This window comes from Pyrus communis, chromosome 17, assembly GCF_963583255.1.
Source record: "Pyrus communis chromosome 17, drPyrComm1.1, whole genome shotgun sequence".
In the NCBI taxonomy this organism is placed as follows: Eukaryota; Viridiplantae; Streptophyta; class Magnoliopsida; order Rosales; family Rosaceae; genus Pyrus; species Pyrus communis.
Window position 1 is genome coordinate 3,606,135 of NC_084819.1, and position 71,420 is coordinate 3,677,554.

At 35.0% G+C, this 71,420-nt stretch overlaps 6 protein-coding genes and 1 long non-coding RNA gene across 10 annotated transcripts; 5 read left to right on the forward strand and 2 right to left on the reverse strand.

Annotated features, from left to right (window-relative positions):
* The first annotated feature begins 6,539 nt into the window (after positions 1-6,539).
* On the forward strand, positions 6,540-27,424 carry LOC137723298 (transcription initiation factor TFIID subunit 1). Of its 2 annotated transcripts, XM_068462453.1 has the most exons (25): positions 6,540-7,050; positions 7,215-7,322; positions 7,706-7,771; positions 7,865-7,933; positions 10,174-10,231; positions 10,954-11,060; positions 11,277-11,339; positions 11,480-11,525; positions 12,359-12,610; positions 12,737-12,828; positions 13,950-14,097; positions 14,378-15,482; positions 16,104-16,306; positions 16,443-16,680; positions 16,958-17,294; positions 19,124-19,333; positions 19,462-19,554; positions 21,808-22,008; positions 22,181-22,387; positions 22,580-23,069; positions 23,441-23,625; positions 23,784-23,900; positions 24,335-24,394; positions 24,477-25,613; positions 26,589-27,424. In XM_068462453.1, exons 5-25 carry the CDS (start codon positions 10,186-10,188, stop codon positions 26,949-26,951), a joined length of 5,700 nt encoding a protein of 1,899 aa, XP_068318554.1. In that variant the 5' UTR covers positions 6,540-7,050; positions 7,215-7,322; positions 7,706-7,771; positions 7,865-7,933; positions 10,174-10,185; the 3' UTR covers positions 26,952-27,424. The 2 variants fall into 2 exon arrangements, with proteins under 2 accessions (XP_068318554.1, XP_068318555.1); XM_068462454.1 differs by lacking the exons at positions 6,540-7,050; positions 7,215-7,322; positions 7,706-7,771; ... (5 more) ...; positions 12,359-12,610; positions 12,737-12,828 and having other exon boundaries at positions 13,962-14,097; positions 14,382-15,482.
* A 981-nt stretch (positions 27,425-28,405) lies between these two features.
* On the forward strand, positions 28,406-30,346 carry LOC137722749 (peptidyl-prolyl cis-trans isomerase FKBP12). Its single transcript, XM_068461828.1, has 5 exons — positions 28,406-28,546; positions 28,690-28,723; positions 28,845-28,906; positions 29,286-29,338; positions 29,988-30,346. The coding sequence occupies exons 1-5, from the start codon at positions 28,459-28,461 to the stop codon at positions 30,087-30,089; spliced, it is 339 nt and encodes a 112-aa protein (XP_068317929.1). The 5' UTR covers positions 28,406-28,458; the 3' UTR covers positions 30,090-30,346.
* Positions 30,347-32,544: 2,198 nt separating this feature from the next.
* On the forward strand, positions 32,545-36,091 carry LOC137722517 (transcription factor bHLH143-like). 3 transcript variants are annotated; one of them, XM_068461532.1, is made up of 4 exons: positions 32,545-32,678; positions 33,022-33,713; positions 33,935-34,104; positions 34,188-36,091. In XM_068461532.1, exon 4 carries the CDS (start codon positions 34,205-34,207, stop codon positions 35,309-35,311), a length of 1,107 nt encoding a protein of 368 aa, XP_068317633.1. In that variant the 5' UTR covers positions 32,545-32,678; positions 33,022-33,713; positions 33,935-34,104; positions 34,188-34,204; the 3' UTR covers positions 35,312-36,091. The 3 variants fall into 3 exon arrangements, with proteins under 3 accessions (XP_068317633.1, XP_068317635.1, XP_068317636.1); XM_068461534.1 differs by having other exon boundaries at positions 33,033-33,713; XM_068461535.1 differs by having other exon boundaries at positions 32,551-32,678; positions 33,059-33,713.
* An 8,289-nt stretch (positions 36,092-44,380) lies between these two features.
* Positions 44,381-45,519, forward strand: LOC137722654 (endochitinase EP3-like). Its single transcript, XM_068461705.1, has 2 exons — positions 44,381-44,739; positions 44,892-45,519. The coding sequence occupies exons 1-2, from the start codon at positions 44,436-44,438 to the stop codon at positions 45,290-45,292; spliced, it is 705 nt and encodes a 234-aa protein (XP_068317806.1). The 5' UTR covers positions 44,381-44,435; the 3' UTR covers positions 45,293-45,519.
* A 3,280-nt stretch (positions 45,520-48,799) lies between these two features.
* Positions 48,800-52,231, reverse strand: LOC137723539 (uncharacterized). The gene is made up of 3 exons (XR_011066935.1): positions 52,009-52,231; positions 51,095-51,233; positions 48,800-49,058 (listed from the first exon to the last, which is right to left on the reverse strand). It is a non-coding gene; the product is annotated as an uncharacterized lncRNA (long non-coding RNA).
* An 8,485-nt stretch (positions 52,232-60,716) lies between these two features.
* Positions 60,717-61,820, forward strand: LOC137722308 (endochitinase EP3-like). Its single transcript, XM_068461277.1, has 2 exons — positions 60,717-61,077; positions 61,235-61,820. Exons 1-2 carry the CDS (start codon positions 60,774-60,776, stop codon positions 61,633-61,635), a joined length of 705 nt encoding a protein of 234 aa, XP_068317378.1. The 5' UTR covers positions 60,717-60,773; the 3' UTR covers positions 61,636-61,820.
* A 3,187-nt stretch (positions 61,821-65,007) lies between these two features.
* LOC137722309 (transcription elongation factor SPT4 homolog 2-like) lies at positions 65,008-66,937 on the reverse strand. Its single transcript, XM_068461278.1, has 5 exons — positions 66,788-66,937; positions 66,595-66,686; positions 66,431-66,486; positions 65,993-66,054; positions 65,008-65,266 (listed from the first exon to the last, which is right to left on the reverse strand). Exons 1-5 carry the CDS (start codon positions 66,878-66,880, stop codon positions 65,216-65,218), a joined length of 354 nt encoding a protein of 117 aa, XP_068317379.1. The 5' UTR covers positions 66,881-66,937; the 3' UTR covers positions 65,008-65,215.
* Between the last annotated feature and the right edge of the window lie 4,483 nt (positions 66,938-71,420).

The window sequence follows — 71,420 nt, forward strand, 5'->3', positions numbered from 1 at the left end:
TTAACCATTAAGATAGCTGATATGCCTTGTAATTTATTAGCTAAAGAAGAGTTTAAGTAACAAATAAAAAAGTTGTTAAATTTGAAAGTAATTAGACCCTCTAAGTCTAGACATAGATCAGTAGCATTTATTGTAAGAAAACATTCAGAACTAAAGAGAGGTAAAGCTAGAATAATTTATAATTACAAGAGATTAAACGATAATACATATGAAGATAGTTATAAGTTACCAAATAAGGATGAGCTTATAAATAAAATTCAAGAGAGTAAATATTTTAGCAAATTTGATTGTAAATCAGGATTTTGACAAAAATGATTAGCGGAAGAATCAATTGAGTGGACAACTTTTACTTGTCCAGAAGGACATTTTGAGTGGCTTTTTATGCCATTTGGACTTAAAAATGCTCTATCGCTCTTTCAAAGAAAGATGGATCAAATTTTCAAGAAATATAATAATTTTTGTAGTGTTTATGTATATGATATTTTAGTACATAATACAAATATAAATGAACATAGAAAGCACTTAGAGATATTTTTATAAGAATTCATCAATAATGGAATTGTTAATAGAAAAAATAAAATAGTATTAGAAAAGTAAGATATATAATTTTTAGGAAGTATATCAAGTCATATACAATACAATTACAATATCATATAGTTAAAAATGTCTTAGAATTTCCAGATAAATTAGAAGATAAAAAACAGTTACAAGCATTTTTAGGATTATTAAATTATGCAAGAAATTTTATCCCTGATTTAGGTAGAAAAATAGCAGTATTACATAGTAAAACTAGCAAAACTGGACAAAAGTATTTTAATAGTGAAGATATTAAATTAGTTCAAAATATAAAGGAAGAAATTACTAAACTTAAGCCATTAACATTATCATTAGATGATAGTTACGAAATAGTGGAAACAGATGCTTCATTATTATGATGGTCAAGTATACTATACAAAAAAAAAAATAAGGAGTCACCAAAGTCTGACGAACAAGTTTATAGATATTCAACAGGAAAATTTAGTGATGTACAGTCAAGATTACCGTAAACGGATTTAGAAATTTTAGGAATAATTAACTCACTAGAAACATTCTCTTTATTTCTACATGATGAAATATTTACGATTAGAACAGATTGTCAAAATATAGTTTCTTATTATAACAAAATACATGCTAATAAACAGGGAGTCTGAAAATGGGTTAATTTTGTAGATTCAATTACGGGAAATGATTTTAACCCAATTTTTGAACATATGAAAGGTAATGACAATACATTAGCTGATATCTTATCAAGATTAATTTGTTGAATATGAATGGAATATCGTAGACCATCATCCTCAAATAGCACAAGACCATAAGGTAGAAGAGCACATTTCAATAGCATAATGATGCACCATGAGCTTCTGTCATTCAATGGTTTTCAAAATAGCATAAGCAGACCAACATCACCACCATTACCCACTTTCAATTTTATTGGCAATATTGTTGAAGAAATCAGAAATCCAACTCTGAGGTATAGGACAATGGTACCAAAACTCTCTGATAAGCAACAAGTTCTCTTAAATAATTTTTGGAACATTCAAATCAAATAGCCAAACATGAGGTTAGGTCATGAAAAACTAATTAAAGCCTTAAAACATGAGTTTGATAGTTTTACTTTCAATTTCCATCAAAGCCAACATCATATTCATTCTCTTGAGCACAACCTTCAAGTCATTTCTAGAGATCATGAGTCATTACTTAGTAAGTTTACCAAAATGAATCAAGAACTCCAATCCCTTATAATGCAGTAAAAGACAAGTGACATCCTGAAAAAAGAATTGAAAATAGGTTTGAAAACTGATCAACATAAGAATAAAGAAAAAGAAGTTATTGAACTCATAGAACAAGAGGCTAATGTGCCCATATAAGAGATTAAGATTGAGTTCTTAGAAAAAGATATTGAAATGGAACAACATCAAAATAATGAGCTAGGATTAACATGAAAGATTTTAGACCATGTCATTTTAGTTATGAGCATTGAAAAAAGCATAATGTAGTAAAAGTTACCCTGGCCTTACTATTAAAGTTTGACTACTTTGATAAAATCTTTATTAACTATATTTCCCAACTAGAATCATACCCTGAAAAGCTTACAAAAGTAACAAAATATTATCTAGAGCACTGGAAAGAAATTCGCATAAGTTTTTATCAGTAGTCATCCAAACTGGTATGCACATATGCATAAGGAGAAAACTAGACATATAACCATGATTAATGAAGAGTCCTTTAGACTATCCCCTATCTCCTCACACAGGTGGACTCATTCATACAAAAATATTCTAAAATATTGAGGGATCCAAATGTTCATCTTAGACGAATTTGAATATTTTAGGTATGATATGTTACTAGTAGTAGAAGAAGAAGAAATGCATATTTACAGTAAAACAAAACTCAATCATCAGTCCTACTGGAAACCTCAAATTTTCAAAGAAGAAAAAACAAACATGTATTACAAGGTGAAAGAAGATAGAGAAAGTGATGCAGAGCTACTGGAAGGCGATAAACAGTACTGGAACAACTTGACAGAAGAAGAGCTGCATAATATTGACAACACGATGGAAGCATGAAAAGCTGGCAGTAAATTAGCATAAGTTGAATAACATCATATAAATAATGTATTTTTAGACAGAAATGTCAACATCATTGTGGACTCCACTACAATAATGAAATAATGATATAAAAGTAAATAAAGAAAAGTACTTGATCTATTGTGGACTTTTCATACGCAAAATGTCATTTTGATCAAGAATAAATAGTGCTATCCCCTTTTTGTTAAAACTCTAAAAAAAAAAAAAAATTTGAAAAGGGAGGTAGAGTTTAAAGTTTACCCAATTTCGAATAAACTTTTAAATTTTTGTTAAAATTGGCAGATTTCGTTAATACTTCTGACATATCCGTTAAATTATTATATCCGTCTAAATTAATGTTTGACATTCCCTAAAATTTCATTTTAAATTTCTATCGAAATCAACTGATATCGATATCGATATTTACACAAATATTCATTTTGATATTTCTATTGATCCAAGGACGTTGAGGATGTGCAAAAAATGTAGTAGCACAAGACTTCCGAATTTATGAGGTGCCCCAAAATTTTTTATCTTTCTATATATTACATATGCATATAAATTTTCTAATAAAAAATTTAAAACTGAAAAAAAAAATCACCATCAATTTAATTTGGGTTTTATTACAAATGGTCTCTGAAATTGACCCTCACCGTCAAGATGATCCTTAAAATTGAAAATCAATCAATGTAATCCTTAAAAATAGATGTTGCAAATCAATATGGTTATTCTGTCACAATTCTTTTAAAAATTTTGTTAAGTGATAATGTGATACATAAATGGGCCCCATAAGTTATTTTCTCTCACAAATGGTCCTTGAAATTAACCTACGACATCAAAATGGTCCTTAAAATTGACCCACAACATCAAAATGGTCTCTGAAATTGACCCGCGACATCAAAATGGTTCCTGAAATTCAAAATTGATCAATGTAGTCATGCAAATAAATGTCTCAAACCAATGTAATCATTCCGTTACAATTTTGTTAAGAATTCTGTTATGTGCCGATGTGACACATAAATTGGCCACACAAGTCTAATTAAATTAAAAAAAAAAATACAAATAGGCTTAATAATTTAATAGTTAATAAAAAAATTGTCAACCCAAAAATCCAGTCCTGCAATCACCTCTGATCCTATACCACATTTCTCTACCTCATTCGCTCTCTATTCTCTAAAAAAAAAAAAAAAAAAAAAAAATTCTCAATACACTCATCTTTACACACTTCGACATCCTTCACCGAATTGAACCTGGATCGAGATCACATTTGGTGACAGCTTGGCCTATTGGCAACGACTTTTGGGATATAACCATTAACATTTGGGTGATCAACATCAGCACAACCTTTAATCTTAAAGAGCTTGTTTGATGCTTTCCTGATGGTCTGGTGATGCAAAAAACGACGAGGTTTGCCTTTAGACAATGAGGTTATAACCGATGTGTGTATATTGTTGGTTGAAAACTATTTCCACACCCCTTCTTAGGCCTTGGTTAAGCCTTATACATTTGAGAATTTATGGAAGAGATCTCTATTCAGAGTAGGCCCTACTATAAGAAATTTTTTTTTTATTGTGCAAAAAGGTATTTAGACAAAATTTTTAATTATTGAACCCATATTAGCACATAATAATTTTTTTTTGTTTTATTGAATTGTGACGAAAAAATTATATTGATTTGCAACACTTATTTTCAAATACTACATTGATTGTATTCAATTTTAGGGACGATATTGATGATGTGGGTCAATTTCAGGGATCATCTTGATGGTGTGGATCAATTTCAGGGATCATCTTGATGGTGTGGGTCAATTTCAGGAATCATCTTGATGGTGTAGGTCAATTTTAAGAACCATTTGTGATAAAAACTAGTAAATCTTGTGGGGCCCATTTATGTGCCACATCAACATTTAATGAAAATTTTAACAGAATTGTGATAAAAGAATCACATTGATTTGCGATACCTATTTTCAGGGACTACATTGATTGAATTTTAATTTCAGGAATCATCTTGATGGTGATGGTTAATTTCAATGACCATTTGTGATAAATTTTTTTTATCACAATTAATTAAGTGGAGCTTATACTTAATATATTAACTTTCCACCTTTATCTAGCAATAGAAAAAACTTGTGTATTACTTGCCACGCGTACATTCTGACAACAACAAGAAAGCGAGGCGTGTATTTGTCTCCCCACTTTTGCCACAACTTCCACATCCACCTTAGGACTCCATGGAGACTTGAGTATATTGATAACATTCTAAACTTTCTTCACTTTTTTTTAGTAATAAAAAATTAACTTGTGTATCTTTCCGTCACAAATACAAGCGTATTTTCGTATCTATCCTTTAGTCATGCTCTATCTTTTCATGGTTGAACCCTAAATCATGATTCATGGCAATTGGATATTATTCAATTTGTAAAAGTGGGATACTGATTTTATTAACTTCTTGAGCTTTGTATAAATATATTGTCCAAACAATAAATATGTTGTTCACCAAAACAAAACAATAAATATGTTTTTAAATAAGAAGAATTTTTTTTTTTTAAATTTGCACAAGATCTCAAAATATTAAAGACAGCCCTGTATGATGTCGATATTTTCTATTGTCGAAATCGATACTGATATACTACGTTATGCCACGTTTACGTAAAATGATTTTCGTCAAGTGAGTTAATAAAGGTAGAATGACTTAATTAGCCTTGTGCATGACGTGGACTTTAATTAATGGGGTATTGTTTCGTACAATTCAAATACATTTTTCTTATAAAAACAAACGCAATGCAAAATACAGGAAAAATTGTGTCCCCTCTATCGAAGTCCTTCCTCTGCCCAGTTCTTCTGATTCGCGTGCCTCCACATCCAATCTCCATCTCCCGTTGCTTTCTATGCTGTCCGCATTGAGAATTTTCGAAGCTGCTCTCCGGTTTTGATCGATGCCAATTGAGGAAAAGAGTGTGGAGGATTTAGGGCTTGCTGCAGTATCTGGAATTCAAGAAATCGAGCGCTCAGAAGAAGGCCAGGTTTCAAATTAAGGTCTGTATCTGTTCATCAAGCCCTAGTTTATTTATGTGAAATATTCGGAGAAATACCATTTCGTCGTAGAAATTCAGCAATTGAAAGCGGTGTTTTCTGGCAATTTCCTCTTGCTGCTATTACTGTTTCTGGAGATTTGTATATGGAAATGGTATCCCAAACCTGCTCTCGGTCCAAGAAATGATTTTAGATGTTTTGGAATGCGATGTCGAATTCTCAATTGCCCTTAAAACTTGGTGTTTCCATGGTTCTTTTTCTGGAGTCAATAAATAGTTGTAAAATTTCAGCGGTAGATTGATGGAAATTCGTCTAATTTGCGCCGTTATTCTCACTGAATCAAAGCCGAGCTGCCCAACCTGCCCATTGTTCTTGTATAGTAGTTCTTATTGTCTTCGCAGAAAAGTAGGGTTTAATTCTCCTCTCTCTTTCTTCCCATCTCCCTCTCCTTATTCCACTGCCTCCCTGATTCTCTCTCCATACTCCCCATTCGTTGCATTCGAATCCTATACTGTTCGTACTGGTATAGAGAAAGCCAAAAGTACGCTGCCTACATAGGTTTATCCTGTCTGCATCTATTTGTAAAACAAGCGGCAAGTTCTTCCCAACTAGGTATTCAAATGTTCTTCTGAGTTTTCCTTTCCTCTTTCCTTTCTGATTGATTGATTGTAATTCTATCTCGTTATTATTGTGATTTGATCTTTTTATTTTTTTGCCCTTGCACATTTATGTTGTTTCTAATTTTTTTGATGGATTCTCCTTATATTTCGTAAATGAGATTTGTCCGGTATTTGTTAGAGAGATCATTATATATACTAAAACCCAATTGGGTTCCAGCACTGTTCAGAAAGAGTAAAAGGGCGGAAATGCCCCTGTATTGCTGTTTGTTTGCCCTTTTATTTTTCAATCTTAACAGTAAAATGGCAGTTTTATCCCTGTGGTACACGTGTGGGTATAATGGTCCTTGAGTTCCAGCTGTCGTTATCCCTTTTCGAAAGCATAAGGCCACGTGTTGGTCATCGCGGTAAGCTTTTCTATTGCTTCCAGTACAGATCTCTCGATCTCTCCAGCTCTCTCTCTCAAGAACCAAAAATCTCTTCGGTTCTCTCTCATTTCCAGCGTCCACCGCCACCACTCAGACGTCCCCAAAGGTAGATTTCTTTTCTCTTCCTTAGATTCGGAATCTTGAAAATCCTCGCCGATATCGTTTGATTTCTGCACAGCTATCGGCCAACCAAGCTCGCCCATTTGGGCTTCCACGCTCACCCAACAAAACCCCCATTAACATTCACAACAATCCACAGAGGGGTTATGGACACCACCATCGTGGGTCGTCTTAGAATCCGAGCAGAAAAACCCAGAAGTTTAAAAAACGAAAAAAAGACAAAAACCCTCGATTGAATCGGATACTGGTATGGTCCCTTACAAGAGGAAAAACCATCATTTTTCTTGCTTGAAATTTTAGTTTTTGTTAATTTTTTTCACAGATTGTAGTTTTTCTTTGTTGCATTTGTCAGTTGCCCTCAACAATGAACCACTTGCTAAACGTAATGTTTGTTTATTTGGGCATGTTTAGAGGTTTTGCTGCACTGTTTTTGTTATGAGCGCAAACGAGTCTTTCCATCAGGATGGCGTCCACTAAAAGTCTGCAACTTGAACGCAAACGGGCAGAAAACAAGTAGAGGTTGGTTGCCTGCAATCTAAATTCCCAATAGTTAGGGTTTAAATTTTATAAGTTTTGGATTTTTTAATTAAGCCGACCCCAAATGGATAAAGCTTGGTTGTTGTTGTTGTTGATGGTTTTTTTAGTTAATTGTTTGGTTTGGTTGGTACTAGATAATGTGTGATTCTGATGAAGGGATTAACAAGTTACCAGATGAGGTTGTCGAGAAGGCTGCTCCGATTTCAATACTCACCCTGCTCCGATTTCAATACTCACCCTGTTAAATTACAATTTCAGTTTTACATACTCAAACTTAAGATGTGTGCGCTGCAAATTGAGTTGGCTAAAGAAGCCCTTTGGACGATTTTTGTTAATATCTCATGGGCTTTGCTCTTTGATTTCAGAAATTTTGTGCCCATCTTGGGTTCACTTCGAACTTGGTTGAGACCGATCTAATCCGGCGTTTCCAGGTGAGTTTTGCATATTTATCAGCTTATATGGTTTCGATCTTTTGTTTTTTGTTGGATCGTTATTGTGCGTGTCTGATGCATTTTGTTTTCCAGATTCGGGAAACCGTCCCTTTCAGATTTTTGGATTTTCGATTCTGATTCTTGGAACTCTCTGTGCTAAAGGTATATAAATGTATTATTTGTTTTTTCCCTTGTTTTCTTTGCGGCTGAATTTTTTTTTTTTTGGTTTTGTTTTGGTGATTTGGGACTTTTTTGTGCGTGTTTGGGTTATTAATTGGCAATGCATATTTTCTTGCTGATTTTACTGCTAGCAATTTTATTTAAATCCACAGCTGCTTTTTTTTATTTGACTTGCTGTGATGGTTATGCTTGATTCATAAGATTTGAGGTAGTCGTGATAAAATTAGAAGAGTGATATCTTCGTTATTTTGGATTTGTGAGAGTGATTTGTCAGAGCAATGAGTAAATTTTCATATTTAGTGTAGGGTCAATTTTAATAATCATTAATGCGATTTGGTATATGTCTGGTATAAACGCTATCAAATTGTAGATACACAGTTTGTTGGTGCAGCAGGGGGCTGGAAAACTTTTTCAGTATGCTTTTTATGGTTTGGCTTTTTTCTGTTGGGCCTTTCCTGGCTAAAAGAGTATTTTGCATTTTGGTTGCTCAGTTAATAAATCTGAGATTTGCTAGCACCTGTGACGCTCTTCTTATATTTTGGATAAGTTTTATGTCCTGCTGCTTTTTTCTAGCTTTAAAATGCATTGATAATTGTTGGATTCAAATAGATTTATAATTTTTGCGAAGAAATGAGAGGATTCGTTGGAATTTTGGAAAGCTTTGTGTTCATGTTTTACAAACAGGGAGAGGAAGAAAGAAAACATTAGTTTAGATTGCAATTTTAAAACTTTTTATGTTGTTAGTGCTGGAACCTATGTGTTTTGTTGTGAAATTGATAATACGTAAAGTTATTAGAATTTTGGAAAACTTTGTCTTTCTCACTTTTATCTGGTAGAGGGAACACAACTCTTACGTATATGATTTCAAGTTTTTCTTTTAGAAATTCAAGCTCTTTTGTATACATGAGGTATAAGAGTCTGTTTAGGATATTTTCAAGTTTTACTGATTCCTGAAAAAAAGCATGCTTAAGAGTAATCATATTTCAGTTCTTATTGAATTCAGGTAAGCATCTTCAGTTTTTTGCTTTGATCTGAAGGCTTTGTTTTGTTCAGATTTGGGGCGTTTGTGATTTCGGATTTTTACACTCTCTTATCAAATCTTAATGTTGAATTAGACAGCTATTAATGTTCGATTAATCACAGTTGGGCATGATTTCATATGTTTTTCAATGTTTTTATTCCGATTTAATAATGTGATTTAATGGTGCGATGCTGATTTAGGCTATAAATTCAGAGGCAGATGTATCATCAGCTGAAATATACTAGATGTATTCCTTAGACATCATTTTTCACTTTAATTAAGATGTGTGCCTGAATTCTTAGTACAAAACTGGCTTACATATCATTTCACACCATGTTCTCATGTTTTTTTATGTATTTTTACATCCAATAGTTTCAACACCCGCAGCAACACGCGGGCACTATTGCTAGTTTCTTCTATTTCTTGGTGTTGTTGGTTTTGGAATTTTGATTCTTAGTTCTTATTCCATTGGTAACTTCTACTTCTATTTTGTTGTGTGAGAGTTATATATTTTATGAGATTTTTTATAATTAGAGGTTTATTTTGTCTTTTTCTTTTTTGTATGTATGAAGGTCACCAATTAAGAGTAAATTGTAGCAATGGTCCCTCAACTTTAATCAAATTGGAGTAATGGTCCCTCAACTAAAAATCTGTTACCATTGGTCCCTCAACTCATCAAAATATGTAGCTATGATCATTTTTGTCAACTTCGTTAAAATTTTGTCAAAATAAGTTATGTTGGAAGGACCATTGCTACAATTGGGGTCCATCAACTCATCAAAACATGTAGCTATGGTCATTTTCGTCAACTGTCGGAATTTTGTCAAAATGAGTTATGTTGGAAGGACCATTGCTACAATTGGGTTAAAGTTGAGGACCATTTCTCCAGTTGGATTAAAGTTGAGGGACCAATGGTAATGGATTTTTAGTTGAGGGACCCTAGTTGCACGTTTTGATGAGTTGAGGGATCAATGGTTATGGATTTTTAGTTGAGGGACCATTGTTCCGATGGAGTTAAAGTTAAGGGACTATTGCTACAATTTACTCCCCCAATTAATTACCTTGCCTATGGCCCAAGAACTTCAGGGCTTGCCCTGGATGCAATTATTAGGTTCTTAATTTGGATTTTTGTTATGTGCTAAGCAGCTACAAATTTATATTCTCATTTCAGTCTTTTGAAATATCTTGATGGTTATTGCAGTGCTGTTACAACATGGGTGGTGATTCATATGATGGTTCTCAAGATGGAAGGGATGAAGGTACAGTTGAATGTTTATCTCAAAATTCATATGTGTTTTGCAGTTCAATGAGTTGTTTGCTCTTTGTTAAAGCGTAGACAACACACACATCTATTATATAAAAAAATAAAAATCGAAAAAAAAGGGCAGAGAGACGATAGTGCAAGGAAGAGGTATGAGGCAGTTAAAACCCTACCCAAAATTTGGGTTTGGGAGTTTGGAAAAAAAAAAAAAAAAAAAAAAAAAAAAGACTGCAGAGGTGCGCCTAGGTGGCTCCGGCGAAGCCTTCTGCCCACTCCCTCAAAACAGAGGCGACAACCCTCACGCCCAACTTAGAGGACACCTAGGCGCGCCTTGAGGCGAGCCTTTTAAAACATTGCTGAATTCTTAGTAAAATGAAGCCCAAAGAGGAGCAGCAAGAAACAGAATCCTATCCAGAGCTCCGCTAAACCAACTCCAGCAAAATCTTGAAAGATCCTTCTGTTTCTCTCCGCCTAAATTACCCAAATGACCGCATGAAACATTCAACCCCACATGACCTTGGCTTTCGTACCCTACCAAGTCAAAGCACGAGGTTTACTAAGGAGGAACAATCCTTTGGGATTACCCAAGTGATACCCATCTTGCTAACCATCTTTAGCCAGAAACTCAACTTTAATTGTTTTGACCTTTGTATTTCAGTACTCATTTACTGTTATTTATAGTCTTGCATACTGTGTGTTCTGAAATTGTTGATATGATAGATGATGAGGAAGAATACGAGGACGTTGGTAGGGGTAGTCGATTTCTTGGATTTATGTTTGGCAATGTCAATGACTCTGGTGGGCTTGATGCTGATTACCTTGATGAGGTAAGTTTACCCCCCCTTAATTTCTCTCTCTCTCTCTCTCTCTCCCTCCCTCCCTCCCTCCTTTATATTTTATACTTTTGTGGTTTTGAGCAAGCAATGAAATTTGTTAGCTATAACATAATCAATGATGTGGATATTCATTGGTGTTTCCATCTTTCTCATTTTGAGTGTTTTGGGTTCTAATTTAGTAATGTAATCTTTGTTGCTAACCCACAGGATGCAAAAGAACATCTTGCTGCACTTGCTGACAAGCTGGGTCCATCGTTAACAGGCATAAATGTATGGATTCCTTATCCATTCATTTTGAACTATCTCTTAGTTGTAGTCATCAATATTATTTTGGGCCCGGTTGTCATGACTTGTAATCTCTTCTTTTTTACTTCTATTCCCTGATACAAAATTTTTTATTTTATTTTTAGCTGTCAGTAAAATCACCACAAACATCAACTGATGCTGTTGAAGAAGGTGAGTGTTGTGAGCCTGGAAAAATGATCTTATGCAATTTTGTGATGTTTTGCTATTAACTCACCATCCACCCCACTCCCCTGGTTCATATTTATTAGTTATATTTGTGCATGACATTTTCTTCTATCGGCTATCAAGTAAGTTCATTTTGAGAACAAAAGGTATCTAGTGAATGCACTATGTCTACTCCCCCTAATTTTATTTGTAATGCAATATGATTACTCTCTCACGGTTTACTTGTGAGTGCACTATGATTTCTCACTCGCAATTCATTTGTGAATACACTGGGGTACTTTTGTGATAAATTTAATTTAATTCGTATGTGATAAATCAGACTTTTTCTCCTTCCAATCGTGCAACACCCAGATGAGTTTGGATGCCACTTCATGATCACAACCATTAGTTCACTCCTTTCTCTCTCCCTTTCCTCTCCCTATTTTTATGCTAATGAAATATTTTATTTCCGGCTGTCTAAGTTATATCCTTCATGTCCTAATATCCACTATGAGAGGCCGCTTGTGTCTCCTAGCAGATGGATTTTGCGACAATGGTCATAAAATAAAAATTGTAGCGGCAAATGAGATAAGTTTGTTTCTACTATGTTGCTGAGATGTTTAACCTCATATGAGTTTTGTGTTGCCTGTGCCTTAGGGCTGTACATTGTACAATTTGAAATTCTGCACTGGATGAAGTTAGGGTGGTTCTTATATTCTTTGCTTTTTATTCGACCGTAGCTAGTCTGTTTGTCTCATAACAATGCGGGAATAGGAAAGAAATTCAGTGTTGTCATTCTGATGTTCTGAGTAAGCACTCATTTTGCTCTCTTGTGTCAGATTATGAAGAGAAGGCTGAAAATGCAGTTAATTATTTTGATATTGATGAGGATTTTGAGGGACCAGAGATTCAAGCTGCTACTGAGGAGGACCATTTGTTGCCAAGAAAGGAATATTTTTCTGCTCAAGGTTCATTGGCTACTTTCGAGCCCACAAATTCTATGTTTGATGATGAAGATTATGATGAAGAAATTGAACAGGAACATGAGGTGGTTGAAAACAACATAGATGTTCAAACTATCTCTTTACCAGGTTTTTTTTTTCATTTGAATAAGTTTTTTGTTTTTGCCAACTTTTTCATTCTGCATTCGTCAATGTGTTAGTGATGGATAAAATACAACTTGATGCCGTTGTATAATTCAATAGATTGTCTTGCAGGGGTTTCTACTGGAGAAAAATATTCTGAGGATGATTGTCAAATTGGGGGTCTGGACTCTGAAAATTTGGCTGCTCGTGCAGAAGAGTTTCAGGTCAGATTTTGATAGTAGGAAAAATTCTATACTGTTTCTGGCTTTTGGGTAATATTTAAATTGACATGTTAAGTTATACAGAAAGGATTATCTTCATTCATGTAAGGCTTCTTTTCTTGTATTAGGTGCTTGTTTAAAGCTATTCAAATGGATAGATTATATTTGACGGTAATTATAAAACCAAAACATGATTTAAATTCTAGTAAGGCATGAAAAGAGTGGTGGACTACAGTATAAACCTTAAATGGTTCAAGGAGTGAAATAAAAAAAAATGAAGGCGATCACAGGAGTTTCACTATGCAAATCTTAATCTAATAGCACATCCTAGCCACTCTGTTTTATAGCATTGGTTCCTTTCACTTGTTGCAGCTCCCCATGGTGTTGAAGTTATATTATTATCTTAGAAAATAGGTTTTCCACTTGGTCCTGGACTCCTGGCGTATGTTGAGTAGATGTAGATTCTTCTTAACATTATGTAGGATAGATCTTTTGTGCTCATTCTGGGTTAAGTGAATACTAGAAAGCATCATGGCAGAAATTAATTTCCAAAAGAGCCAAGCTGCAGTCTCTTGGTAGTAGGTTTGCATGTGTGTTGGGATATTGGCCAATGAATTTTTGGGGTTTTCTCTAGGTGGAAACAGGCTCTTGGGATCCTGTGAGAGAGTTTTTGCCAAGGGTGGGTTGGTCGGTAGACCCACGAAATGGCCACCCCCAGTGCCAGTGGCTTTTTATGTCACTGATGTTGTGTTGGAGCTTGAATTTTCTGTCCCGGTATATTTTAATTCTGTTTCGTATTGAGAAAATCATCCGTTCTGGCAAGTTGGGGCATTATCGGGGATATTATGACATAGTTTTTGTTCATTGGTAGGATGCCAGGCAATACGAACTACATTACACTACTATTTTATGTGATATGGCTATATTTTCTCTCTCATTTATTTGAGACGCTATAACAAATGTTGTTGGGGGGAGCTAATTTGTGAATGCAGGTGTTTTCTTTGTCATGGGAACGTGTCTTTTTCTTTTTTTTTCCTCACTCTTCAACTTAATTGTATATTAACAGTGCTTATCACTTTTCTATTAGTCCTCATTGATGTTTACATCTCTCTCGGGTATTACAGGAAGTGCTTACAGATAAAAGTGCCACACCGCTGCCAGTTCTATGCATAGAAGATGGAAAGGTGATACTACGGTTCTCAGAAATCTTTGGTATTCATGTGCCCTTGAAGAAGGCGGAGAAAAGAGATCATAGGTACTCTGTTCCTAAAGGTACGGGGCTTGTATATGTAATCATCCTTAATAACGTAATTTTGCTAGGCAGAAGTTACATATCTTGATGGCGGCAAACTACCATCTCAAAGCATATTCTAGGAATTATGTGTACTTCTTTTCTTTTTTGGTTAAAATTTTGGTAGCAATTAAGGTTATCTTCCTATTATGTAGGCCTAGTAGTTTTGTTTTGAAAAAAAAAAAAACGTTTTAGTTATTTTATATTTTGCTTTATCAAGATATCTTTAGTATTTTTTTTTTACAACTGGCATCCTTTCAGATAGGTACAAATCCATGGATGTTTCTGAGATTGTTGAAGAGGATGAAGAGTCATTCTTAAAAGGATCTGGTCAAGGATTTCAATCTTTGAAACAGGCAGATGCACTCAAACATGACATTTTTTCAGCACTCTATGATGAAGACTCAGACTTCGCAAAGTTTCGTGTTCTAAAAGGGGCAAATTCAGTGGATCTGCTGGATGACAGGGCAATAAAGGACTCTTGTCTCATTGCGGAACCAATGAAAGAGAATCAAATAGTAGATATTTCTGTGGAAAGTCAATCACCTTTGTGTTCAAAATTTTATCCTCTTGATCAACAAGACTGGGAAGAGGGAATTGTTTGGGGAAATTCTCCTATAGCAAGTGACAATTCTGTTGAGAGTTGTGAAATTTCGGGACCTGATGAAGCTTCATTTAATAGTGAAACAGAACCTTATAGTGGGACACAAAATATTCAGTTAGAGCCCAAAAAAGAACCTGATGAGAAGGATCACGCTGTTATGCTGCGTAGCTCATGTCTATTGGAGCCTTTTGGCTCAAGAAACTCATCAGAAATTTCATCTCTTCCTTTCTCGGAAAGCAGACGCCATCCCCAACTTTTAAGGCTAGAATCTAGATTTGAAGTGGATGACCATGCTGATGGTGCAATGGAGAGTGTCAGTAAGAAGCTTCATCAGAGTGACGCTGTGAGGCAATTTAGCAAACTCACTTCACAGAACAGAGACATGCTGGAAGGATCTTGGTTAGACCAGATAATATGGGACCCAGATATGCCTACTGGGAAGTCAAAGCTTATCCTTGATCTTCAAGATGAGCAAATGCTTTTTGAGATTTTGGATAACAAGGAAAGTGAACATCTCAGGCTTCATTCCGGGGCCATGATTGTGACTCGCCCAATAAAGTCAAGTAATGGGGATTCTTTTGAGTTTCCAGGTCATGGAGGTCAATCTGGGTGGCGATATGTTTCTAATGATAAACACTATTCAAATAGGAAAACTTCTCAGCAACTGAAATCAAATTCTAAAAAACGCACAGCGCAGGGCATAAAGATTTATCATTCACAACCTGCAATGATGTTACAGACAATGAAACTGAGGTTAAGCAAGTAAGATTTATTCTTTATAATACTTAATTCTTTTTTATTTAGTATCGCTCCATGCTTTTTTGTCTTGTTAAATTGTTGTATTCTTGATTTTCAGTAGGCATGGTTTACAGTCATTTGGCCCAACTCTGTTTGTAAATGGTGCTTCTCTGCACAAGTTACTGTTAGCTATACCAGGTCGCCATGAAAATATCCATATGGGTAGATATATTGGCAGTTCTGTATAAGCCATGTTCCTTCACAAAGAAATAAAAAGTACAGCTAATCTGTAATTACTTTTAGTTGTTTAAAAACAGAGTAGGTCTTGCAAGTTCTTTGAGATTTTGAATTGATGATTGACTTTAGGTAGTTCTGGTTATTGCTTTCAGAAAATATGTCCATCTAAAGGTTATCTTACAATGGGCATGATGGATTCTAATCATTTTTATTTGGGCAAGCACATAGATGGAACTGGTTATAATAGTGAATAAGCTTTCTTGTACTTGTACCTGATAGATATCCTATGGGTTTCATGTTGATTTTTATTTGTTAAATTTGTACTTAAATATTGTATTCCATCTGACTCCTGCTCATACATGCTACACTGCCTTTCTTAACTTAATTATATATACATATATTTCGCAGCAAGGATGTAGCAAATTTTCACCGACCAAAATCTTTATGGTATCCTCATGACAATGAAGTGGCTGTAAAAGAGCGAGGAAAGCTCCCCACGCAAGGACCAATGAAAATTATTGTTAAAAGCTTGGGTGGCAAAGGAAGTAAGCTTCATGTGGATGCTGAGGAAACAATATCTTCTGTTAAAGCAAAAGCTTCAAAGAAGTTAGGTTGTCACTTCTTTTTTGTCTGTGTTTGTTCTATGTATATTGAAGTTTAATGATTGATGAGGATCTTATAAAGAATCTACTGCATTGAAATTTGTATACAAGTCTTAAAGTTTACTCAGTCCTATTTATTTTGTAGATTTTAAGCCATCCGAAACAGTGAAGATGTTCTATTTAGGGAAGGAACTTGAAGATGATAAATCTCTTACTGCCCAGAATGTTCAACCAAATTCTTTGCTTCATCTTGTTCGCACAAAAATATATTTGTTGCCACGAGCACAAAAGATTCCTGGTGAAAATAAATCTTTGCGGCCTCCTGGAGCATTTAAGAAGAAATCTGATCTTTCTGTGAAAGATGGTCATGTCTTCCTAATGGAGTAAGCAGCTTGAAATACCTGTTTTCAATCTTTTATGTGGTAGCCTCATTTCCAGTACGAGATGGTTTGCTTGCATTTTAATTTGGTCAAAATTACATCTTGCATATAGAAGAGTGTCATGTTAGTTTTCATTTCTTTGGTAACAAAACTTCATTACTACCATAAATACGATATAAATTTCGTGAACATGCAAGTGGTTCTTTTGCCTTGCATGAACTTTTTTCAACTGTACAGATATGAAGGTGTGCCTAAACCCTTGTTTTTATTATCTTTTCAGGTACTGTGAAGAAAGACCTTTACTTTTGAGCAATGCTGGTATGGGTGCAAGATTATGTACTTATTACCAAAAATCAGCCCCAGATGATCAAACTGCTTCTTTGTTACGCAATGATAACAACAGTTTGGGACATGTCATTTCACTAAATCCAGCTGATAAATCACCTTTTCTTGGAGATACAAAAGCTGGTTGCAGTCAGTCATCTCTTGAAACAAATATGTATAGAGCACCTGTATTTTCTCATAAGGTGCCCTCAACTGATTATTTGTTAGTTCGTTCTGCAAAGGGGAAGCTTTCAATTAGACGTATTGACCGCCTAAATGTTGTTGGGCAACAGGTTTGTTCGAGCGAAACTCTTCATTGCTTAACCCTTGAATATTTTTATTTTTCCTCTTGGGTTTTCCAAATTGTTTTTTTCCCTTCACTCTCCTGTTGGTGATTTATTGGTGATGGGTTTTAATCCCTTGATTGATCTTGCTTTTCGATGGGGTATGATGTTATGCAAACCAATTGGATGACATGTGAATTTGGGGTATTGTAGTAAACGAATTATAATGTTAGCTTGGTCTGATTTTGTTTAGAGTAGACGGCTGTATTGGAGCCTCTTTCTATTGGCATTGGATGTGAAAAATGGTACTGAAACTTTGGATGACCTAAATGCTTTGTTGCCCTCATTACATGTCGTTGTGGTGAAGTTTTTCAGGGAGGGGTATTGTTGTAGACAAATTATAAAGTTAGCTTGGTTTGATTTTGTTCATAGTAGATGGCAATATTGGAGCCTTTTTTCCCATTGGTACCAGATGTGCACAATGCTACTGAAGTGTTTTGTTGCTCCCATTACATGTCCTTATGGTGAAGTTTTTTCAGGGAGGCCAGGTGAATTGGTGAAGTTTTTTTAGGTGTAGTGTTGGGGAGATGTACTGTGATGTCAATTTTTTGGGTGGTGTTGATGGAGCGGAATTAAAAATAATTTAAGGGAGTGAGGGATGAAGTTTGCTTTTGTCCTTCCCTTTGGATGCTGCTATATGCAGAGTGCAGGGATATTTATTTTCAGGCTTTATGTTATGATTTGTGTGGTGCCATTTTTATATTTAATTCCACCATGTTTTCTAATATTTTTTCTAGGTTAGTTGCATAAATGGTCCCTGAACTTTTCCTCATGTTTCATTTTTGCGCCGGAATTTTTGTTTACTTAATTGGGTGTGATTGTGGTGTCAAACAGACTCTTTTCCGTTAACCCTGTCCAGTTTTCTGTTAAATTTAGGGGTAAATTTTGAAATTCATCCTACAATCTTAAAGCTGAATAGAACATTAAAAAAAAAAAAAGAAAAAAAAAAACTGAAATAAATATTGTGGGGATTAGGCTCACAATAGGTTGTCTTTGGGAAGGGGTGGTTAATTTCCGACCAAAGTACACTGGAACTCCCTCTCTTTAACGCCGTCAACTTTCTTGACCTTCCCCAACACGGGTTTAGACGGTACCACCACAATATGACGGACCAGAAGCTCCAGGACCAGATCTCTAAAATTCTCACTTCCGTGACCTCACTAATGAACTCGACTCTCTGCCAATGAGAACGCTCATCTCTGATCGACAATCAAATTGAAGTTTAATCTTTTGCATTTCGCTCTGTATTCCTTATCCACCTTTTGTACATATTTTCCTTAAAATTCAATATCTTGTTTCCTTGCAATAAAATATACATATATACTATATAGTGATAGTGATAAGACTACAGAAGGATCGGGTGTAGAAACTGTGAATGGCAATAGGTCCTTATTAGTTGAACTTAAGGATTTATTGTTTTCTTCTATTATTTTATCTAGGAAGGTTACTTTTATGTCAGTTGCTTTCTATTCTAGTATTCATTTGGTTCATAAGTCTTTATAATGTAGAGTTGTGTTTTTTATTTGACATGGACTCCTTGTCCACAGTTTTCTAATATCTCCAGGAGATAATAAAATTGGTTTTGTTTCAAAAAAAAAAAAAAAAAAAAAAAAAAAAAAATCCTCATCATAATTGCATGGTCCGAGTATTATTCACTTTTGTGTCTAATTGTGCACTGCCAGCCAACAACAATATCAGTATATCTATATGTGATACAAGACAATCTTTCGAGAGCAAAATATCTTTAAAATTGACCTCTCTGCTTTCATTGTTTGCAGGAACCACTCATGGATGTAATGTCTCCGGGAACTAAGAATCTTCAAAATTATATGATCAATAGGCTTCTTGTCTATATCTGCCGAGAGTTCCGTGCTGCCGAAAAGCGCCATTTGCTTCCTTGTATCCGCGCAGATGAGTTACCTTCACAATTTCCTTATCTATCTGAACCCTTTATTCGGAAGAAGCTGAAGGAACATGCAAATTTCCAGGTGATTTTCCTTTTGCTCAGTTCTTTCATGCCAAATGTTCTCTTTTGATTCATTATTTTTTTTTATTCGTTTTTACCATTTTCCTCACTCAACTGAACGTTGTAAATGGATATGCAACACATTTCCAGAGAGCATCAAATGGACAAGTTATGTGGGTTAAGAAACGCAACTTCCGGATTTTGTCGGAGGATGAATTAAGGAATTTGGTGAAACCAGAAGAGGTGAGTTACACTTCAGATCGTTTTCTTTTATGTTTTTACTAAGTGAGTTATACTTACTAAATGTTGATTTTTGATGGGGAAAATACATATAAAAACTGATTTCAATTATTTCAAAGTTATGTGATAAGAGTATTCCATTATCTGACTTTGTCGTGGGGTCAAATTATCAGTTTCTTGACCTGTTAATTGCCCTGCTAGTAGCCTTCTATCTAGTTTTCTTCTAGGCTTGAATGGTAATCCTAAATATGTTCTTGTTGACCCCTAATATTTGTATTATCCTTAAGCTGTTGGTTTTGAACTTCTGATCGTTCTTCACCAAAATCTTATCTAAATGTAAATAGGGTGGTTTTATTGCCACCCCCAATCTGTTCAAGTCACATCCCGTGCTGAAAATACCCGCCACATACTTTTAAATTAACATATTAACTAAAATCACCCACCCAACTTAACCAAAATGCCCTTAGTAGTTATCCACCGATTGTTGAAAAATAGATTACACCACCCGACACATCAATTGCATCAACTTGTGAACTCCTCCCGGAACCCATAAATTCTCATCTTGAATGACAAAAACACTGAAGATCTCATTGTTGCTGGAAATTGCAACGTCTACGGCAACAGTGATGCCTACTATTGAGCTTGTGTTCATTAGAAAAGTACCAAAAATGGGGAGGAATATTGTCGGGAACTACTGAAAATTTGCACAGTTTTTGGTTATTTGCGACCAAATACTGGGACTCATGATAGACTTCCAGTATTCAGCAGAAAGAAATTGAAGAGGATTTTCGGTTTCTTGCTACTGAACAGTTTCATAGTTTTCGGTTGATTGTTATGATGCACTTCTAGTATTTAGCGGATAGCAAACACATTTTTGGGTTTTTGGTTGCTGGCCACTGAACCTTTACATACTTTTGGGTTTGTTGCTACTGAATACGGTGCCTTATAATGGCCTCAGTAGTCATTTCATGTTGAGAACATGTATTTTTCATTTGAAAAATTTAGCAGTTGCCATCAGTAGATTGGGGGTGGCAATAAAACCACCTACATATAGATACGCTTTGACTTCCTTGTATCCATCTAATGCATCAGAGTTGAAGTCTTCCTTTCTCATTTTATCTGTTTGGAGTTTAGCTGACCTGTGATTTATAGGATTATCTATGTTCTTGTTGTACTGTCTTTAGCCCAACGCTGGTACAGTAATCTCTTGTTTGTACTGGTGGACTTCTTGTTCACATGATTGTACTTTTGGCTTTAATGAAAGTTTTTGTTACTCTTAAATAAAATAGAAAGATCTCTCTTTTTTTTTTTCAAGGACAATAAAACACACCCTTTTTCTCCTCCTACACACCCCTATTTAACCTGTCCATTGCTTTTGTTTGATTTATTCAATCCCATGGCCAGAAAAAAAGATGGGTATGAAAATCAGCTCCCTAAAACTGTAGTTGTTCTGATTTCATATCTGTTAAAGAAAAATTGTTACCCAAAATTATGAGTCAAATTTATTAGTGTATAAGGGCCAGTGCCATTTCTACCTCGTCAACCAAGGTTTTTTTTATTTTAATAGGCCACATTGAAAAAATTAAAATGATTCTGGCACTTGACTTGATAGATCCCCATAATTCCACGATTGCATATTCTTCAAGATGCATTCATGTTTGGAAACACTTCTCCTTTTTCTGTTGGAAGAGTCGCAGCCATATTTTGTTATTCTGTTTAAATGGGCTTCTTTATGCTCTATTTGGAGAGTATATTTGCAATGTTTTTACATTTGTTCTTTACTCTCTCTCTCTCTCCTCCTCTCTCTCCCCCTCGCCCATAAGCTCGTATTTTTTGCCTGAAGTTTGTTATAGAGTCCTGGACTGCATGCTTCATTTTCCTCTACTTTTTCCCCACAAAAGATTTTGTTGATGATGGTGATAATATCAATGTTTAGAGTCACTATAATTTTTTTGTGTAGCTACATATACACATAATAGTGTTCAGTGTTGTGATTGATAGGTAACAATGTCTTTTCTTTTATCTCGTAAATATTTTGTTTGAATCCTCTGAATATTAGATATATGGATGCACCATAATTTCTATCCTGATGGCTGTTGTAAAAGATGGATAAGGGAAACAACTCATATATCTGTCCTTTGTAATTCAAGTTTGCAATACGCTATTGGTTTGATGTATGAACTCAGTGTGTTAAATGGTTATTACCAAATAGATATGTAGCTCATGTCACTTTGTTGTTTTTACTTTTGAGTTTAGGTGTGCGCCTATGAAAGCATGCAAGCTGGTCTTTACCGGCTCAAACATTTGGGAATTACTGAAACACATCCGTCTGCCATATCTTCTGCAATGAGTCGTCTCCCTGATGAAGCAATTACTCTGGCTGCTGCATCGCACATTGAAAGAGAACTGCAGATCACTCCATGGAACTTGAGTAGCAACTTTGTAACTTGTACACAGGTAACCTATCTCTTTGATTTTATGATAGTTGATTTTCATCATATTCTCTTTTATTTGTTTTGCATCATATGCTCTTTCTATTCTAGTATTCAATTGGGAATTACTGAAGCCATCAGTACCTTTCTTTCTATTTATATATTTATTTACATGAGTTTCTTTGTTCCTTTCAAAGGGAAAAGAAAATATTGAGCGTTTGGAAATATCTGGTGTTGGTGATCCATCTGGCCGGGGCCTAGGTTTCAGTTATGTTCGTGCTGCTCCAAAACCATCAATGTCAAGTGCAGTCGTGAAGAAAAAATCTGCTGCTGGTCGAGGAGGTTCCACTGTTACTGGAACAGATGCTGATCTACGCAGATTAAGCATGGAGGCTGCACGAGAGGTGCATTAAATCTGTTCTAATTTTTTATTTTTCTTTTGTTAGATTTTTTGTCTATGGCCTCTCAACATAAATTTATCTTCTTTTGTAGAATAGGATATTTATGCATCACTGTTCCCTTCTGAAATTTTTTTGTGTAATCTAATTTTATTTGTTTTTGTTGTCTTGCATCTTGGATTGTGTTCTAATTCCCAGGTTCTTCTTAAATTTGGCGTTTCTGATGAGCTGATTGCGAGGCAGACTAGATGGCATCGTATTGCGATGATACGCAAGCTTTCAAGTGAGCAAGCTGCATCTGGGGTTAAAGTTGATGCAAACACTATCAGTAAATATGCACGTGGCCAGCGTATGTCCTTCCTTCAGCTGCAGCAGCAGAACCGGGAGAAGTGTCAAGAAATTTGGGATCGTCAAGTGCAGAGTCTTTCAGCTATAGATGGGGAAGAAAATGAGAGTGACTCTGAAGGAAATAATAGCGATCTAGATTCCTTTGCTGGGGATTTAGAAAATCTGCTTGATGCAGAAGAATGTGAAGAAGGGCTAGGTGGTGATCATGAATCCAACCATGATAAATCAGATGGTGTTAAAGGGCTTAAAATGAGAAGGCGCCCTTCCTTGGCTCAGGCAGAAGAGGAAATTGAAGATGAAGCAGCTGAAGCAGCTGAGTTATGCAGGTTGCTCATGGATGGTAAGGATATTTTTATTTATTAACTAGTTACATTTGTGATATGAAGAAAATGCTAAATTGGAAGATATTTTTATTTATTAACTGGTTACATTTGTGATATGAAGAAAATGCTAAATTGGAAGATTTCCTTATCCCAGTATAGGTTGTGTAGAATGGACTATGGAAAAAAAAAAAAAAATTAGTTGCAACAAAACCACAGTACATAAGTGGGATTTTTTGTGCTTATAAATATTTGGGCAACCACTTTTTTCTGGTGAATGGGGTTCTTGGAATTTCTAATGGTCGTATGATATTGAGTTCTATCTGCTGGATGTCATTGTGGTGCTGCTGCTACTTGTGATATATGGTTGACCATGACAGCTTGTACACAGATGATGAAACTGAGAGGAAAAAGAAGAAGAAAACAAGAGTTTTGGGGGATGAAGTTGGGCTGGCTCCTGGCTTGCGAACAAGTTATATCTTAGAAAATGCAGATAGGGGAAAAAAAATAATTGCTGCTGTACAACCTGATGGATTCTATACTCCAAAAGATAATCCAGTCGGAGATGCGAAAGTGGTAAGAATGATTCACCTTTTCGTCATATTTATTCTTTATTTATTTTCTCTTTTAATTCCACTCTTGTTTCAACATGTAGGTCATGTCCGATCATGAAGATATTCATTCTCAATGTATGTTGCTTGAACTGTGTGTGATGTTCTATGTTTTCGTTGCAGGTGGAAAATCTTCTTAAAAGAAACAAGATTGGAAAACTAAAGGGAATGAAAAAGAGTGATACTACACATATGGGTCTGATGAACAAGAAACTAAAAATATCAGGAGACGGTGTCAAGGCAAGTGTTCTAACTTTTTTTTTCTTTGCTTCGTGTTTTGAGTTTATTCCTTTTTCTTTGTATTTCTAATCTTCTATATTACTTAAGCTGTTACTGACTTGCTGTATTTAGTTTTTTTTTAAAACTTATTTTGGCCATAGCTTTCTTTTTACACATACATTTCCCTGATTTATGTTTGAATTTACATTTACAAGTAAACTTCCTACTCTGGGAAGGTCTGCTTGTCTGACATTTAAAAAACCTTGTTCGCTTTTGTTTGTAACCCATACTTTGATATGCAGTTGTAGATTTTCTTCTATTCTATACCAATATGAGACTCAATCTGGCTGTGACTTTTGGAGGCGATAATGTGTTATACTGTTGTTCTGATGTGTCCTACTTTAGCCTTTAACATGAATATGTGCTAATAATTTTGACTTCCTCTTTGGACTCAGAGTACTTTTAAGGAGAAGAAATCAGCACGAGAGAAATTTATCTGTGGAGCCTGTGGTCAGGTTAGTGTAGAGTTTGGGTAATATTCTGCTAAATAATGTGACTACAAATCAAATGCTGATTGCTCACCTTTTTGATGGCTAGCTTGGACACATGAGGACAAACAAGCATTGCCCCAAGTATGGATACGGAGAAGATCAGGAAACACAGAATGATACTCCAGACCTGGATAAATCATCTGGAAAGGCAACTGCTCTGAATTCATCTAGTCAGTCTCAACAGAAAACTACTACAAAGAAGCTGGTACCTAAAAGTGCAACTAAAATTGCTGTGGTTGATGCTTCGGAGGCTGAAAACCTTGGTCCGAGCACAAAGGTTCTTCCATTGAAATTCAAATGTGGGTCAACTGAAAAGCTTCCTGATAAACAGCCTCTTGGAGAGACAGAGAGTTCTGAGCGGGTCACATCTGATCCCGAAAATGGGAAGCCCACTATGAAGGTGCACAAAATAATAATTTCGAACAAGATGAAACCTGAAAATGTACCTGTTGAATCTCAGAAGCCCCCTATTGTGATGCGACCTCTGACAGATACAGATAGGGGTTATGTTGAATCACAGAAGCAAACTATTGTTATACGGCCACCAGCAAATACTGATAGAGAGCAGGGGGAATCTCAAAAGCTCTCAGTTGCTAAACGGTCGTCAATGGAGGCAAAGAGAGAGCAACATCACAAGAAAATTATAATTAAACGTCCAAAAGAAATTATTGATATAGATCAGATCAGTCAGGATGGGGGAACTCCTGTTGAACACAGGAAAACTAAAAGAATTGTTGAATTGACAAGTTCTGAAAAGCACAGGAAGCAGGAGAACGTGTATTTGGCTAAGGAAGCAGCAAACAAGAAGGCTAGAGATGAAAGGAGATTACGAGAGGAGCAAGAGAAACGGATAAATGAAGACAGATTGAGAGAAGAGAGGGCCAGGAGGCTTTATGAAGAGGAAATGAGGATGATAGAGGAGCGAGAAAGACTAGCAGAGCTTAGAAAATATGAAGCATTACTCAGACAAGAGAGGGAGGAAGAAGAACGCCAGAAAGCAAAGAACAAATTGAAGAAGAAAAGGTCTGAGATAAGAGATGATTATTTAGATGACTCACGAGCACGAAGATTAGACAAAAGGATGCCAGAAAGAGATCGGGGTGCAAAAAGGAGGCCAGTTGTTGAATTGGGAAGGCATGGTGGAGAATCTACCCCAGCAACAAAGCGCCGTAGAGGGGGCGAGGTAATATGTTCATGCTTACATTCGAGTACTTTTCATTCATTAAATTTTTCCCTCGCACACAGAACCCATATTACCACTGGTTGTGCACTCATTCTACTCTGCCTGCACTTGGATGAAATTTAGTAATAGATTAAGTAATCGCAGTCCACCTGCTATAAATTGTAACTGTTCTTTCTTTTAGAATTAGAATCCTTTTCCAGTAGGTTCGGCTTTTACACCAACTTTTAACTAAAATTGAGTTGGTGTAGTATTTTTAAATCGCGTGATTATTTGTGCCTTTGCTGGTTAGGATTCTCTTTGTTCTGCAATGGAGGTAGGTCTGAGACCTTGAAGAAAAAGGATTTTAGGGTGCAAGGTTATCTCACGTTGGACATGGGGTGTATTTAGAAACAAAATAATTTTGTAAAGGGGGGTGTATTCAGAAAACATAATAATTTTTCTAAAAGGGGGAGTATTCAGAAAACAAAATTGTTTTGTATAACTTTTTTAGGCCTCGTTTGTTGTTTGGGATTGGCTTCATTTGGATAATTCACTAGATTCGGATAAAGTTAAATAAAAATATGGATGCCAACTTGCATATTTTGTCCAAGTGAAGGTGGAAGATGGATCCATCATAATTCCCACAAAAATGTTTGGATTGACAGGGACAAGTTTTCTTTATGACTTCTCCATCGTCTACCTTCACTTGGACAAAGTATGCAAGTGGCATCAATTTTTTTAATCAACATTCATTGAATCTAGTGGTTACCTAAGCCAAGCCAATCCTTGACAACAAAGAGTCATTTCATGTTAGGGCATACAAGTCATTCAACATTAAAATTTTAAGGGGTGTATTTAACAAATTTGTGGAGTGCGAGTGTCAATAAAACCACCTTTTATTTTATTTTATTTTATCTTAGCCGGTCTACTTACCGGTGATTTTAAGAAATTGTTTTAGTACAAACCGTTGTAATTTTGATCTTACATTTTATACAGGTCGGTCTGGCAAACATCTTAGAGCGTATTGTAGAAACCCTCAAAGATCGAATTGAAGTATCATATCTTTTTCTGAAACCTGTATCCAAAAAGGAAGCTCCTGATTACTTGGACATCATAGAGCGCCCCATGGATCTGTCTACAATCAAGGAGAAGGTGAGGAAAATGGAGTACAAGAGCAGGGAGCAATTCAGGCACGACGTGTGGCAGATTACTTATAATGCCCACAGATATAACGATGGACGCAACCCGGGCATACCTCCCCTTGCAGATCAGCTCTTAGAGCTTTGTGACTTTATGTTGGTTGAGAACGACGAAAGCTTGACTGAAGCTGAAGCGGGCATTGAATATGTAGACATCTAGATAAATTGATTCTAATTCCTATCGGTCATTTCTTTATTTTCTGAGAAAAAAAGCCTCAGTTTTGCTGGAGCATTTTTTTAGGTGTTGGGGAATGGGGCTCAAGTGACGGCTTTGACTTCGTCTCACGTCAGGAGGGATCGATGAAAGAAACAGTCGCCCTCCGAGTGCTCGGTAAATTTGTGATTGCCGGTTGAAATCTGTGTTTATGTTGTTCAGTAGCATTTGGTTGCGAAATTGTATTAGTTGTACAGTGCAATGCTTAAAATTTACAATGATGTATCGGTACTTCCTTTGAAATGTCGGTCTTCGGAGTGCCGGATTCCGGCTTGTACACTTTTGCAATGAGGCGTTCTTTGCACTTATTGACTTGACGACTTCAATCGAATTATCTTGGAAATGTAATGGGATCACAATCTAAAAGTACAGCAAACTGGGTAAGACCATTTTCATCAAACAGGACCAAATTTCCCAAACTCATGTAATAGTGTCCACTATCTGTCCCAAGCTTACTTATTTTAGAGCTTGCACACACTTTTAAGGCTTTTAAAAGTGATGATATTGCTTTTGCACCCTGTTTGGTGTTCTGAAAAAAAAAACATTTTCAGTGTGCCCGAAATAAGGGATATTTTTAAGTGTGCCTGAAACACAAGATAGTGCGTCATTGATTATTATACAAGTTGAGAGAAGATTTTTAAGTGTCCCTCTATTTGTATAATGGCATATGGCGTATATGCTCCCATTTTGGACATGTTGAAAAATCTCTCTAAATTGACAGAAGGGAAAAGGAAAAACGTATGGTTAAAAATCCTAATGTCTTTGAACCTACTTACATAGGTGAATTGAGATCATATCCGGATCTTTGAGTCCAATGCCGATGGATCTGGAGGAACCAATCATTTTCAATCATGTGGTCCTTACTCGTCCATTCCACTAGCCTACTTCACATAAATCAAGGGTCCAATCTCTCTTTCTCTCTCTTCAACAGTTCGGATCTCCAAATCCTTGGCTCCGACACTCTACGTGGACCAATGGAAAAGAAGAGAGAGCCTTCTTTAAGAGTATTTGAATTGAGAGGTTTGAGGTTTTAGGTTTTAGGTTCGCTTGTAAGTGATAAGTTTTAGGTTCAATTCTAATTTGAGTTCTTAAGTTCGATTCTCGTCAAAAGCGAATTTGAACCATATTATTGCTAACTCATTATGAGGTTTAGCTCACCCTTTAAAAATTTAAGGTGAGATCTACTTGTATTGGTGGACATCACCTCTATTAGAGAAATTGTTCTGATTATATCTACAAAACATATATTTTATTAGCCACACATTAAGTCAATTATAATTAGATTTGAACTTGCCATTAACACAAGAAGCTGTGGAGAGACAAGTTTATTTACTTACTTACAAGGCCCACTAATACAGATAGCAGGCCCAAAATGGTCACCGACTAGATTGTTTGTAAGAATGATTGGACATACAAAACCCTAAGCAAAGAGAAGCAGCGAGAAAAGAAGAAAATGGGAGTGGAGAAGGAAGTTGTGAGGGCTGGAAGCGGTCCCAAACCGTCCGTCGGACAGAACGTCACCGTTCACTGCACTGGCTTTGGTTTGTCCCTTCATTCTTTTTCTCTTCTAATTTCCCCACTAATCCAACTTAAAAACGTAAAAACAAATTTCTACTTTTTTTTTTTTTTTTTAAATTTTATTTTCTTAATGTTTGAATGATTAATTTTACTGCCCTTATCGCAGGGAAAAATGGCGATCTGAGTCAGAAGTTCTGGAGGTAAGCCTTTTTTTATTTTTTATTTTTTTTATTTTTTCCCAATTTATTTTTATTTTATTTATTGTTGATGGAAAGAACAAATGGGTAATCTTCTTTTTTGAGTTTTGTTTGCGTTTTTTAGCACCAAGGACCCTGGGCAGCAGCCTTTCAGCTTCAAAATAGGCCTCGGATCTGTTATAAAAGGTAACTAACTACGTTTGTGTGTATGTGTTGTGTGTGTGTGTCTAATATATATATATATATATATATATATATATATATATGAGGAGGGGGCTTCATCGTCGGGCTCCTCATAGATGATGTTAGGATCGGCTGGCTCATTCTTATCCATATCTAGCTACTGATTATGGTACACAATTTTCATTGTTCACACATCACGTGGATTGATGGATTTCTCATGGTGGGTGCGAACTAGATGAGAATCATTCTCAATGAGTCCATAAGAAGTGTGTGTGTGTGTATATATATATATATGTATGTATGTATATATGTGGGTGTATCCATATATGCATGTTTATTCTTTTCGAGTTTTTTTTTAATTTCTTTTTCACTTCCTTTGTAGGATGGGATGAAGGTGTTCTTCAAATGCAAGTGGGAGAAGTTGCTCGTCTGCGGGTATGTTAATATTTTGTGCTACCAAAAATTCGTACTCTATGACTTATCAAATAGTTTTGATTTACGTCGTTGAAGTTTCTTGTAAATTGTTATAGTTGAATCGGAGAAGGAACCATTTGGCATGATGTTAATGACTCATTTGGAAAACTTTGAAGTGCCCCGTATGTGTGTCATTGTGATCTTTTGCATTTTTAGCAATAAAATTCTATAAACTTGTCATGCTATCATAATTCTTGTCTCATTTATTTCGCTCGTCTAATACTAATAGTCCTGCATTGTTTTGTATTACCTTCTAATACAATGTTAAGTAGTTAAATACTCTATGACCGATGTTTTTAAAGTAAAAGAGTTGATTTCCCTCTTGACCGATTTACCTTTTAAGACATTGAATTTGTGGCTTCATAAAGTGCTTTATATTCCCTGATTGAATGTGAATTCCTCTTGTAACCTTATGGTCCCAGACCCCCGTGTCATAAATCTGTTGGTTTCCATGGGCGATATGGCATTTCTAAATTAGTGATCTAAGATGTAAGAAGCTAGGAATGCGTTGTGCCCTTATTTTCATATGGTATGCATTCGTTTTAAAAATCTGGATCTGGAAGGAGATCTAAACATTAACATCTCACACTCCTTGTTGATGGCTTTGCAGTGCTCTCCAGATTATGCATATGGCAAAGATGGATTTGCTGCATGGGGGATACAACCTCACTCGGTTCTGGTTTTTGAGATTGAAGTCCTGAGTGCGCAGTAACATCCGGGTATGGAGTTGAGCATCCCGCATATCCTTATGGTTATACTAAGATATAATTTCGAACATCAGTATAACCTTCGTGACCTCTTTCGTTGTTAAAATTTGGCGGATATATCCATATGGTTACCCTACGAATAAATTCTCGTTGTGCCCTGTTATATCAGACATGTTTTAAGGGTTAGTTCTAATGCAATGTTACGAAATGCCCCTTGTTTGGAGCATGGTATGATCATTATGGTAATTGCTTGGAAGCTCAACCCTGAGTCATTTCTTTTGTTCTTTGCTTAGCTGCTTCAGTGATTCTCATTCCTGTTTAGGCATGTTTACTTACTGTTTCTGTTACCAAAATTGTGCCTCGTCGTTTAGGTATTGGAATTATATTGGGCATGACATGGCTAATTTCAACGCGAAGTAAATTGTAGTGATGGTCTTTTAACTTTAACTTAACTGGAGTAATGGTCATTTAACTAAAAATACATTACTAAAACCTGCCGTTATGGTTCCTTAATTAAAAATTCATTACCATTGGTCTCTCAATTTTAATTCAACTGGAGAAATGGTCCCTCAATTTTACCCAATTGTAGCAATGATCCCTTAATTTTAACTTAATTGTAGCAATGGTCATTCTAATATAATTCATTTTGATAAAATTCTGACGAATTTGGCGAAAAGGACCATAACTACATGTTTTGATGAGTTGAGTAATCCAATTGGAGTAATGGTCCTTCTAAGATAACTTATTTGGACAAAATTCTAAAGAAGTTGACGAAAAAAACCGTAGTTACACATTTTGATGAGTTGAGGGACCAATGGTAATGAATTTTTAATTGAGGGAGCATTGCTCCAATTTGATTAAAGTTGAGAGACAATTTCTACAATTTGCTCTCTCAACACAAGATGCACTTACCATTTTTTGTTTAGTATGATGGTAGGATATATCTGAATTGGGAGCGTTGTTTATGGTATACACTTGGATCCTTGGTCATCACTCGTCAGATTGTCAATGGATTCTTGCCCGGACATACAGCCCTCCATTACTTGGAGTACGTCATGTGGTGTAGTAAAAGCTAGCTGTAGTGTAAAGTTGTATCTCATCGGTTAATAAGATCCAAAAGGTTTATAGATCCCAGGGGGTGAGGGACGTAGGAGGTTAGGTTAGCTAAAAGATGGTTATCAGCTCAAAGACATATGGTGTCCTTGATTTTTCAGGGTAAGCATGGGTAAAGAAAATGCCTCGAGCCAATGTTAATCCTTATTTTTTATTTATTTTAAATTTATTATTGTTAAGGGTAGAGGGAAGGATTCGAAATTATTATAATATATTAGGGAAGGGGAGAGTTTCGAATCTGGGACTTATGGGATATTGGACCACATGCACTCCAATGAAGCCTTTCTTCAAAATTGCGCTTTCATGATCTTTAAATTTTGAGAGAACTCAGCTTCTGACGTCTGCGACCTGTATACGACAACCATGACTTGGGCTGGTTTGGAGAGGCAACAGTGGAGGGCCATTCCGGCCGAATTTAGATTCTTGTCAGATTCGTAAATCATATATGTTCATCGTACATCGTGCTATCATAAATTATTTTAAATATTTTTATTTAAAATTACATACAAACAATATCTGTGCGATGAACAAACACGATTTACGATTTTTCAGGATCCTCATCAAAAGAATCTGGAGAGGATCTTGTTGGATTCCGGCCATCGCTTCCCCTTCGTCATTTCTAATGATTGCACCAATGTCACCCTCTCCGGTAACGGGTAAAAATACTCTGCATTGAGCTTATATTTACCTTTGAGAGGAGGGATCCGACGTATCTCCTTTCTGATAGTATCACAAGAGGTTTCCAAATGAAAAATTCCTTTTCTGCCTCTCACACCGTGACATGCCTCCTTGTTGAATCTTGATCGTTGTTTTCTTTTGATTTTTTCAATATTATAATAAAAAAAATAAAAAAATGATACGTGAGAAATTAAAAGAAGACAATTCTCACTATCCTCGACTATTTTAATTTTCAAACTTTCATATATCAATTTTTATTCATCCCAGTTTCATAAAGATCGTGTAACATTTTCATACCATTGTTAGTCTTTTCGTCAAAACTTCTGTTAAAGCTTAACTTAGTGCTTATGTGAATAATAACTGGAAGCCACGTGTTATTGTAACCTCACGTATGAAAAATTATGTCGTACCAAATTTAGTTGGATTTTTTTGGTTTCTTTTATTAGGAAAACTAATGAAAATGATTTAAAAATTTTGAGTTTTAATGATAAGAACAAAATAAAGAGTAAAGTGAATAGTATTAAGATTTTTTAGTGTAAAAATGTAATTTTTCATTAAAAGTGAATGAACTTTTCGTTAAAATTCTTTATTTCGGTGGTAAGGGCAAAAGGGTCATATAGAGGACTATATAATGTTACAAACCGTCCAACGCATGCGCTCCATTAGTCTCACTATCTCACTCTTTTCAACTCCGAAACAGTTCACTTTCCTTACTTTTCTGTGCTTACCGTGAGCAGGGAACCTGTAAGATTCTTCAGTTCAGATCAGATTTCAGATCGATCTAAATCCTTTCACTTTTCACTGTAAGTCTACCATCCTTTCCATTTCGTTCGTCTTCTTGTTAATTGTGGTGTTTGGTTTTGCTTTTTTTTTTTTTTTTTTTCCTTTCCTTGTATTCGTTTTCGATATCCAGTGTTTGGTTGCTGAGAAAATTGAAGAGATGGGCTTGGAATTTGGATATATTGCTGCTTAAAATTTTGATTCTCTGGGAGCCATGAAACTTGGATTTCTTTCCGTACAAAAATTGAGGAAATTGTTGAAGAAAATAAACACCTAAAAGTTATCGATTTCTTTTATTCTACTTTCCAAACAGAATGGATTTTCTGATAATTCTCTGATCTTGCATATACAATTATATATATGTAGTTTATGTGCAGGTAATTAATTGGTGAAATATCCATAGGCAAACAATCGTTGGACATCGAGTGAAGAATCAGATAGAACAATATGCCTTGGTTGAGTTTGTCAGTTGACGTCTTTCGTAAAGTTGTGCACTTGAACTTGTATTGCAGGGTTATTCTGTAAATTGTTCGTTCTGATTTCACTGAACTCAACCCTCAAATTGTTCATCCTTTTGTTGATTTTTCTTCAAGCTTTCATGGGGTCGAATCAGTTTTTCGTTGTGTGTCCCGATATCTATAGAATTAGTTGAAGGTAGAAAGCCAGACCTGTATTTGTCTCCAATCTCAAACCCCCTTTAAGTTTCTCTTCTAGTTTTGTTTGATATAATCCTCACTGTATCGGTCTCATCGGTCGTATCTAGCTTGGCCTCTATTATTCTTCTCTATCAGCACCAGTACAATCTTTTTCCTACCTTCTGCTCACATATAGATTAATCCATTGTTGCTTTTCGCATTCTGAACGTCGGGTATCCATTTAGTCTTCTCTCTGGAATCTTCTGGATTGAGTGGTTCCATCAAGGTTCAAGTGTAGTTATGGTGTGTCAAGGTGCAAGCCAGACGAAATTTCGGGCTTTGAAACATGAAAGTGGGATGGCTGGAAGACCAACAATTATAGTTAGAGTTATTGCTTGCTTTCAACCTTTGCAGGATTGCCAGGTTAGTATTGCGTAACCAAATTTCAGTTTTTCTCAGTTCTCGAATTTTTGTAAACTGTTGGCGTGGTCAGTTGCTGGCCTATTTTCCTTTAAAATATGCGTTTTCTGAGAATGAATTATGATTACTGGTTTGCACGGAATTATTTACTCTCATATCCGTAAGAGTTCTGTTACAAGTGTAGACTGTGTAGTTAAACTGTGTTTTTTGCTGGTTTTCCGCAGGCTGAGTACTTTCGACAGCTGCTTAAGCCTATTACGTAAATTGGTTCGAGATTTCCCGTCATTTACCAAGCCAGAATTTGTAGTATTTTTTTCCTTTTTGTTTGTATGCTTGAAAGGACCCAGAAAGTAATTGAACGTTGCTGATCAAAGAACTATCTATCTCCTGTCAGGTATTGTAATGTCGTGCTTGTCATTGTAGCTATGATATTCATGGGTCATGCATAACTGATCATCTTTGTTCTCTCTTGTATAGGTGATCCTTTTAGTTGGATGGTCAAGGCGAACAACTCTTGCCCTTTTACACAGCATTCTGCTCGGAAACTGCCTGATCTGAATCATACGAGCATGTTGCTGGAGCACGTGCAACATGAATGTTTTCCATCATCTACCAACGAGGGGACTTCGCCAGTATCTGGACATATGGCATTGCCAGCGTCTACAGTTTCTGGTATTCGGAGTCTGAATACTAAAGAAGCAAATGACGACCGTGGGTTGCTTCAATACTTACCGCCACATCTGCAGACCTTATTTCCTCCTCCAAATTCGTATCTTCATGAAAAGCAGTCACCACTTTCTTTTGAATTTGGTGGTGGGATGGCTATACCAAATGCAAATCCAGGGTCTTCTCAGAAGGGGTTCTTTATTTTTGATCAGTCTGGGAATGAAACAAGGCTAATATACAATTCTGTTTTCCCTCCTAGCCCGTATCCACCAATGGCCAGCGTGAAGCTTGGGTGTGGTTATGATTCACATAAACTGGGACAAACAACCAGCATGGATCAAATTGGTCCAACCAAGTACTTCTTACGTGAAGAGACCGGTGAGAATCATATAATTGAAGAGAGTGAGATGCATGAAGACACAGAAGAAATCAATGCATTGCTTTACTCTGATGATGATGATGATGATGATGATGATGATTGCGGGGAGGATGATGAAGTAAAAAGCACGGGTCACTCTCCATTCTGCCGTCAAGAGAATTATGGGAAGAACGAAGATGTTGAGGAAGTAGCACAGAAGATGAATAGTTCTGAATCAGATCCTCCAAACAAAAGACACAAATTGCTTGACAGTGGCTACGTGCAATTATCACCAGTGAAGACTGTCATTAATTCGTTACAACTCGATAAGTCTCATGAGTACGGGAACAATACGGAGTCAAGCAACACTCTTGGCCAGAGCCAAGGAGAGGAAGGAAGTTGGAGTAAGGGTAAGATGAAGTCGAAAACAGACAAGATTTGTGAGACAGTTCGAGTTCTTGAGAGCTTAATTCCTGGTGCTAAGGGCAAGGACCCGGTGTTGATCATCGACGAAGCTATAGACTACTTGAAGTCTATGAAGCTTAAAGCCGAAACTCTGGGAGTAAGTTTCCACTAAGCCACGATGGTCCTTGGATAACCAATGTGTAGCTGTAGCAGGGTGGTAAACGTGGTAAGCCTCAGAATTCTAAATTGCTATTTTCACCGCATTTTTCATATTATATTTGCACCACTTCTCTAATAGAGATGTGATCTACGTCTCGGTGGATCCTACGTCTGTTGGAGAGTTGATACAAATGTTGAAATATGTGATGAGATTAGCATTGGTCGATGAATTTGAAATCACTAGAGGAGGGGTCCTTCTCTTAGTATTTAGTAAGATAATGTGGGGCCTAATAAAAAGTAAGAATGATTATGTTTAAGCTTTATTTATGGGGTGGGATTAAAGATAAAATAAGTCACCAGAGATTTGATTTGAAGGCATGTGGGGAAGGAGGGATGAGAGTGGCGGGGACTGCTGTTCCCTCCTCTTTTCATCAAAGTGTTGATTTAGTGCATGCGCGCTAGGGTCGGGTGTGTATCGGGTCCCATCTTCACCTGTCTTTAAACTTTTTTTCTGGTGATGGAAATTGGAATGATGCAGCAAAAGTTTGGGTTTGTTTGTTTTACGTATGATGCGAGTGTGAAAAGAGGAGGGGAGATAATCTTAGTCCGAAAGTAAAAGCACTTGTACGGTGGGATTTATGGGATGGGTGTGGTTAATAACAAGACTCTTCTAGGAGTCCTAGTCTGTAAGGAGTGATTGTGTGATGCTTTTCTGAGTTTGTAGACAAAGTGTCTGTAAATAACTATGGTGTGGAAGAATTGAATGGATATGGGTTCCGTAGGGAACTGATTTCTGTACGCTCATGTTTTTCTTCTTTCAATTTTACACCTGTTTTGTTTATTTGGCTCATAATTTTTATTTATTTGTTTAATTCAAAAGTCTAACTAACGAAGGTGTGCCGAGAGAGAAAAGCATACTAAAATTGTCTTGAGAGTACAAACCCAACGCCTAATTCAGTTTGGATTTGGATCCTCTCCTGAGCTCAGGGGGCTGAGCCTCCTGAGCAAAGAACGTGGGCCATTGGATTTTGATCAAACGGTTACAAACTGGGGGTTTCTTTAAAAGTTATAATAATTGTAGCCGTTGGATCAAAATCCAACGGTTCACGTGCTTTGCTCAGGAGGCTCAGCCCCCTGAGCTTAGGAGAGGATACAAATCCGTTCAGTTTTCCCTTTTGAATAGACCTAGAAAACGGAACGTGTTTGTGTTTAAATATGTTATTTTAAGAGATCGTATCGTGTCAAACTTACTATCTTAAGGGGTTTAAAAACTCAATCCAAACCCGACCATTAAAATTAACTTGTTACCCGACCTGACTCGATGCACCCATTAAGAACAACACATTGCCTCAACAAATAATCAAATGAAAAAAACTTCATAATTCATATTAAATTTCTAAACATTAATATTTGAAGTCTGAAGTTTCTTTTGATTCACCAATACAATTACCATCAATTCATTAAGCACTACATCTACATGCCACGTAGATGTTACTTAGAGAGGCAAGAAAAAGGTGGATTTGGACCTCGACGACCTCCAGATGTGACACCGGTGGAGTGGGTGATGCTTAGAGGCGGATAAAAAGGTGGGGAGGTTGGGGGACAGAGATGGTGTGGTAACGGTGGGGAGAGAACCCACCTGGTGGTGGTGTAAAGTTGTGACTTGTGAACGATGTGGAGACTGAGAAAGGAGACGGCTCATTTGGAGGTCTTTTTTGTATTCCAAATTACCAAAGTAACCTCTCTTTTAACGCGGTTTGAAATGGGTTACCCGTGAGTAAACCTTAACCAACTCGTTATCTTAACGGATGTTTAACAGGTTGACCCAATAACAACTCGGCTTGTAAGTTTAAGTCCGAAATCGTATGTTTTTCATGTTATTTTGTGCCAGGTAAACGAGTCGTGCATGAAGTTGTCAGAGCACATTTGTTCTTATGTGTTTCTACTCGGTCATACACAATTTCCATTGTTGTAAAGCTCTCATTGGCAAAACCCAAAAAAAAGATAAAAAAAAGAAAAAAAAAGTGTAGTAAATAGTACTAGGTAAAGGTAAAAATATGGTTTTTCGTTAAAAGTGAATAGTACCGGAAGTGTTTCGTTAAAACTCCAAAAAAAAAAAAGAAGAAACTCTCACACCAACTTTGCATTTGAAATTGATTTGTTGCCAATTGATTTTTTTGTGTTTTCAAATTTTTAGCTATCTTAAATCAAATCTAGAAATTGTTCAAATTATAAAACTTACCTTGGGGAAAGAAGGCCTTGCATGTCCCCAAGGCCTTGCATGCGTTTGTAAGTAGTTAGGCTACTCTTCATCTTAACAATTGCCTTTATTATAGAACCTTAACTTTCTTTAGATACACGTTGGGTTGGTTTTCTCACCATCTGTTGAGAATGAATCTCACGTTGATGGGAGGATGGGCTTTGCATAAGCTTATAAGTAAGTAAGCTGCTTCCCTGTCAATTGATTTTATGGTGGAATCCCAACTTTCTTCATGACCTTAAGTAAGTTGTCCCATGTGTGAAGTCCAACAGTTGCATGTTCTCCACGTCACTCCCTTTGTATGGTCCACATGTTAGGCTTGAAAACTTGCCACACGTGAGAGAGCGTGTTGAGAATGAATCTCACATTGACGGTAGGAGGGATCTCATATGGGCCTATAAATAAGGTGGATTGCTCCTCAAATTGCCAATTGATTTATGGTGGAACATCAACTTTCTTCACCATCCATATTAGATGGTCGTCGCTAAGCAATCAAAGATGCCTATGTTAATTGATAAAGTTTGGTGTCCTTTTTCCGAATAAGTGGATGTTTTCATATCGTTTTCATGTTGTCGTTATTTGATAGATATTGTTGATATGTCTTTGATATTTGGTACCAATATGTCAGCATAATGTTGTTAATTTGATGTCGGTATTAGGTACAAGTATCGTCGTTTATGTTGTTTGAGCGCTTTTGTGTATTGGAGTGGATCATTTTCGACGCATACCATTTATTTGATGTGACAAACGTTTGATTTAATCAAACATCAACCAATGACTTTACACTTTGATTTAATCAAACATCAACCAATGACTTTACACTTTGATTTAATCAAACATCAACCAATGACTCTACACTAACGACACAATTTTGGCATGGAACGGTCAGGAAAGACTCGGCAATGCAGTCGCGATTTAAAAAAGCAAAGATGCCTGACTACAAATTTTCTTCTGGCAGCTATGAACTAATAATTATTAACACAATGAGTAGAGACGTGGCGTTATAAACACAATACATACTAGTTTTTGCAGAATTGATGCTCAATTGACGACGACTCTATAATTAAGAACGTTTATAACGTATTAATCGGAAATGATCTCGTCAACCTATCTTATTTAGGTTGCATTCCCAATATCACAAGTTAGTAATAAAGAATAATAAACAATAATTTTGTTCATTATACTAAAACAAGGTCTAAATTTGACACACCATATCAAGATGATTATTGAGATTGAAAATCGATCAATGTAGTTCCGAAAAATGAGTGCCGCAAAATCAATATGATCATTCCATCACAATCTATAAAATTTCTATATATGTTGATGTGGCACATAACCGAGTTGCATAAGTTTAATTAAAAACTTAAAAATTATAAAATATATATATATATATATATATATATATACCTGTTCATCTTCTTCTTCTCCTCCCATCCGACAATTGTGTATCTTAGCTTTGTCAAATCTATTGATAAGGTCTGACCAGAGGGCTCGTTTTAGCCCTTTGACGCTTCAAGATATTAATATTTTAATGAACAGTACATGATCATATTCCTTAACATCTCCAACCGAGGGCCAAAGAGTTATAGTATGGAATGTGAAGAATTGAAATAAAATGAGGTAATATAATATATAATAGTGAAAAATATGTGAGAAATGATGTCGAAAAAAAATTAGAAATTAAAAAAAAAAAAAAACAAAAAAGGGGCTGCTGTGTATAAAAATAAAAAGTGGGCTAGGACCATAAAAAAAAACTAAGCCCTAAACCCTATAGTGGGCTGGGCAAGGGAAAAGAAAAAAAAAAAATATTTATACTCATTTTATATTTTCTAAAAATATTAAAAATCAATTAAAATCTTTTAATATTATGCATTTTCCAACTCCAAAAAAATATATTTAATATCTTCTAACAAAAAAACTAATATACTAACATAAATTTATCTGGAAAACATTCTACCCTAACTCAAGTAACAAATATATGAATGTATATAATACCTATACGTGAGATATGAAACGTAATTAAAAGGTAGAAAAAACATAACATACCTACAAGTAAGACACATTAATCTGTGACAGGTTGATTATAAAAAAAGAATCTGTCATATAGGTAGATAAATATAATTAACTTATGATATAGGTTGATTATAAAAGTTAAAAATAAAATCTATAAATGGGTTTTAAAGCAGGAGGAAGAACGAGAAATAACAAAAAAAAAAAAAAAAAGAAATAAGCAAAGAGATAATTGGGAAGCAATTTGATTTTTATAATAAAAGGGGCTTTTAGATCCAGGTCTAAAAATGTAGAGTGTTTTTAGGAATGAGTCCAATTATCTAATTATATGTTTTTATTTCTTTTATACTCATTTTATATTTTCTAAAAATATTAAAAATCAATTAAAATCTTCTAATATTATGCATTTTCCAACTCCAAAAGAATATATTTAATATCTTATAACAAAAATACTAATATACTAACATAAATTTATCTACAAAACATTCTACCCTAACTCAAGTAACAAATATATGAATGTATATAATATCTATACGTGAGATATGAAACCTAATTAAAATGTAGAAAAAACATAATATACCTACAAGTAAGACACATTAATCTGTGACAGGTTGATTATAAAAAAAAATCTGTCATATAGGTAGATAAATATAATTAACATGTGATATAGGTTGATTATAAAAATTAAAAATAAAATCTATAAATGGGGTTTAACGTAGGAGGAAGAACGAGAAATAACAAAAAGATAAATAAAAAGAAATAAGCAAAGAGATAATTGGGAAGAAATTTGATTTTTATAATAAATCTTATCATTGAACAGATAACTATTGATAATTAAATAATTAAATATAACAAATTGGACTTATTTTAATAAACTGGACTATTCCTACTATTGGCTCAAAAAATTGGACTTATATCAAGTTTCCCCTTAAAAAAAAGTAGAGAAACTAAGAACTTGAGAGGGTTATGAGAAGTAAGTGACTATGTATTTATATTTTATCACAAAAGAGCATGGTGATATGAGAAATGAACGTCCCACGTATAAGTTGATGCTTTATTTCTGATGCGGTGTTTTATCCTTCAACATCTATTTCTATATTTGTTCACTGTTGAAAAGTCTAGATCACATATCACGTCAGTAACTAAGTTAACGGAATGAAAAAAATGAAATACAAAAAAGGAACGCATAAAATATAGTGAGACATAATAAGGCGTAGCTGAAAAATCAAACTTTAATAAATTCTACTTTCCTAAATTTGGTACATTCTGTGATGCCGTGCTGGTCATGATGATTGACCATTTCACTAAGCTGTCTTTCTTCTCCTCGATGGCACATGAAGGAAGGGAAAAATGTATGCATTGATAACTTTAAAAGTTAGGCACTCAATGGAATACACTTGATATGGACAACTTGTTTGCTCCTTAATTAGTGGTGCCGCCAAGCTTAATACAATTGTCCAAATTTATTAGGTCGTGAAGCTTAATAGATACACAACAAATTCTAACTTCACATGTTATGTTATAAAACAAGAGAGATGATAGACCCATCCCACAATCCTATTTCTTCACCCACCTTATATTTTCATCCCGCATAAAGAAATTAAAAAATAAAAACACTATTTTCTCACCCCTAATAATCCTAAAATGTCCTTGCATTAATTTAACTTTTCACTAAAAATTAAAATAAATAAAAACTAAGAATAAGAAAGCCACCCTCCCACCCGAGTTTGACACCACCAAACCCAACTCGACGACAACCTCTTTCATTGCCAGCCGACCTTTTCTCTCTATGGAAATTTGGAGGAGAAAACATTAACTAGCAACGACATCCTCGATGGAATTGTAATTGTTCACAAACCGACAATGACGATTTCAGTTGAATTGAGTTTGATTGAGATGGAGAAAGAAAAATGATTAGGGTTGCTAAAAAAAGAGTATGGCTGCAATCAGAAGTCAATTTGGTTTGGGAGTGGGGTTGCTGGGATATTCCCTTTTCTTCTAATTTTCAGTATTGTTTGCTTCCAATTTTAACATTGATTGGATGTGTGGCTCGAGCTTGTAATATTCTTCTCGGATGGGATTGTTCATGGCTTCTCATATTCTTCTCCAATAGGATTGTTCATTGCTTCTCATATTCTTCTTCAGAAATAAAACATTGTTATTTCACTTTTATTTTTATGTTTTTTAGCTAAAAAAATAGATTAGGGTTCATTTTTATTAGGGTTTTAAAAGTCATTTCACAAATGGCCAAATATGACAGTAAATTTATTATTAAAAAGTGGGTATGAAAAGAAGGTTGAGGGGTGGGTGTAACACCACTCTAAAATAATTAGCCCCTTGCTATACACGTAGCCGTGTGAAGATTTACTTTGTTTTATTGTTTTTTTAACTTTAGAAATTTTGAAAAATAATTGCGTAACCAATAACATTCTTACTACGTGAATTTTTTTTAACTTTTTTGTTACCTTCTGAAATCTAATATGGGAAAGACAATTGAAATTGGGCGGTGCAATTTAAATACTCTATTTACTTTTCGCACAATTTCTTAATTTCCACCGAGCTAATAAAAAGGAGAGTGTGGTTAGCATCACCCTTTAAATATTATAAAACTACACCTTTTTGACATTTTCATAATTATATGCCCAACAGGATCCTCTCCGGATCTTTTTGGTGAGGATCTTAAGGATTCATGAATCGTGTCCGTTTATTATATATCGTGCGGTCAGTTTTTGTCAGAACAGTTTGTGTTTGACATTTTCATAAGAGAGAGGATCCTCGCCGGATCCTCTTTGTGAGGATTTCGAGGATCCTCTAATCATATCCGTTCATCGTGCATTCTGTAGTCAATTTTCGTTAGGTATTTTTTATATTCAATTTTAAATAAAAAATTTACAATGATTTATGATCGCACAATGTACGATAAACGAATGTGTGATTTGAGGATCCCCAAGATCCTCACAAAAAGAATCCGGCGAGGATCCTCACTCTTTTCATAATTATATGCCGGTTCAATACCTTTAACTACTAGAATATTATGTGGAACTACTTTTCACCGTTTCGTTTAGTTTAATAGCCAAAGAAGTTTGTCATTTCGTTTAGTTTAATAGCTAAAGAAGTTTGTCAAAAAAAAAAAAAAAAAAAAAAAAAACATAGCTTAAGGAGCTGTATTCCGTGATTAACGGTTATAAAAAAACAGGCATTACAACGCAACAAAAAAAGGCATTTGGACTCTTTTACTTTCCTTTTTTTCTATAAAGATATCAATACAAAATGTTGACGTAACTTCATAAAGATTATTCAAATTAGAAGAGGCCAAAGTGAAGAAGAATTTGAAAAAGAGAAAATCCTACTCATCTACAATAAGACGTGGAGCGTTAAAAACTGTACATGCTTATAAAAAAAGTCAACTAGTATATACGTCTTCATTCTAACACATTCAAAGCACAAGTCCTATTCACTCACTGTCTATTATAGGGATAAATATGTAATTTACTGTTCTTTCGTAACATTTGGTATATACTTGTGTATAAATCCAATTAATTTTTAGTATACTAATATGTTTACCATTTTTAATATACAAATGTATAATCAATATAAAAACAATGAATAAAACCTATAAATTAACTAAAAATGAACATGATAAAAATACAAAGGTACATAAGTTTAGTAAATAACTATAAAAAATTAGAACATTTCGGAAAAACTCGGATCGAATTTCAAAATCTCTAAATGCATTCTAATTTGCATCCAATTTTTTTTAGAAAATGATCAAATTTGGAGTTAAAATTTAAATGGCTTAATTGAAAATTCCTATCCAACTTACACGCATACATGCATAAGTGCTTCTAAATTTTATACTTGAACATTATCGAACTTATTGAATCCAATTATCTTCTCCAGCTTTGTCAGATTAAACCCGGGTCATGATCTTGGGAAGTTTGTTGATGGCTAATGTGATACCTCCAAGGGATGTGTGATTGTCTCCAAAAGCACTTTGCTCAATGATACGTTACTTATGGAGCCAATCTGTGCTTTCAACTTCTTGATTTATCCAAAGGCTCTCATAGTACGTATTAATGAGCATTGAAATTGAAGCCGAACTCAGCTTTCGACAAAGGGTTGTCCAGTTTGCCAAGGTGTTAGAAAAGGATATTCTAGAAGGGCTCAGTCTGTCATGTATTTCCAACTAATTAAATTTCATTGGACCATTTCGTTGAACACAGAAACATATCAATTCTTGCTATATGTCAACAACTACTAAAATATGTAGAGACTTTTCATGGGTGGCTACAAGAAACAGTAGAGTAATGTTAAAAATTGTCAAGACTTGTCAATTGAGACATTTCATCAAGCATTTAATGTGCACGGTAGGAGGAGGATGTTGTAATTAGTAGGTTTTTGAAGTTGTTGGGGGAGTCATGGACAACCAATGATCACATGCTAACTCCGCCACTAAATACAGTACTCTTGATATAATTATATTGTATTGTACACAATTATCTACTATAGATTCCTATACTTCTTTCTACAGTACCAGATAATCCAAGCCTTTATAGGTAGATTAAGGTTAAAAACACCTCTGTGTCAATTAGGCTTTAATTCATTTTAACGAAGTCCAAAACTTACGATTAAAATACCTAACTAGATAACCATCAGAACAGAAGTCAATTTGGAAATCATGACCTTGGCGGTCCATTGAAATTTCAAACCATAGGTGTCCTCAAGAGAATTCATTTATAGTACAATATGAATTTCTAGAAACCCTAGCTGCAAATTTCATTGCCTATAAATATGTCCAACTATCTCAACTTTCATTTATCATATCATCGCTCGCTTCTTCATTAGCCCTTAGTTCCTTACAGAAAAAATGGCTATCTATCCTAGAAACAATTACCTCCTAAACCTCATTGCAGTGGCGTTTGTTGCAGCAGGAGCCCTGTTGCCCACAAGTGTAACAGCTCAAGTTGCGGTGGGTGATATTGTCACTCAGGCATTCTTCGATGGGATCATCAACCAGGCTGCTGCAGATTGTGCTGGCAAGAACTTCTACACACGGCAATCTTTTCTTGATGCTGTGAACTCGTATTCCGACTTCGGCAGGACCGGTTCGGCGGATGACTCCAAACGTGAAATTGCAGCTTTCTTTGCTCATGTCACCCATGAGACTGGCCGTAAGATATTCCTATTTGTTCTTTTTACCTCCAACTATATAATGTTTATAAAAGCAAAACAAAAAAGATGAATTAATCAAGTAGTTAACGTCCTAATTAACGTGCAATTATACTAACTCTTTGTTTTTGTATTCTCCTTTAAATATTATCAGACTTCTGCTACATAGAAGAGATAAATCGTGACACATACTGCGATACAAGTCGGACAGACTATCCATGCAACCCTAGCAAACAGTACTACGGACGTGGACCTCTCCAACTAACATGGAACTACAACTATGGAGCTGCTGGAAACAGTATTGGTTTTGACGGCTTAAACTCACCTGAATCCGTGGCCTCCGATCCCGTCCTTGCATTCAAGACTGCATTGTGGTATTGGATAACCAATGTCCGTCCTGTTATAAGTCAAGGATTTGGAGCCACAATTCGAGCCATTAATGGTGCTGTGGAATGTGATGGTAAAAGGCCTGACCTAGTTCAAGCCCGTGTCAACTATTACACTGATTATTGCTCCCAGTTTGGTGTTGATCCTGGCACTAATCTCTCTTGCTAAATTATAATTATAATTATCAGCTTAATTGTATGCTTCGAATGAATAAATAATGCAGCCTAAAAGAATATGAATAAATTCCAAGCCGCATGGAATAATTAAGGAGAGGGCTACCTCCTGCTGTGTAGTCCACCATATAACTTACAAAAATAAAGATCATCGTTCTCAGAAGGTTGGCCACTTTCACATATGATCTGATTGAAATATAATCCTATAATTAATTCTTCTTATGCCTGAGAATCAACCATTGATCCATTGCAATTCATATCATAAACAATCCCCGTTTCTTTGATTTATATAAAACTGTTATTCAACAATAAGATTGGAGAGTTTACTCCAACAAGCCAATGCACATGACAAATTGTCAAAACTCTAACATTCGAGTTTTGACTCCAATTGTTTTTTCTCCAATACAAAGAATCACACCAAAATGGTCAAAGCCACCATTCTTTTTGAATTTTTCTATTTAAACACCATAATTTACTTAAGTTCGCCCCAAATTTTATTTACACTTAGTTGAATTTTAACTTTTCTAAGAACAACACATTTGTTACCTAAATGCCCTTAAACACCAACACGCCACACCCACAAACCCTAAACCTTAACTTGAAATCTAATTGTTTTAAATTTGATTCAACACTACAAGCAAGCGTTTTCAAGTGTATTTTTTTTCTTTCTAGAAAGTTAATAGCTCCCAACAAAGCATCCATGCTGAATGCAATTCTAGAAAACACAGGCATTAGTGTACCGAAATGTCCGTATCTAAATATATTGTAGTGAATTAGTGCACAAAAGAAAATATGCAAAAACATAAGTATACCAAAAAATTCCATACCTAAATATATGATGTTAAACTAGTGTACCAAAATGTCGATACCTAAATATATTATACTAAACTACTCTACCGAAATGTCCATACCTAAACATATTATACTAACCTAGTGTATCAAAATGTTCGTACCTAAATATATTGTAATGATTTAGTGGCACATTAGAAAATATGCAAAAACATAAGTGTAACAAAAAATCTCTACGAACATATTTTCTTGTATAAGTTACTTACCATGATGAGAATTAAAATTTATAATGTTTTCATAAAATTTAATTTGAACACCATAAAATTATAAATAGAAAAGAGAGATAGTAAATATATATGCTAGCATTAAATAGAGTCTATGGACTAAAATCAATTTTTAATCTTGTACAAGACATGTTTCTAAACTTCATCTTATTTAAGAATTAAAATCTAGTTTTCAATAAAAATATTATCATAAGTTGAAAAGTTGAAATAATATGTGCTATTTTGTCTTTTCACACAATTAAACATTAAGATAAAATTAAGATTATGTGGTGGAGCGAACTTAGAATATGGGTGGTGTTTCTTTTTCTAAAAAAAAAAAAAGATAACTGGTTGTAAATCATGGTTATCTACCATTTCGGACCTGAAAAGTTTTAACAATAATGACTAATATACAAGGACGATATGGACATTCTAAGATGTAAAATAAATATAAAAATTATGATTGGAGATGCTCCTAAGTGTATAAGAGTGTTTTTAAGTACTTTAAAAATGACTGTTTTTAAGTACTTTAAAAATGACTGAGAACACTTTTAATGAAAGGATTTTTAGTCCCAATTCTTGGTTAAAATACAAAAGAATTCTGGAAAAGAACTTGAAATGCTTCCTGCAAGAAATACATAATTGATGCTTCTTCTCAAATGTAGTTGAAGTGCTTTTAGAACTCGAAAACACTTTCACCAAAAACGTTTTCAGTAATTATAAAAACACATCCAAACATGCATCAATAAACCCATCAACACATCCAAACATGCATCAATAAACCCATCAACTACCTTTTATTCATCTTTTAGTAATCTTTCTGAAGTCGAGAAATATTTCCCTTTTTTTATTAATACAATTATACGTTTACATTAAGAATGAAAGATTCTGTCATAATAAATTGACCTATAACAACCACGATCTGGTCTTGTAATTGCAGTTTGGACCATGATCTGGTCTTCAAACAGGATGCCGGCTACGCCGGCTTAAAGTCTAAGTATAGGCGTGAGTTGTAGATCTAAATATGGTCAAGTTGGCTACAGTGCTCCTTCTACACATAATTCAAATCACCCTTTCAATATATTTATACTAATGAGTGAGAAGAATAAAGCGCTGTTGAACTCGTTATTACAATATTCAAACCTATATAGAAACTTTTATAAAATGACAATCTAGACAACAACATGAGTTGGTCTCTGTTTTTTTGTTTGTTTGTTTTTTATTTTTATTTTTTATTTTTTTAACAAACGATATATCTACAATAAAGGGATGAAGGAATAAGTTAAGCCTCGTAATGTGTTAGCAATAATGTGATTCAAATTTATCTTTGACGAAAATCAAACCTAAGACCTCTTACTTACAGGTGAAGAAAAATACCACTCTAGACCTTAATACTAAGTGGTGAGTTGGTCTCTGTTATATATGCTTGTGTCTTCTTTGTTTGCCGAAATATTTATGGGGACCAAAGTATCAACCTCTATCTTCTCCATTTCAATCCCGACACCATAACTGGACAACTCATGTCATTGGCCAGGCATACATACAACCCTGCGTTTCAAAAGGGTGAAGATCTGTTCCAAGAAAATATGTTGGACACTGGGTTTTCTTTTTGGTTGCAAAGATGAGTGTGAAGATGAGAAGATAAGGGGAAATTATCCACTACATAACCAACCCGTAATGACATCTATCTTTAGCTATATTACAACATCAACAAAATTGTTAGAACACCGAGACGACATACTCAATATCTACGATATCTCAATACTATATCTATACACGGGCATCAATATGAACATCGTATCAACAATATCTACACAATCTCAATAGTCTATCGACATGTATCAACAATATCTAACATTTCTCACATGTGTACTTTAGGCATTTTCATCCTTCCGCCCGTCATTAGTGTCTTTCACATCTTTCTTTCTCTTTCAACAACTAAAGCTTGAAAATTTTCCATTATAGCTAATTACCCAAAAATATTTGTCAATCGTTTACCCATGTTTGTTTTCTCACTGCCTAAAAAACAACTCTGCAACAAGGACACTCAGATGAGTAAGGCAAACATCATATACGAACCGAAGATCACCAACAGCAACAAGCTGGGCAATCAAACAGCCACTGGATCTGCCTGCCACACTATTTCTTCATGGTCCTCTCTCCAGTATAATACTAAGAAATAATAAGACCAAAACACACTACAACATGTTAAAAGGGAGGGCAGCGGGAGCTTAGGTAACCCGCGGCTGGTGGTGGTTGAGGCTAATAACTATTGGGGCTGGTCATCCGGTGTGGCGACAGTGGTGCAACAGATGGAGGAGAGGGTAAGAGAAGGGGGGATTGGGAATCATGGTGAACAGAAGACGATTTTAAGTCAAAATACAATAACCAGAAATGTATTTACCCTATTACTAAGGACCTTGATCACATACCAAAAAAGAGAAGAGAAATGTTGAAAATTTCAGACTAAATTATTACTTCTTATGCTAACAATATCTTACAAGCTGCTTCGATACTATAACAGAAATTTGTACGAAACTTTCACTTTAAACCACCAACAGTTTTCATACCAAGGTATTTGCTTCTACATATTTTTCCACAGCTTTGTTTTGGTCTGACAAAAGAACACGCATGCACCTTCTTTTCTTTTGGTCAAATTCATACACGTTTGGGTGGTACGTATTGCACCTGCTCATCTTCACATAAATTCTGCAAAACGAGAAAAGAAAAATTATTCAAATAAGCTGAGACATAATGTGATTGATCAATGAAAAAGAACAGGCAAAAAGGAACCATAACCCATGGGCAAAAAATGATAAGAATCAGCAGTAATTCCGTTGAAGCTCCTATTCCCAAAGTAACAAGATTGGAAGGACCTAGAGAAGGATTTATATCTTCCACTACACTACTAATATGATCTTATGTCCTAGGGTTACCCCAATTCTGCTTTATTGGTAATTCTATCAATCAAACCATCACTATGAACGGGGCCATTGAGGTATAAACTGCAGAGAATCTGTGGTATTAAAAAACAGAGAACAAAAGAGTCTTTTTTATATGCTTTACGACCCACAAACTGGCAAATAAAAGAACAAACATGAGCTCGAACAACAGCTCAATGTCCCCAACCGAAGACTTGGTGGACTCCTACCATATACCACTACACCTTGGTACTCAGAAATTTCACGACTACTCAGTGCCTTGGATTTTTCAAGTCCCCAACAGAGAAGTTTTCCTCACTCAAGAAATTAAGGGAGCACTACTTCAACCTACAGGGTCCACCCACGAAGTTTCAACATACAAACTTCAACAAAATAAAAAATTCAAAGAACTTAGTGAATGATACCTTAGTGTATTTAACACAACACATTGAATGAAGTAAAGCTTATTTATTGATATCTTCGATAAATTACAAATACGTGCATACACATGAATCAAAACAAACAAACAGGAGAGCACCTTCACAAAGGCTGCTCAGGAGAAGTCTCAACACTCGGCAAAGCCCCAGAAATAGGAGGCACTGGAGGGTGATTATTTGGAGCCTCAGTACTGGGCAGAACCCCAGAAAGAGGAGGCACCAGAGGTTGATCATTTGGAGCTTCAGTACGTGGTACAGCCCCAGAGGACAAAAGTATCAACCTTTATCTTCTCCATTTCAATCCTGACACCATAACTGGAGAACTCATGTCATTGGCCAGGCATACATACAACCCTGCGTTTCAAAGGGTGAAGATCTGTTCCAAGAAAATATGTTGGGACATTGGATTTTCTTTTTGGTTGCAGAGATGAGTGTGAAGATGAGAAGATAAAGGGAAATTATCTGCGACATAACCAACCCGTAATGACATCTATCTTTAGCTATATTACAACAATATCAACAATATTGTTAGAACACCGAGACAACATACTCAATACCTACAATATCTCAATACTATATCTATACATGGACATCAATATGAACATCACATCAACAATATCTACACTATCTCAATAGTCTATCGACACGTATCAACAATATCTAAGATTTCTCACATGGGTACTTTAGGCATTTTCATCCTTCCGCCCCTGTCATTAGTGTCTTTCACATCTTTCTTTCTGTTTCAACAACTAAAGCTTGAAAATTTTCCATTATAGCTAGTTCCCCAAAAATATTTGTCAGTCGTTTACCCATGTTTGTTTTCTCACTGCCTAAAAAACAAGTCTGTAACAATGACACTCAGATGAGTAAGGCCAACATCATATGTGAACCGAGATCACCGACAGCAACAAGCCGGGCAATCAAACAGCCACTGGATCTGCCTGCCACACTATTTCTTCATGGTCCTCTCTCCAGTATAATACCAAGAATTAATAAAAAAAAACGACCAAAACACACTGTGACATGTTAAAAGGGAGGGCAGCGAGAGCTTAGGTAACCTGCGGCTGGTGGTGGTTGAGGCTAATAACTATTGGGGCTGGTCATCTGGTGTGGGGACAGTGGTGCAACAGATGAAGGAGAGGGTAAGAGAAGGGGGATTGGGAATCATGGTGAACAGAAGACGATTTTGAGTCAAAATACAATAACCAGAAATGTATTTACCCTACTTACTAAGGAACTTGATCACATACCAAAAAAGGAAGAGAAATGTTGAAAATTTCAGACTAAATTATTACTTCTTATGCTAACAATATCTTACAAGCTGCTTCGATACCATAACAGAAATTCGTACGTAACTTTCACTTTAAACCACCAACAGTTTTCATACCAAGGTATTTGCTTCTACACATTTTTCCACAGCTTTGTTTTGGTCTGACAAAAGAACACGCATGCACCTTCTTTTCTTTTGGTCAAATTCATACACGTTTGGGTGGTACGTATTGCACCTGCTCATCTTCACATAAATTCTGCAAAACAAGAAAAGAAAAATTATTCAAGACATAATGTGATTGATCAATGAAAAAGAACAGGCAAAAAGGAACCATAACCCATAGGCAAAAAATGATAAGAATCAGCAGTAATTCCGTTGAAGCTCCTATTCCCAAAGTAACAAGATTGGAAGGATCTAGAGAAGGATTTATAAACTGCTTTATTGGTGATTCTATCAATGAAACCATCACTATGAATGGGGCCATTGAGGTATAAACTGCAGAGAATCTGTGGTATTAAAAAACAGAGAACAAAAGAGAGTCTTTTTTATATGCTTTACGACCCACAGACTGGCAAATAAAAGAACAAACATGAGCTCGAACAACAGCTCAATGTCCAAAACCCAAATCATAGTGTCTCTTCAGGGTATTTTATTTTCCTATGTTTTCGTCTTCAACCAGTGATAAAAAGAACATATTACAAAAGCTAGTCGTATTTGACTGATTTGTTAAGTACACTTCAATTCCCTTACTCCTAATGTCTTGTATGGCAGACTTTTTCATTCGTTTGAACAATATGGTAGCTAACTAGCTATTGGACAGGATGCCAACCCAAAAGCCATCATAGATCGAATTTCGAATCGCATAGATTTATTGATCGACCATATAATTATCGTAGAAATGGTAAAAGTATGATTGTCCACTATGGAACACTGGAACTTTGTATGATTAACATCGGAAAGATATTGAATTACCCGCAAATCCTCTGAAAGAACCTCTGAAACAGCGGGAAAGCAAAAAGGGAAACCCTAACCTGATCGTAGGTCTTGACGAGGTGGCAACGGAGGCAAGCCCTAAGCTCGTGGCCGAAGCTCGTGGGTATCTGGGCTGGTTGTACGCTTCCCATCCCTCTCTCTTTCCTTCAGATAATTCTGCTTTCTATTTATCTGATTCAATTTCCGTACAATTGACTGCTAATAATATCAACTTATAGTTGAACATATTAATTCCCCACCTTCCTTCAAGATTATTCCAGAAATGTTAAAGTTATTATATTTCAACTTTTTTTTTTTTTGAGAAATGAATCCCTAAATCACCTCCTAACTAGAATTTTGGGAGGATTTAGGAAAAAAGAAAAAAAAAATCTCCAATCATGCTCTGCCACCACGTAAGCGAATTCATGTAGAAGCTCATAAATAAGAATCAAGAAATGATCTGCAGTGGCTCTCCATAATTAATGCTAAATGTTTTAATATTATTTTAAATAAATAATTAATTTCTATTTGTTGTAGTCTATTTTATCTGATAAGGGGAATGAGGATGGCGACAAGGAGAAGAGAGATTGAGAGATATGTGTTTGTAGAATTGTAGGGGAATGTGTGTGTTATCTGTCCTACATAGTGCCTTTATTTATAGTAATGAAGGAGAAAAGAAATTCCTTCATCCCTAAGAAATACAAGGTTTAATAGGAAAGGATAACTAGAATCAAATCTAATCTAAGATTTACACAATCACATATAAACTCGGAAAGTTTACAACACTCCCCTTGAGTGTGTAAATACTCAAGGTAGATTCAGCATCACTCGTTGGCATTGATTCTAAGGAACAACGCTTATTCTTATTAAGGTAGGAGCGTGCATAAGTAAGTGAGTCTCACTAAAAAAACCCTAAGGCTATAGCAAAAACCCGAGTAGGGACAAAATTCATAATCTAAGGAAAAATGCGTGAGAAATGCAGAAGTCAAAAGAAACGTCTACGGGACGTCATTAGGGATATGACCAGCCCAAGGTGGGTGCCTCGTTAATACCTAGTTAGGTAGCAAAAACCCAGTGGAAAAAATGCTCCTAATTGTAAGGTAAAAGAGTTCATTAAGATCAAGTAAGTATTCTTCAGGATACTCCCCTTGAGTTTGACACAATTCCAAAGAAAAATAGCAATGTTACAACTCAGAATGTTTACGCATACCAATTCCTTGAACAAGCTTCTGAAACGTCGTCTTCGGCAGTGATTTGGTGAAGAGGTCGACCAGATTGTCCTGTGAACGGATCTGCGTGACTTCAATCTTCTAATGCTCTTGTTGTTGATGTGAAGAGAAGAACTTCGATGCAATATGCTTGGTGTTGTCTTCTTTGATATAACCCTTCTTGAGCTATTCAATGCATGCTGCGTTGTCTTAAAAAATCATCGTAGAGACATCTACGACAGGGTAGAGATCGCATAAGCTTCAAATATGGCTCACAACCAAAAGTATTCCCGAGTTGCTTCATGTAAGGCGAGAATTTCAGCATGGTTAGATGAAGTGGCAACTAAGGTCTATTTAGTTGACCTCCAAGAGATTGCGGTGCCTCTAACAGTAAAGACATAACCCGTTTGAGAACGCGTTTTGTGCAAATCAGACAAGTATCCTGTGTCGGCATAACCAACAAGGTAAGAATCGACTCGAGAAGCAGGGGGTGCAGCATCACTCGAGGATCAGTAGGGATAAAATTAGCCTAAATCTATAGTACCCTTAAAAGTAACGGAAGATCTCGTTCATGCCAGTCCAGTGTCTGTGTGTTGGTGCATTATTGTACCTTGCCAACATATTAAAAGCGAGGAGATATCTGGTCTAGTGGATTGAGCTAAGTACAATAAAGCGCCTATCACACTTAGATAAGGAACTTCAGGCTCCAAAATCTCTTCATCATCCTCCTTCGGACGGAAGAGATCTCGTTTTGCATTTAGCGATCGAACGACTATATGAGTACTCTAAGGCTTTGCTTTATCCTCATTAAAGCGGCGTAACACCTTCTGGGTGTAGTTCGATTAATGTACTAAGATTCCATCCGAACAATGCTCTATCTCGAGACCGAGACAGTATTGAGTCTTACCTAGATCTTTCATCTCAAATTTTTACTTAAGGTGCAGGGCAGTTCTCGCGAACTCTTCAAGAGTTCGGATGAGATTCATGTCACGACATATGCAACAATCGCAAATCCAGAATGTGACTTCTTAATGAACACACTAGGGCATAGTTCATTGTTCACATATCACTGACTAGTCAAATACTCACTTAGACGGTTATACCACGTTCTTCCGGATTGGTTCAAATTGTAGAGTGAACGCCTCAGCGGAATTGAGAGCTTGTTTCGGGGTTTGGAAATATTTGAACTAGTCAATGTAAGTCATTTAAGAACTTTCATATCAATTTCCGTATCAAGATCCCCATAGAGATACGCAGTTACTACGTCCATCAGTTGCATGCTTAGTTTTTTGGAAACTACCAAACTACCAAACTGACCGAACCCGGCGCCCATCAGTTGCATGCTTAGTTTTTCGGAAACTACGTCCATCAGTTGCATGCTTACTATGTCCATCAAGATCCTCATGATCGAACCTGACGCCGACGATTTGTGAACTTCGCAGAACTAGCAGCCTTGTCTTTAGGCTTTAGAACCCGAAGGCCGAGACGTGTTCCTTCTTCGGCCGTAGTTGCGGGATCAAGAAGTCAGCAATGCACTCAACGCAACATCAACACATTTTACTTCCCGGTCGAGCTCAGTCGTCGAGTTGGCACACCCTGCACATAATCGAAGGACGTAGTTAACTTATTAATTACTCGACCTGCGCACTGAAGGAAAAATTTTGTCCTAGCTAAGAACATGTAAGAACATTTGAATACATAGGCATACTAATAACACTTTACAGTAGGCATGCATTCAAAAACAATTCATAAAACCCATGACTTTTAAAGCCTAGTATATGGTGAACCATAAGACTCTTTAACAATATTAAAGAGAATAAGAATTTAGAGATTCTTTACCCTTGAAGCTCATCCTTGATTACACAAGGGATTCACCCAAGTGGAGGGCCTTCAAGTCACCTCCTTGCTCCTTGGATCTTCCTTGTGATTTCCTCCCTTTTAGTGCTCCTTTTCTTCTTTGAGGATTTGAGGATTTGTTCTCCAAAAACACCAAAGGTTTGGTGTCTCTAAGTCTCCACACCAAAGATGTAGTGTGAAGATGAAATGGAAGACTTAGGGAAGAAGAAGATTGCTAGATGTTCCTCCCCTAAGTGGCCGGCCTCTATGTAGAAAATGAGAGAATATGTTTCACCCAAATTCAATTAGAAAACCCTAATGTGAAACAAAGCTATAATGTTGATTTTATACTTCATTTCATGTGAGTGGCAAACTTGTAATTAATACAAGTTTGCTACCCCTCACCCTTATGGCCGGCCATATGTTGTTATTGGGCTTAATTGCCCATTTTGTTTTAGTTGTCATACAACTTAAACATAATGGGCCTTGTGGACCAAAACGTTTTTGTGCCCCGAAGCCCAAAACTAACTTAAACGCCCAATACGAACGTTTCGTATAATTAATTAACTATTTAATTAATCTTGACCATTCTTCAATTAAACCATTTAATTGCTTATCCATTTCATATAATTTCTTCACTTATATCCTTACTCGGTGTACGATCCATTAGGTTCCAATTAGCGAGGTAGTGGGCGATGTTACTCTTAACGATCGATTGTGAATTGAAACCACATTTCAATTCTCCCTTAAAATTAGTGTTTGCTAATCTTTAGGGCTTCCACAAACCATGGGTGACGCCTAGCAGCATGTCATGGTTACCCAAGCTAAGTAGAAGTGGTTGGAGAACCTATCCAGTTACAACTACAATGCAATACGGTCCTTCTCTAATACAATACTCTTAATCACATTGTTTAAGTGATAGTTTGTTTCATGTCTACTATCCAATGTGATACTTCTCTATATGATTCAATTGAATAAGATTTGGAACAAGCTTCCTTAGTCATATTCATATGCTTTGGCCAAAGACTCTCGAATCATATCTTAGAGTATTCTCCTTCCACCATGGAAGGTTAGAGATCCCTTGTTGTGCATTCATATGCCTACATGACTAGATAGCTTGACCCCAACAATGTCGTGGACACTCCAATGGAATGCCGTTGACATAATCAAAGATCAAGGACCTAACCATTAGACATCAATGATGCCTCAGGTCAAAGGACTACTTTGCATATTGCAACTATCGAGTTCTCACATGACATGTATGTTCGAACTCTCGTTTGATCGTTGTTCAGTGTACTCGATTACTCTTTCGAGCACCTATGTGTTTGCCTTAGTGTCCAACACCAAATGACTTGAGACTAGTTCATACTCACGCTTGAGTCGACATAACACATACTAACCTTAGCGGATTGTCAATGCCCAATTGGCAATCCTATGGCTAGGAACGTTTTAGGAATGAACATAAGAGAAATGTCTCGTTAATTTAACTAACTTAAATCACTTGTCTCTTAGATCAAATACATTCCTTGGATTCCCTTATTGCTTAAACACAAGATACTATAAATAGTGATTAACAATAAGCTTTGCCCTCTATTAAACATATAAAAGTTTAACACAATAAGTATTCCAAAAATCTATTACATCAAATGAGTGGCTTTGTGGGCATACTTCCAACACGCACCACATAAGCTTAGTAGTTTTTAGGGTCAATAGAAGAAAAAGGGAAAAATGCATGCATTGATAACTTCAAAAGTTAGGCACTCAATGGAAAGCACTTGATATGGACAACTTGTTTGCTCCTTAATTAGTGGTGCCGCCGAGCTTAATACAAATGTCCAAATTTATTAGGTCGTGAAGCTTAATAGATACACAACAAATCTTAACTTCACATGTTATGTTATAAAATAATTAGCCTCTTGCTATACACGCAGCCGTGTGACAATTGATTGTCTTTTATTTATTATTTATTGTTTTTTACTTTTAGAATATATTTTGGAAAATAATGAGGTTAACCATCCACATTCCTACTACGGGAATTCTTTTTAAACTTTTTTGTTATTTTCTGAAATCTAATAAGAGAAAGATATTTTAAATTAAATAGTGCTGTTTTCACACCTTATTTTGTCGGATTAATAAAATAAAGTGTGTGGTTAACACTACCCTTTAAATACTATAAAACTACACCTTTTTGACCTTTTCATAATTATATACCGGTTCAATACCTTGAATACAAGAATTATGTGGAACTACTTTTCACCGTTTCGTTTAGTTTAATAGCTTAAGAAGTACGTCAAACAGACCAAAAAAAAAAAAAAACATAGCTTAAGGAGCTGTATTCCGTGATTAACGGTTATAGACAAAAGGCATATGGACTCCTTCACTTTCTTCTTCTTTTATTTATTTATTTATTTTATTTTTTGTTTAAGATGTCAATACAAGATGTTAACGTAACTTAATGATGACCGTCCAAATAAAAAGAGGTTAGAGTGGAGGAGAATTTGAAGAAGAGAAAATCATACTCCTCTACACTATGACATGGAGCGTTAAGAACCTTGTATATGCTTATACAAAAAGTCAACTATTATACATCTTCATTCTAACACATTCAAAGCATGAGTCCTATTCACTCACTGTCTATCATAGGGATAAATATGTAATTTACTGTTCTTTCGTAACATTTGGTATATACTTGTGTATATATCCAATTACTTTTTAGTATACTAATATGTTTACCATTTTTAATATACAAATGTATAATCAATATAAAAACAATGAATAAAACCTATAAATTAACTAAAAATGAACATGATAAAAATACAAAAGTACATAAGTCTAGTAAATAACTATAAAAAATTAGAACATTTCAGAAAAAATAGGATCGAATTTCAAAATCTCTAAATGCATTCTAATTTGCATCCGAACTTTTCAGAAAATGATCCAATTTGGAGTTAAAATTTAAACGGCTTAATTGAAAATTCCAATCCAACTTACAAATCCATATATACATGCATAAGTGCTTCTAAATTTTATATTTAAACATTATCGAACTTATTGAATCCAACTATCTTCTCTAGCTTTGTCAGATTAAACCCCGGGTCATGATCTTGGGAAGTTTGTTGATAGCTCATGTGATACTTCCAAGGGATGTGTGATTGTCTCCAAAAGCACTTGCTCAATGATACGTTGCTAATGGAGCGAATCTCTGCTTTCAACTTCTTGATTTAACCAAGGGCTCTCATAGTACGTATTAATGAGTATTGAAATTGAAGCCAAACTCAGCTTTCGACAAGGGATTGTCTAGTTTGCCAAGGCGTTAGCCAAGGAAATTCTAGGAGGGCTCAGTCTCCCATGAGGACCATTTCGTTGAACACTAGATAGGAACATATCAATTCTTGCCATATGTCAACAACTACTAAAACGTGTAGAGACTTCTCAAGGGTGGCTACTAGACCCAGCAGTTTCTGACACGACACGAAAACGATATGAAAATAACGGGTTTCAGGTCAACACGATAACTAATTGGGTCATTATTGAGTGACCCGTTAAGAACCTGTTAATAACGGGTTCTTAACGGGTATACACGCGGGTAACACGTGAGTAACCCGTTAAGAAAAAAATGATTTTGATAATTTTAAAGTTTAATTACCAAAAGATTTATTATAAAATACAATAGCCATATTAATATATACAATATATTCCATATTAAATATATAGTTTTGGATTATTATTCTATATAAGTTTTAAAAAAAAAGTTTTAGTCATTATTTATTTTTATTATGAGAGTTCCTTATTATCATTACTAGGATAAATTTTACTTAACATGTAATCCAAAATTAAAATAAACTACTATAGTATTTCTATAGGTAAGAACTAAGAAGACATACATACAAGTATGAAAATTTTGAAAGAATATATAAACACTCGTGATTCATCATTATTCCTTCACGATTAGATAATAGTTACACTTACATTATCGTTTAGATTTTTAAAATTCTCCAAACCCTCATGAATAATGTTTTTTTTATTTCAGGGCAAAATTAATAAAATTAATAATAATTATTTAGAAGTGTAAAAAATGTGAAAAAAAATATAAAATCACTCATAGTGACAAGCTTTACAACTTTCATGAAAGGGTCAGCTTCGAAATCCAACACTATAATCCATAAACCTTAAATTTATATTTAACCGTCGATTGTCATTTACGTTTTATTCTTCTTACTGAATTTCATTTTTAAAATTTTCTTTTTTGAAAACATGATCATCTGGTGGATGTAAGAAGATGAACGGTTCAGATCTTTGATATCACGTTTCGATATTTATGGTTAACTGAAATATAAGTCGATGTCATATAGTTTGTAGAAACTTTATAAACATCAAGACATATTTTCACTACCCGTAAAACTCTGAATAATATCAATGATCCAAACCGTTCATCTTCTTGCATCCTCTAATAGATCATGTTTTCAAAAAAGAAAATATGAAAAAACAAAATTTGATGAGAACAATGAAACATAAATGTAAACAACAATCAACGGTTAAATTTTGATCTATGATTTATATGATTATAGCGGCGAATTTCAAAGTTAATCTCTACATGAAAGTTGTAAAGCTTGTCAGTACGAGCGTTTATATATTTTTTTTCTATATTTTTTACACTTCTACATTAATTAAAAATCTATTAAAGACTTTACTTAATTAATTAAGCTATTAATTAATTTATACCCAATTTGTTTCAGAAGCAATGGATGCTAGAGATTTAGATTCAGTAAACCTTAGTGATGAGGAGTCCGTGAAGATTATAATGGGAACAAAATGAGATATTGGAAGCGAAAGTATAGACAATACAAATACGAATCTTGCAAAGAAAAAGGCTAGAGCAATCAATTTAGGTAAGCGAAAATATACTTAAAAGAAAAATACGTTTTTATGTTTTGGATGTGACAATATGGTATGTATATACTTATTTAGTATTATATTTTTCATTTGATTATTTATTGGTTTAAAATATATTTTCCTTAACGGGTAACGGGTCATGTCATATTACCTGTTAATATTATCGGATCGGATCATTTTACCCGTTTATTTTAATGGGTGTTACACGACACGACCCGTTAAGATATTGAGTATGATACGAAAACGACACGAACACGGAAAACACGACACGAATGCCAGGTCTAGTGGCTATAGGAAACAGTAGAGTAATATTAATTAAGAATTGTCAAGGCTTGTCAATTAAGGTATTTCATCAAGCATTTAATGTGCACAGTAGGAGGAGAAGGTTGTAATTAGTAGGTTTTTGAAGTTGTTGGGGGGCCATGGATAACCAATGATCACATGCTGGCTTTGTCACTGAATGCAGTACTCTAGATATAATTTTATTGTATTGTACACAATTATCTACTATAGATTTCTATACTTCTTTCTATAGTACCAGATAATCCAATCCTTTGTAGGTAGATTAAGGTTAAAAACATATTTTTGCCAATTAGTCTTTAATTCATTTTATCAAAGTCCAAAACTTACGATTAAAATACCTAACTAGATAATAATGGTTTACTATTGACCATCAGAACAGCAGCCAATTTGGAAATCATGACCATGGCGGTCCATTGAAATTTCAAACCATACGTGTCCTCAAGAGAATTCATGTATAGTACAATATAAATTTCTAGAAACCCTAGCTGCAAATTTCATTGCCTATAAATATGTCCAACTATCTCAACTTTCATTATCATATCATCGCTCGCTTCTTCATTGGCCCTTAGTTCCTTACAGAAAAAATGGCTATCTATCCTAGAAACAATTACCTCCTAAACCTCATTGCAGTGGCATTTGTAGCAGCAGGAGCCCTGTTGCCCACAAGTGTAACAGCTCAAGCTGCGGTGGGTGATATTGTCACTCAGGCATTCTTCGATGGGATCATCAACCAGGCTGCTGCAGATTGTGCTGGCAAGAACTTCTACACACGGCAATCTTTTCTTGATGCCGTGAACTCGTATTCCGACTTTGGCAGGACCGGTTCGGCGGATGACTCCAAACGCGAGATTGCAGCTTTCTTTGCTCATGTCACCCATGAGACTGGCCGTAAGATATTCCTATTTATTCTTTTTACCTCCAACTATGTAATGTTTATAAAAGCAAAACAAAAAAGATACAGTTGAATTAATTAAGTAGTTAACGTCCTAATTAACGTGCAATTATACTAAATCTTTGTTTTGTATTCTTCTTTAAATATTATCAGACTTCTGCTACGTAGAAGAGATAAATCGTGACACATACTGCGATACAAAGCGAACAGATTATCCATGCAACCCTAACAAACAGTACTACGGACGTGGACCTCTCCAACTAACATGGAACTACAACTATGGAGCTGCTGGAAACAGTATTGGTTTTGACGGCTTAAACTCACCTGAATCCGTGGCCTCCGATCCCGTCCTTGCATTCAAGACTGCATTGTGGTATTGGATAACCAATGTCCGTCCTGTTATAAGTCAAGGATTTGGAGCCACAATTCGAGCCATTAATGGTGCTGTGGAATGTGATGGTAAAAGGCCTGACCTAGTTCAAGCCCGTGTCAACTATTACACTGGTTATTGCTCCCAGTTTGGTGTTGATCCTGGCACTAATCTCTCTTGCTAAATTATAATTATAATTATCAGCTTAATTGTATGCTTCGAATGAATAAATAATGCAGCCTAAAAGAATATGAATAAATTCCAAGCCCCATGGAATAATTAAGGAGAGGGCTACCTCCTGTTGTGTAGTCCACCATATAACTTACAAAACTAAAGATCATCGTGCTCAGAAGGTTGGCCACCTTCACATATGATCTGATTGAAATATAATCCTATAATTAATTCCTTTTATGCCTGAGAATCAACCATTGATCCATTGCAATTCATATCATAGACAATCCCCGTTTCTTTGATTTATATAAAACTGTTATTCAACAATAAGATTTGAGAGTTTACTCCAACAAGCCAATGCACATGACAAATTGTCAAAACTCTAACATTCGAGTTTTGACTCCAATTTTTTTTCTCCAATACAAAGAATCACACCAAAATGGTCAAAGCCACCATGCTTTTTGAATTTTTCTATTTAAACACCATAATTTACTTAAGTTCGCCCCAAATTTTATTTACACTTAGTTAAAAATTTTGAATTTTAACTTTTCTAAGAACAACACATTTGTTACCTAAATGCCCTTAAACACCAACACGCCACACCCACAAACCCTAAACTTTAACTTGAAATCTAATTGTTTTAAATTTGATTCAACACTACAAGCAAGCGTTTTCAAGTGTATTTTTTTTTTCTTTCTAGAAAGTTAATAGCTCCCAACAAAGCATCCATGCTGAATGCAATTCTAGAAAACACAGGCATTAGTGTACCGAAATGTCCGTAACTAAATATATTGTAGTGAATTAGTGCACAGAAGAAAATATGCAAAAACATAAGTATACCAAAAAATTCCGTACCTAAATATATGATATTAAACTAGTGTACCGAAATGTCGATACCTAAATATATTATACTAAACTACTCTACCGAAATGTCCATACCTAAGCATATTATACTAACCTAGTGTATCAAAATGTTTGTACCTAAATATATTGTAATGATTTAGTGGCACATAAGAAAATATGCAAAAACATCAGTGTAACAAAAAATCTCTACGAACATATTTTCTTGTATAAGTTACTTACCATGATGAGAATTAAAATTTATAATGTTTTCATAAAATTTAATTTGAACACCATAAAATTATAAATAGAAAAGAGAGATAGTAAATATATATGCTAGCATTAAATAGAGTCTATGGACTAAAATCAATTTTTAATCTTGTACAAGACATGTTTCTAAACTTCATCTTATTTAAGAATTAAAATCTAGTTTTCAATAAAAATATTATCATAAGTTGAAAAGTTGAAATAATATGTGCTATTTTGTCTTTTCACACAATTAAACATTAAGATAAAATTAAGATTATGTGGTGGAGCAAACTTAGAATATGGGTGGTATTTCTTTTTCTAAAAAACAAAAGGATAATTGGTTGTAAACCATGATTATCTACCATTTCGGGACTGAAAAGTTATAACAATAATGACTAATATACAAGGACGATATGGACATTCTAAGATGTAAAATAAATATAAAAATTATGATTGGAGATGCTCCTAAGTGTATAAGAGTGTTTTTAAGTACTTTAAAAATGACTGAGAACATTTTTAATGAAAGGATTTTTAGACCCAATTCTTGATTAAAATACGAAAGAATTTTGGAAAAGAACTTGAAGTGCTTCATGCAAAATACATAATTGATGCTTCTTCTCAAATGTAGTTGAAGTGCTTTTGGAACTCGAAAACACTTTCACCAAAACGTTTTTAGTAATTATAAAAACACATCCAAACATGCATCAATAAACCCATCAACTACCTTTTATTCATCAGTTAGTAATCTTTCTGAAGTCGAAAAATATTTCCCTTTTTTTATTAATACAATTATATATTTACATTAAGAATGAAAGATTCTGTCATAATAAATTGACCTATAACAACCATGATCTGGTCTTCAAACAGGATGCCTGCTACGCCGGCTTAAAGTCTAAGTATAGGCGTGAGTTGTAGATCTAAATATAGTCAAGTTGGCTACAGTGCTCCTTCTACACATAATTCAAATCACCCTTTCAATATATTTATACTAATGAGTGAGAAGAATAAAGCGGTATTGAACTCGTTATTACTAGATTCAAGCCTATATAGAAACTTTTATAAAATAACAATCTAGACAACAACATGAGTTGGTCTCTCTTTGTTTGTTTGTTTGTTTTTTTTTTTTTTTTTAAACTTTTTTAATTTTTTTTTTTAACAAACGATATATCTACAATAAAGAGATGGAGGAATAAGTTAAGCCTCGTAATGAACTAGCAATAATTGAACTAGCAATAATGTGATTCAAATTTACCTTTGACAAAAATCTAATCTAAAACCTCTCACTTACAAGTGAAGAAAAATACCACTCTAGACCTTAATACTAAGTGGTGAGTTGGTCTCTGTTATATATGCTTGTGTCTTCTTTGTTTGCCGAAATATTTATCGGGACCAAAGTATCAACCCTTATCTTCTCCATTTCAATCCCGACAACATAACTGGACAACTCATGTCATTGGCCAGGCATACATACAATCCTGCGTTTCAAAGGGTGAAGAGCTGTTCCAAGAAAATATGTTGGGACACTGGATTTTCTTTCTGGTTGCAGAGATGAGTGTGAAGATGAGAAGATGAATGGAAATTATCGACGACATAACCAACCCGTAATGACATCTATCTCTAGCTATATTACAACAATGTCAACAAAATTGTTAGAACACCGAGACGACATACTCAATATCTACGACATCTCAATACTATATCTAAAATTTCTCGCATGGGTACTTTAGGCATTTTCATCCTTCCGCCCCTGTCATTAGTGTCTTTCACTTCTTTCTATTTCAACAACTAAAGCTTGAAAATTTTCCATTATAGCTAATTACCCAAAAATATTTGTCAATCGTTTACCCATGTTTGTTTTCTCACTGCCTAAAAAACAACTCTGTAACAAGGACACTCAGATGAGTAAGGCAAACATCATATACGAACCGAAGATCACCAACAGCAACAAGCTGGGCAATCAAACAGCCACTGGATCTGCCTGCCACACTATTTCTTCATGGTCCTCTCTCCAGTATAATACTAAGAAATAATAAGACCAAAACACACTACAACAAGTTAAAAGGGAGGGCAGCGGGAGCTTAGGTAACCCGCGGCTGGTGGTGGTTGAGGCTAATAACTATTGGGGCTGGTCATCCGGTGTGGCGACAGTGGTGCAACAGATGGAGGAGAGGGTAAGAGAAGGGAGATTGGGAATCATAGTGAACAGAAGACGATTTTAAGTCAAAATACAATAATCAGAAATGTATTTACCCTACTTACTAAGGACCTTGATCACATACCCAAAAAAGAAGAGAACTGTTGAAAATTTGAGACTAAATTATTACTTCTTATGCTAACAATATGTTACAAGCTGCTTCGATACTATAACAGAAATTCGTACGAAACTTTCACTTTAAACCACCAACAGTTTTCATACCAAGGTATTTGCTTCTACATATTTTTCCACAGCTTTGTTTTGGTATGACAAAAGAACACGCATGCACCTTCTTTTCTTTTGGTCAAATTCATACACGTTTGGGTGGTACGTATTGCACCTGCTCATCTTCACATAAATTCTGCAAAACGAGAAAAGAAAAATTATTCAAATCAGCTGAGACATAATGTGATTGATCAATGAAAAAGAACAGGCAAAAAGGAACCATAACCCATAGGCAAAAAAATGATAAGAATCAGCAGTAATTCCGTTGAAGCTCCTATTCCCAAAGTAACAAGATTGGAAGGATCTAGAGAAGGATTTATAAACTGCTTTATTGTTAATTCTATCAATGAAACCATCACTATGAATGGGGCCATTGAGGTATAAACTACAGAGAATCCGTGGTATTAAAAAACAGAGAACAAAAGAGAGCCTTTTTTATATGCTTTACGACCCACAGACTGGCAAATAAAAGAACAAACATGAGCTCAAACAACAGCTTAATGTCCAAAACCCAAATCATAGTGTCTCTTCAGGGTATTTTATTTTCCTATGTTTTCGACTTCAACCAGTGATAAAAAGAACATAATACAAAAGCTAGTCGTATTTGACTGATTTGTTAAGTACACTTCAATTCCCTTACTCCTAATGTCTTGTATGGCAGACTTTTTCATTCGTTTGAACAATATGGTAGCTAACTAGCTATTGGACAGGATGCCAACCCAAAAGCCATCATAGATCGAATTTCGAATGGCATAGATTTATTGATCGACCATATAATTATCGTAGAAATGGTAAAAGCATGATTGTCCACTAAGGAACACTGGAACTTTGTATGATTAACATCGGAAAGATATTGAATTACCCGCAAATCCTCTGAAAGAACCTCTGAAACAGCAAGAGTGTAAACACCAGGTACAAATCTTCCTGTAAAAGATTAAAATCTATATCAAATTACTGATAAGTACATATAAAATGGAAAGTTGTATGCATAATCTAGAGCATTGAAAATGCTCCAAAGCAAACGAAGCGAAGCAGAATTTAGAAGCTTAAGGGTTAAATCCACTGACATAGCTAGTGTTAAAAGAACGCAAATAAGAGACATAACAATCTATACAAGATGACATATGCCTATGAAAATCAAAACAGAACCTAAAGAAACGTAAAACGGGCAACGAAAGGAGAGCAGAAAATATTTGTATGAACCCAACATTTCACATGAACCCAATAGTTTGTAAAGAACTAAATAACTTTGTAACGAGTTTTTATGCATAAATGCGAGCTGAAAGGAAAAAAAGCATACCAAGTCGAAGCCATTTTGCAGCCCAACTCCTAGTTGGATCCGTAACTGAAATAATCCTGCAATCCAAGCAATGCATCGATTAAATTAAAGAAATAGAGAAAAAACAGAGAAAATTAAACAGAAAAATGCGAGGGATACGTAGTACGGAGGGAGGGAGGACGAACCCATTGAAATTGGGGGTGGTGCAATCGGCAACACGATCGAAATCTTCCTCCATCTTGAAGAATGGGCAGTTCTCGCATCCTGATTCTCTGAACTGCATTTTGCATTTTGTATTTTGTATTCGTATCTTTAATTGCATTTGTTTCTTAAATTCGTAAATCGAATCAGTGGGAAAGCAAAAAGGGAAACCCTAACCTGATCGTAGGTCTTGACGAGGCGGCAACGGAGGCAAGCCCTAAGCTCGTGGCCGAAGCTCGTCGGTATCTGGGCTGGTTGTACGCTTCCCATCTCTCTCTTTCTTTCAGATAATTCTGCTTTCTATTTATCTGATTCAATTTCCGTACAATTGACTGCTAATAATATCAACTTATAGTTGAACATATTAGTTCCTTACCTTCCTTCAAGATTATTCTAGAAATATTAAAGTTAGGAGCATGATATCTACACATTATTTTTTTACTTCTTACACATCCTTTTAATTTTCGGCCATCATATCAGATGAATTGAAGAAGATTAATGGACAGAAATTAACAAAGAATGTGTGAGAAATAAAAAGAGATGTGTGAATAGCACACCCCTAAAATTGTTATATTTCAACTTTTTTTTTTTTTTATCGATATGAATGAAAATTCCAAAATTTGTAATTAGTTAAATTTATGTTTGTGAGCCTAATATCTTTTTTAGTAGTTAACAATAAGATTTTGAAACGAACTTGGTAAGCTACGGTTATCCACCCTAGCCACAAGTCTAGTTTCCATATCAGCAGCGAGTTTCAAACTCAAAATCTTAAAATTTTAATTTGAAGGAAGCCTCACAATATTGGTTTCAGCAAAATGATATGACAAATAGGTTAAAATTTTAGTTCATCGTAAATTAAGAAAAAGTGTATAAATTCATATGACATGTCAAAAAAAATTTTCTTTCAACGTGTCATGCTTTTGTTGACCCATTAAGAGCATCTTTATTTGATTCCCTAAATGACCTCCTAACTAGAATTTTTGGAGGATTTAAAAAAAAAAAATAATTATCTCCAATTATGCTCCATAGCCACAACGTAAGATAGGAATTCATGTAAAAGCTCCTAAGTAAGAATTGAGAAACGATCTGCAATGGCTCTCTATAATTAATGCTTGCTGTTTTAATATTATTTTAAATAAATAAATAATTCTTATTGGCTAATTATTGATATAGTCATTGAGATTCTTTAAAGTAGAAATATGTTATAAAGCACGGATACTAAAGAGGGAAGGGAATTAGAGTGGCAAATTTGGTGATTCATGAAAACTCAAAGAATCCCAATTTGACAGCCACTGTGATTGGACAATTAAAAAGTATTAAAATTATTTCGATCATTAATTGATGGATTTCATTAATAGGATTATACATCTTTAAGCATACAATTATATGATAAAATTTGATTTATCATAAATACTCTTGAGTAGCACACCCCGATCTTGATAATCACATGGATTTAGAAAAGAAATTAAATTGACAAACAATTCATTTAAGAGCATAATCAAAATGTCCTGAATACAATGCATAACCTTTTCTATTTCTGTTAATTCATATAATAGAACAAGTAGATATATATGCACGTACCATACGTCCCATATTATATATTTTACCACTGCAGTGGTGGTTTAGAAGTTCTATTATATAAACTAACACTCGTAACTTAGTCATCCAAAATTTTCACTTTTGTTAGTCATTTTGTTTGACTCTTTGTCGTTAGTCTCGAATTACGTATCCAATGAAGGCCATGTGCACTTTAGACTGACTTGAGACCTAATACCTACCAAGTGCAAGCACAACTACACAAAGATCTTAACCATTACCATAATTTTCAGATTTTCCTTCTCATCTGAGGAGATATGTAGTTGTCAAATGATTTTATTTCCTTTTCCGCATAGCAATCAAAAATTCACATTATCAATAATTATCAAAACTTCTTCTTTTTTTTTTCTTTTTTTTTTTTCAGACAATAATGATACCATAATAAACCAATTCTCAAAAACAAATCACATTCATAACAATATGAGTAATGCTAGGGAGACTAAATTTGTAAACTAAATGATGTGTCACCAATAGGAAATGAACATGTTTATCAACGTTTAAGTAATTAACTTTCATGTCATTTAGTTTAGAAAATTTAATCTACAAATTTAGTCTCCCTAACATTACTCTAAAATTAACTTCCAATCATTAACTTTCATGTCATTTAGTCTACAAATTTAGTCTCCCTAACGTTAACTTCCAATCATTAGGTTCCACGTGGCACCCTCAAGGCCGTTGGATTTCAACTAATACTTTTTCTAGACCGTTGGATTTCCAATAGTAAAAAAATAATAATTCAAACCTCCCCCAACAGCTAGATGACATGGCACAATATCAGCCATTGGATTCCAGATCAATGGTCCACGTTATTCACCTTTAAAAATTAAAAAAAAATCATATATGTTACCGTTGTGCCATGTGGCACAATTTGGAGGGTTGGATTTCAAATTGTCTTTAATCCAATGTCAGAAATTAATTAAGTTAATAACAATTTAATAAAAAAATGTAAAAAATTAACAAAAATTCCAAAAAATTCCAAAACACAAATATGTTGTGCTTACGACGCCACCGAAGAACCCGTGCAACATGAGCCATTAGAAAGGGATGGACGTTACAATGAAAGGCTTATTCAACGATATACTTCACTTCAATGCTTATACTATCACAAAGCCCAGAAAATTGACTTGATAGAGTACTAGTGGGAATTGAAACAAGCTCAAGAAACTTAAGTTCATTTAGTGTGTTTTTTTTTTTCCTTTTAATTTGGTGTATTTATGTAAATTTAGCGAAATCTATCGAAATCTGTCTCCAAAAATTATCCAACACGTTCCTGAAATGCATATTCATTATTCTTTTAAATTTATAAGTTTTATTTATTTTTTGTTCTCAGCATTTGCATTCAATAAATGGTTTTCATCACCCTCAGGTGTCGGCCAGCTCGTACCTACCTTGGTATTCGGGGAATATCGAGATCGTGGTGTGTCAAATTTTGGATAATGACATGTGGCGCAATGAGACGGATTAAAAATCCTATATGAAATTACAAATAAAATTGCTTTTTTATTATTTTATAAAATAAAAAATACTAATATTTTATTGTCTATTGTCATGACTATTTAGTTTAAGGGTGGAGATGCAAAAAACAATTACTGTTCATTAAAGGTAGTTACTATTGACTAAAGGGGATTCAATAGGCAATTGCCTTGGGGGGGGCCTACACTGGAAGTATTCTAAACAAAAACAACTGTGAAAGGTGCTCAAAAGTCTGAAATAATTCTGAACACAAGACTTATTTTGAGATAACAACTATTTTTTTTTATTTTTTATTTTAAAGGGGGACAACTGGTGGCAAGCCACAGTTATCCATCATTTTTGGGGGCCGAAAAGACTCACAGAGGCATTTCAGCCTCCTCCTAGCCACAAGTCTGGCTTCCATACCAGCAGCAGGTTTCGAACCCAAGATCTCTAGTTTTTAATTTGAAGGAAGCCTCGCAATCCGTTTTTTACCACTGGATCACCAGCTTGTGGTTAGATAACAACTATTGGTTTCTGCAAAATGATATGACAAATAAGTTAAAATTTTAGTTCCTCTGATAAATTTAAAAGAAAAAGTGTATAAGTTCATATGACATGTAAAAAAAAAAAAATTATCTTTTAACGTGTAATGCTTCTGTTGACCCATTAAAAGCATCTTTAATTGAATCCCTAAATGACCTCCTAACTAGAATTTTGGGAGGATTTAAAAAAAAAAAAAAAAAAAACTCCAATAATGCTCCGTAGCCACCGCGTAAGATAGGAATTCATGCAGAATCTCCTAAATAAAGACCGAGAAATGAACTCCAATGGCTCTCTATAATTAATGCTAACTATTTTAACATTATTTTAAATAAATAATTAATTCCTATGGGCTAATTATTGATATAGTCATTGGAACTCTCTAAAGTAGAAATATGATATAAAGCACGAATACTGAAGAAGGAAGGGGAATTAGAGCGGCCAATTCGGTGATTCGTGAAAACTCAAAGAATCCTGATTTGACAGCCGCTATGATTGGACAATTAAAAAGTATTAAAATTATTTTGATCATTAATTGATGGATTTCATTAATTATACTATGCATCTTAAAGCATACAATTATATGATAAAATTTGATTTATCACAAATACTTCCTGAGTGGCACACCCGATCTTGATATTCACATGAACTTAGAAAAGAAACTAAATTGACAAACAATTCATTTAAGAGCATAACCAAAATGTCTTGAATACAATGCATAGCCTTTTCTATTTTTGTTAATTCATATAATAGAACAAGTAGATCTGCACGAGCGTCCCATTCTATATATTTTACCACTGAAGTGGTGATTTAGAAGTTCTATTATATAAACTAATACCCGTAACTTAGTCACCCAAAATTTTCACTTTTGTTAGTCATTTTGTTTGATTCTTTGTCGTCAATCTTGAATTACGTCCCCAATGAAGACCATGCGCAGTTTATATTGATCTGAGACCTAATACCTACCAAGGGTCAAACACAACTACACAAAGGTACTAACCACTACCATAATTTTCAGATTTTCCTTCTCATCTGAGGAGATATGTAGTTGTCAAATGATTCTATTTCCTTTTCCACATAGCAATCAGAAATTCAAATTATCAATAATTATCAAAACTTCATTTTTTTTTTCCAGACAATAATGATAATCATAATAAACCAATTCTCAAAACCAAATCACATTCATAACAATATGAGTAATGCTAGGGAGATTAAATTT

Coding starts and splice junctions, on each gene's coding strand:
- LOC137722309 (XM_068461278.1), bottom strand. CDS start 66,880: ATGGGAAGCGTACAACCAGCCCAGATACCGACGAGCTTCGGCCACGAG. Junction 66,687..66,787: donor TCGTCAAGACCTACGATCAG/GTTAGGGTTTCC, acceptor TGCAAAATGCAG/TTCAGAGAATCAGGATGCGA. Junction 66,487..66,594: donor ACCACCCCCAATTTCAATGG/GTTCGTCCTCCC, acceptor CTTGGATTGCAG/GATTATTTCAGTTACGGATC.
- LOC137723298 (XM_068462453.1), top strand. CDS start 10,186: ATGGGTGGTGATTCATATGATGGTTCTCAAGATGGAAGGGATGAAG. Junction 11,526..12,358: donor AACTGATGCTGTTGAAGAAG/GTGAGTGTTGTG, acceptor CTCTTGTGTCAG/ATTATGAAGAGAAGGCTGAA. Junction 17,295..19,123: donor TAAATGTTGTTGGGCAACAG/GTTTGTTCGAGC, acceptor CATTGTTTGCAG/GAACCACTCATGGATGTAAT.
- LOC137722308 (XM_068461277.1), top strand. CDS start 60,774: ATGGCTATCTATCCTAGAAACAATTACCTCCTAAACCTCATTGCAGTG. Junction 61,078..61,234: donor TGTCACCCATGAGACTGGCC/GTAAGATATTCC, acceptor AAATATTATCAG/ACTTCTGCTACGTAGAAGAG.
- LOC137722654 (XM_068461705.1), top strand. CDS start 44,436: ATGGCTATCTATCCTAGAAACAATTACCTCCTAAACCTCATTGCAGTG. Junction 44,740..44,891: donor TGTCACCCATGAGACTGGCC/GTAAGATATTCC, acceptor AAATATTATCAG/ACTTCTGCTACATAGAAGAG.
- LOC137722749 (XM_068461828.1), top strand. CDS start 28,459: ATGGGAGTGGAGAAGGAAGTTGTGAGGGCTGGAAGCGGTCCCAAACCG. Junction 28,907..29,285: donor CCTCGGATCTGTTATAAAAG/GTAACTAACTAC, acceptor CTTCCTTTGTAG/GATGGGATGAAGGTGTTCTT. Junction 29,339..29,987: donor GAGAAGTTGCTCGTCTGCGG/GTATGTTAATAT, acceptor ATGGCTTTGCAG/TGCTCTCCAGATTATGCATA.
- LOC137722517 (XM_068461532.1), top strand. CDS start 34,205: ATGGTCAAGGCGAACAACTCTTGCCCTTTTACACAGCATTCTGCTCGG.